The 72,089-nt window shown below is 37.1% G+C and overlaps 2 protein-coding genes, 1 long non-coding RNA gene and 2 pseudogenes across 4 annotated transcripts; 2 read left to right on the forward strand and 3 right to left on the reverse strand.

The window, feature by feature from the left end:
• The first annotated feature begins 3,237 nt into the window (after nucleotides 1-3,237).
• On the forward strand, nucleotides 3,238-4,657 carry LOC145099913 (UDP-glucosyltransferase 29 pseudogene; annotated as a pseudogene).
• Nucleotides 4,658-26,884: 22,227 nt separating this feature from the next.
• Nucleotides 26,885-27,799, reverse strand: LOC145097995 (uncharacterized). Its single transcript, XM_079035683.1, has one exon. It carries the CDS (start codon nucleotides 27,797-27,799, stop codon nucleotides 26,885-26,887), a length of 915 nt encoding a protein of 304 aa, XP_078891809.1.
• A 1,622-nt stretch (nucleotides 27,800-29,421) lies between these two features.
• LOC145097996 (UDP-glucosyltransferase 29 pseudogene) lies at nucleotides 29,422-30,849 on the forward strand (annotated as a pseudogene).
• Nucleotides 30,850-32,033: 1,184 nt separating this feature from the next.
• On the reverse strand, nucleotides 32,034-34,006 carry LOC145099916 (uncharacterized). Its single transcript, XR_013704690.1, has 4 exons — nucleotides 33,988-34,006; nucleotides 32,906-33,007; nucleotides 32,761-32,817; nucleotides 32,034-32,289 (listed from the first exon to the last, which is right to left on the reverse strand). It is a non-coding gene; the product is annotated as an uncharacterized LOC145099916 (long non-coding RNA).
• Nucleotides 34,007-46,899: 12,893 nt separating this feature from the next.
• On the reverse strand, nucleotides 46,900-52,442 carry EMB3011 (RNA helicase family protein). 2 transcript variants are annotated; one of them, XM_079038070.1, is made up of 13 exons: nucleotides 52,141-52,442; nucleotides 51,960-52,020; nucleotides 51,718-51,773; nucleotides 51,281-51,623; nucleotides 51,121-51,185; nucleotides 50,793-51,024; nucleotides 50,030-50,707; nucleotides 49,541-49,947; nucleotides 49,391-49,462; nucleotides 49,122-49,298; nucleotides 48,973-49,034; nucleotides 48,731-48,883; nucleotides 46,900-48,637 (listed from the first exon to the last, which is right to left on the reverse strand). In XM_079038070.1, the coding sequence occupies exons 3-13, from the start codon at nucleotides 51,721-51,723 to the stop codon at nucleotides 47,038-47,040; spliced, it is 3,795 nt and encodes a 1,264-aa protein (XP_078894196.1). In that variant the 5' UTR covers nucleotides 51,724-51,773; nucleotides 51,960-52,020; nucleotides 52,141-52,442; the 3' UTR covers nucleotides 46,900-47,037. The 2 variants fall into 2 exon arrangements, with proteins under 2 accessions (XP_078894196.1, XP_078894195.1); XM_079038069.1 differs by having other exon boundaries at nucleotides 51,960-52,066.
• Nucleotides 52,443-72,089: the final 19,647 nt, after the last annotated feature.

Below are 72,089 nucleotides of genomic sequence, written 5' to 3' on the forward strand. Positions count from 1 at the left end.
TGAAAAGGAAAAGGGATGCAGTGGAAAGAGAGTTTTGTGGCCCAGTTAGACATTCTGTGACAAAAAGAGGAATCCTGATAAGGTGTAGTATTTGCAAGGAACCAGGCCATAACAAGAAAAAGTGTCCATCTAAGCAGCAAACAAATACATAAGGTAAATTTTTTTCATCTCAACATAATACATCATTTTGATAAGTAATTGAGACTTTAATTTTTTTATAGCACCAAGTTCCTCCAGGGGTAGTGAAGCAGGACTAAGTCGAACAGCAGCAACCCAACCACCACCACCAGCAGCCCAACCACCTCCACCATAACCACCACCAGCAGCTGCAAGGTCTATCCCAAGAAGGCCCCCGATTGGTAGAAGTGGACGAATGCAATATTCTCAAAGGATTTTCAAAATGGCATTGAGGAGGAAGATACCTAGGGTTGGGAGTAGTGTAGAGAACCCTACAGTCCTTGATTAAGTTAGTGTGTAGGTAGTGGGTGGGCACATGTTTTGTTATCAAGTTGTGATGTAAAGACAAAGTACTATATTTCTTTATGCTTTTCTTTTGGGTGTGGGCACATGGTGGCCCTTCTTTTGTGGTCCCTAGCAGGAATCTTTTGTCCCATCTTTTGTGTATGCAGACAACTACTTGTCCTTTATTTAATTTCGAATATAAATGGAGTATTTCAATGAATCCAATTACAATATTCAATTACTTTCTTGTTATATGTATGCATTGTATTCATTCCATTCAATTACTTTCTTTTTATTTGTATGTATTTTTGTCTCAGTGATTCCATTCCACTCAAAATTACTTCTATGTATTCATTACAATTAAAGAATGAAATCATATATGTATTCATTGTTATATGTATGCTACTTTGTGATTCCATTCCAGTCAAAATTACTACATTGTGATTCCAGTCAAAATTAATTCTTTCTAATTCCAGTCAAAATTATGTATTCATTATTATATGTATGCTACTTTGTGATTCCATTCCAGTCAAAATTACTACATTGTGATTCCAGTCAAAATTACTTCTTTCTAATTCCAGTCAAAATTACTTCTTTTTGATTCCATTCCATTCAACATTACTTCTTTGTGATTCCATTCTAGTCAAAATTTCTTCATTCCATTCCAACAAGAAGTTAAGATAATGCCTTCATTCCATTCAAACAACATCTTTTAATACATCATTTCATCATATACACGATGATCAAAAAAAGAAATCCTATGATAAACTTATATATTTTTTCCTTCATTGCAATGGCATCAGAGTACTTTTCCTTCTTCATTTGTTCCATGTCTTCCTTCACCCTCTCTACTTCGGTCTTTAATGCTACTAATTCAGCTTTCATTCCCTCTACTACTTCCATTAGAGGAATTTGTACATGTTCTACTTCCAACCATTTCCAATATTTGCATTTACCCTTCAACACAAATAACTCATAAGGAGATTTCAAATCAGGAAAAATGAATCAGAAAAGGGGGAAGACTCAAGTGAAATAGCTTACCTCATTGCACACCATGAAATGCCTCCCTGGAGTCTTTGGTGTTGTTAACATTAGAATACGTGCAGGGAACCCACAATCACAAGTTTTTGGATCGTTCACTGTTGATTTCTTGCTTGATCGATTAAGGGAAGATGATAAGCTGTAGGAGGAAGCCATCGGGGTATTAGGGCACAATAAAGGAACCACATACGCCCCTCTTTTAATAACATTATCCCTACATGCCACGTAGGATCAAACTGACATGTAAGATCGATAAATCATTTGCAACCAACAAAAAGCAGTTGTAAGGGTAAATTTTACACGAATCAACACGTTAAATGACTATTAGAGCACGAAAAAAAATTTAGTGACCAAATGTGACCAAAAGCAATAGTATGTTACTCTTTCAAGCCATAAGATATAGAAATGACCAAAATACCATTTCTTCACCATATAAAAACACTTGCATATGGTTTGATTTCTACAGAAATTAAAAGTTGTCACCTTTCCAATCCTTTTTTCCCCTTATTCCCATTCTTTAATAAAAAGATGTAACAGTAATCAAAACTTCTAAAGCATTTACCTTTGTTACCAAAACAATCATTTCATATTTTATTAATTGAACTATTTTACCTTAGTTTCAATGTATAACTTTTTAAATTTTTTTCTTATTAACACATTGTAATTTGAAATTAGAATGCTATTATTAAATAGACTTTTAACGTATACATAGTTATAACATCATACTTTTAAAGCACAATGGTTTAATAAGAAAAAAATTTAACACTTCAAATAACATGCTAAAAAATCAATATGTTAAGGTAAAGAAGAAACAATTTCCCTGCAATTTCATGACCATTGTGCTATTTGGTGCTGATGGTACTGCAATATCCTTCACCATCATCTCATATGGTATCCTAGACCATAATATTTTTGATTTTTGAGCTTTAAGCAATTGTCTTTTTTATTAATCAAGAGTTTATAACCTATTTGGATGATGAACATATCAAATTATGGATTAAAATTAGTAACTATATAATTCGTTTTATTATATTTTTTTTAAAATACAATTGTCTATAATTTTTGTTTTATTATTTCTTTTAATACAATTGTCTATATTTTTTATAGTGACATCAAAAGAAAAAAATTTATCTAACGGCAAACAAACATTTAGAATTGTCCAAACAATTAAGCCTAATTTAATAAACCAAGTTCTTCTCAAACGTTAAATATTATATTAGCATGCATATGGCAATTTCGAAACCGTAGTAAAAAAAAAAAATTAAACTAAATACTATAGATTATCAAGTGAATCATGCACGTAAAAGGATTGCAAGCATTTTTTTTAAACCGATTTCCTGGTATATATTTTAAGCGTAATTATTTCAATATATAATATAGAAAAAAATTTATTTTTGGAACAGTTGATATCTTCCATAACTAACCAAACCGTTATTATCTTAGACCATAATTAAAAAGATATAGATTCTATTACCTATTTAAAAATAATCGATTTTACTAAAACAAACTAATAATCGATCTTAATAAAAAGATATAGATTCTATTACCTATTCAAATTCATCGCATTCTAATTTGTTTAAGATATACCGTTGTGTTTTAAAAAGATTACATAAATGCAAATCTGTAAGCAGATTTTCCCCATACGTATTTTTAAGGGGTTTCCATCGATCATAACTTTTTCTATATAATTAACGCACCGTCTTCTCCACAGACAATCTTTAACGATATCAGAAGCACTTTATCTCAATCACAGCAATGACGATGAATAGATTTGGACGAAAGCAAACCGTTTTGATGTTCCCATGGTTAGGCCATGGTCACATTTCTCCTTTCCTAGAACTAGCCAAAAAACTAAGCAACACCAACCTCTTTGACATCTACCTTTGTTCGACTCCTGCAAATCTCAAGTCTATCAAGACTTCACATGGAATTCAGTTCATAGAGCTTAACCTTCCGACGCTACCGGAGCTACCACCACACCTTCACACCACCAATGGCCTCCCATCTCATCTTATGCCTGTTCTCAAGAAAGCTTTTGACATGGCAACTGATGAGTTTTCAGATATCTTGAAAGCCCTAAAACCTGATTTGCTCATTTACGATATCATCCAACCATGGGCTCCGGTGGCGGCCTCCGCCCTTTCAATCCCTTCCGTGGTGTTCATCACCACAAGTGTTGCTGCCACCATGGTTCATTTTCACTTGAGCAACCGCCCTGGCATTGCGCTTCCCTTCTCGACGATCTACTATCGTAGCTATGAGTATGGAAAAGTTGTTAAAAGCTTAGAGGATATGCGTAAAGATGAAGACTTTGTAATGGAGTGTGTAAATCGATCTTCCGATTTGGTTCTTGTAAAATCTTTCAAGGAGATTGAAGGTAAGTACAGTGATTACCTTTCTGTTCTTACTGATAAAAGGATTGTGCCAGTAGGTCCACTTGTTGCAGAGCCATCTCCTGTAGAAGACGAGGAACAAAACAGTGTGATGCAGTGGCTTGAAACAAAGGCTGTTGGATCTACTGTTTTTGTTTCTTTCGGGAGCGAATATTTTCTTTCTGATCATGATTTGGAAGAAATCGCATACGGGTTAGAAATAAGCGATGTGAATTTCATCTGGGTTTTAAGGTTTCCAAAAGTTGAAAGAAAACTTGGCCTTTCAGAAGCTTTGCCATTAGGGTTTCTTGAAAGGGTGAAGGATAAAGGACTAGTGATTGAAGGGTGGGCGCCACAAGGAAAAATATTAGGCCACAAAAACATTGGTGGATTTGTGAGTCACTGTGGATGGAGTTCAGCTATAGAAGCCATGAAGTATGGTGTTCCAGTAATAGCCATGCCAATGCATCTTGATCAGCCGATCAACGCTCGTTTGGTGGAGGAGGTTGGGATTGGAATGGAGGTGGTGAGGGACGAAAATGGGCGGCTCAGTCGGGAGAAGATGGCAGCGGTTGTTCGGCACGTGGTCGTTAGTAAGTTAGGGGAGGTGGTCAGGGAAACAGCTAAGAAAATGAGTTCTGATTTGAGTATGAAAGGGGAGGAAGAGATCGAGGCGGCGGTGGTGGAGCTACTGCAGTTGTGCAGCCTTGGTGGTGGTGGTGGACGCAGTGAAGTTGGTGAAGTTTGAAATGACGAAAATCTCCTCTCTTCTTTTAGTTTTTAAAAGTTATTAGTTAGATATAAGTCATATAACTAGTGGGTTTTTTTTTTTTTTTTTTTTGTTATGTGTTTTGTGGATATTGTTAGTTTGATTTGTTACAAAATAATAAAACACATTATTTCCATTTATACTCACTGTTTGTCCAAGAATATTTGGGTTTGAAGAATTTCTGCATTTATTTTTGTCTATGTGTCACTGAAAAAGAACATGAACCTTCAAAAAACTAAGTTTTCAGCACAAAAATATAGTGGTTGATTATCAACGTACCAATGAAGTTAGTTGGTAGTTGGTAATAGAAAAAAATGAAATGGAATGGAATTTTTTTTTTGTTGGACATAGGAATGGAATGAGTGAATGTGATTCCTTATCAAGTGTGGTTACCTTGTATTGCTTAATCCATCGTTTTTGCAAATTAATTTGGGTACACATGCGAAGATACTCTATACTACATGGGAATCGCTCCATACTATTTTACATAAATTCAATCCATTTCCCTAATTCTCTCTAAACGCTAGATTAAAAAAGAAAGAGCTAACTTCACAAGTAACAAAAGGAATAAATATACACCTTTCCATGGTTAGTTTTATTTGCTTCCCATTCATTTGTAAACTGGAATCATCAATAACCTTGCTGCTTCCTTTAATTAGTCCTCCTTGAGCAGAATCATGCTTCAACATATAAGAAAGTTGTGTGTCCATAACCTTAACTTGACACATAATATGTTATGATGAAAATTGAGAACACATGGTTTGGGACAAAAGAAAATAAATTGTTACAAAAAACTGCCATGTGGCCGATGGTTTATTGACAAAGTGAATGAAGGGGTTTAGTTAGTTTTAAAAGATAAATGTTCATGGGTTGTAGGCGGTCATCAAGATGGACTTTTATTGTATGGAGATATATACGACAACACTTTAATGATGGTATTATTTACAGATGTAAGTAGAAAGAACGATTTAACTTGGCATATATATGCCTAATATTCAAAGAGTTATAAATGTTAAAGTTTCAATCATTTCTTTGATCTTTAAACTGAATAGCATGCTCACTTCTTTTTGCTATATCCCGCACAAGGAGAATCTCATGTTGTTCCCTATATATACAATTAATTAATTGTTGATCATCGAACCACTATTGGCACATATATAAGGCAGAAATCAAGCATCGGATATAATTTCCATTAATAGACCGTAGGCAAGTAAAACGAAATTCAAGATTCGAGAAAAGCTTCAACAATTACATAATGAATGACCAACACAATAACCGCATGCAATGATCACATCAGCTTTCTAAAAAAACATAACATCACATAAGACGGCCACAAATCAAGCATAGCTTCTTAATTTTATCATAAAAACCAAAAAATGTTCTCTCACAAGCTTAAACACAAACACCTCGCATGCCTTCATATTACCTAATACACCCTCTGATTCGTTTGTTCTTTATAATGAAATTATAAGATAAATTTGATATAAATGGAATCATGCTACTGATATGTAGAGAAATAAGAGCCCTAATAAATGTGATTACGATTAAAAACAAACAAGAATAGTTCACCAATTTAGAAGACAGTGTGGATTGTCGAAATTTGCGGGCAAGATCGCTGTGGAGTTACGAAATTGAATCATATTTCTTCAACATTGAGTGAGAGGCGATTGACCTCGAGTCGCAATTACCTGTGGTGCTCTCTGTTGGATTAATAGGGTTTGTTGTAATCCAAACGTGCAACAAAAGATTTGGTCTTTATCTTTGACCGGGTTTTATGGAAGATAAAAGTGACTGGTTACATTTTAGAATAATATCGTGGGCTAGATGGTAGCTATTATTCGACTATTTATTTAGTATAAATAGATGTACTTTGTTTTTGTTTAATATATAGGAAGATGTACACGTTTATAATCAGGTTCCATTTTGCAAATTTACTTTCACATACATATTTACCTGACTAGTGTATGTTGTATGCGTGTTTTGTGGAGCCTGAACCTACAATTGATATCAAAGCTAACCAAGTGGTTATTGGGAACTGTTGTAATATGAAACAGATGTTGGTTTCCAATGGGTTGGATGGTGTTCGGATTTGTAGAAGATGGTGCAGCAGGTGGCTGCAGTTTACTATGGTTCCCAGAGAAGATGATCGACGGGTGCTATGGTAGCGATGAAACAATGATGATAGCAGGTGGCTATCAGTATAACAAAGAGAAGTATGGTCCCGATGTAATAGATGGCTGATGTAGTTCAGTACGATGAGTCTAACCAGAAGCCGAGAAGACAAGCCAGACGAAATCAGAACAGGTAGTTCTTTGGTTTGGCTTGTTTGTAGGTAAAAGAAAACAGAAAAAGGAGAAGCTTGGTTTTCTTGACTGGTAGTGGTAGAAGAAGACTCTTGGAATAAGTAAAGGATTGGAGATATCAAATGGAGGTCTCGACAGTGACTGTAGCGGCAGTTAAAGGAGACCGTGACAGAGTTGGCTTTGGATGTGGCCGAGGAAGAGGTCAGGGGTCCGGGAAAGTCGAGAGAAGACTTTGGATGTGGCCGAGGTGGAGGTTAGGTGTCCGGGAAAGGTCGAGACTCGTGGTGGTGGTTGTCTTGGTAAAGCAGGTGGCTGGAAGATGGTACAACCATATGGTGTTGGTTAAAACAGTTGTTGTCGACGAGTTTTCATGTGAAGCAGTCAGCGGGTCGACTGTGAATAGAAGTTGTGAAGGTGTTGGTGGTCTTCGGTGGCTAATGGTGGAGAAACACCACTATTAAGGAGTGGTGTGAACAAACCGATTAAGGGAGTGATTGTTGGATTAATCAGGTTTGTTGTAATCCAAACGTGCAGCAAAAGATTTGGTCTTTATCTTTGACCGGGTTTTATGGAAGATAAAAGTGACTGGCTACATTTTAGCATAATATCGTGGGCTAGATGATAGCTATTATTCGCCTCTTTATTTAGCATAAATAGATGTACTTTGTTTTTGTTTAATATATAGGAAGATGTAGACGTTTAAAATCAGGTTCCATTTTGCAAATTTACTTTCACATACATATTTACTTGACTAGTGTATGTTGTGTGTGTGTTTTGTGGAGCCTAAACCTACACTCTCTAGGTGGTAGCTTCCGATGGTCAGAGCGACGAAGTTGTAGCTTTGGATGGTCAGAGCGAGACAACTGGACAAGATGGTAGATATGTGATAATGCCTAATTCAAGATAGCAAATCTCCCACAAAAAGTAAGTAGAGAAGAAGAGATAGTGGAGCAATTTTCTGGTTATATACAATGACAACAACTTAAATATGGAAGTGATCACTACTCTAGAAATTAGGAAAGTGTGCATATGCATGCATAAAGGGAAACATGCAGCTATCAGATGCAATTACTTCATGACTGAGAAGACCAATTCAACTAAGGACTCATCTCTGTTTATTATTTGCTTCCTTGGGCTTCGATTAATCCAACAACCTTGTAGGCTTGCGTTTCTCTCTCGTGGGCCTTTTTTTGGTGATGGTTGTTGGGTTTACAACGGTTGGACTTGTGTGGTCCATCTGTGGTATTGTATCAACTACCCCCTCCTTGAAAGAAGCTCGTCCTCGAGCTTGGTCACCGACGTGAGCACAAAAGCCTGGGAATCGTATCTGGAATTCGTCATAAGGTACCCAAGTAGCGTTGGTGAGGTCTTGATTCTCCCATTATACTAAAACTTGAAGTTTCCCGTTGATTAGCCTATGGTTCCAAATGTTAAGTGGTATGGCCATGGTGTTGCTATCTTCAAGAGTTGTTGGGAGAGGTATGACCGTTGGGTTGCCATATGCTTGATGTAATAGGGACACGTGAAAGACGGGGTGGATTCTCGGCTCTGGTGGTAGTTGAAGTTTATAAGCAACACTGCCGACTTTCTCGATGATGGAAAAGGGGCCATAGAACCTCTTGGTTAGCTTCTTAGTTATTCAGGAATGCATTGTTTGCTGCCTGTATTCTTAAAGGCGGAGGTAAACTTTATCCCCAACTTGAATTTTTTTTTATCTAGTCTATGATTTCTGGCGAGGTATTCATTATTGGGCACGTCACAAATTATCTTTGAGTAATGAACGGATACGATGGTGTTCCACTAATGTGGTGTCGATGAACGCATTACAGGAGTTGCCCGGTTAGTACTGGTTCATGTCCGACTGGTCGGCCATAAAATGCCGTGAATGGGGACATGTTAAGGGCACTACAGTGGGCAGTGTTGTACCAAAATTCTACGAAGTGTATAAACTTGCTCCATGATCTGGGTTCATCGCTGACAAAGGCCCGTAAGTAGTTTGAGAGACATCGGTTAAGGACCTCTGTCTGCTCATCCAACTATGGATGGTAAGCTGTTGAATACTTAAGGTGGGTGCCTAATTGCTTGAAGAGCTCCTTCCAAATACACTAAGGAAGATTGGTTCTGTGTCGGTGACAATGCTTTTCGGGATACCATGCAAGCGGTAAACATTTTGTAGGAATAAAGAGGCTAAATAAACTTCACCACAGTTGGGAGGTAATGGAATTAAATGAGAAAATTTCAAAAAACAATCAATGATTACCCAGATGGATGTCTTTACATGAGATGGTGGTAGTTATGAAGTCCATTGTGATGTCGTCGCACATGGTATTCGAAATCGGGAGTTGTTGAACCAATCCATATGGTTTATGGGTAGGATATTTGACATGTTGGCACACTTCACAGTGACAAATAAATCGTGTGACATCTTCTTTGAGTTTTGGCCAAGAGAAGGTTGTTGTGAGTCGGCGCATTGTCGGTAATATACCTAAGTGTCCCCTAATAGTGTTGAGTGGTATTCCTGCAACAACTTTTTGCAAATAGAGTTGTTTTCTAGAATGTATACGTGACTTTGATCAAACAATAAACCGTCTCTAATTTTCACTTTGGTGGTTTTGTGCATGATTGTGTCAATTAACTTTTTTCCTGTTAAATTAATTTAGAATTTTTACCAATATGCACGTTTATTTTTAGCGTTGAATATGTAACATACCAAAAACCATGAGGTAAAATTTCATTTTTAATTAGGCCAAAACACCAATTATCTTTTTTTAATCATACACTTAAAGTGTAACATAAATAAACAATCATCAGAGTTAAATCCCAAAATCATCATCTTGCGGAAACATGGATGGATGTGTTGCGATCAAGCCAGAGTCTTCCTTTTTGAACCAGAAGTACCTGATACATAAACTAAAAATCATAAGCATAAAGCTTAGTGAGTTCCCCAAAATACCACATACCATATATATATCGAACACATAATAGACCCCGCCCAATATACAGATCTGTCAGTCATCGGGCCCCGCCCGATATACCTATAAGCATATACACATAACCACATATACACATGCGATAATCTCAAAGAGAAATAGCATACATAATGGCTATCAGGCCCAGCCCGGCATCGGGCCTTGCCCGATAAACACATATAAGATGGTCATTGGGCCCTGCCCGGTATCAGGCCCCACCCAACAAACATGCAAACACATAACCAATGTAAGAGTCACGCAGACATCTAGCATCCTAAGTATAACAACCATGGGTCGGCATTGGTGCCTTCGACTTGCTAAACACAGTGAGGAAACTCACCTCAGTCCGTTGATAGCCAAATAACTGCTCGAGTCGCCGAACCATATACCCTCGCACCAACTAACAATAAATGCAACCTTTATTAGTAATTAACCCAATAACCCAAAATCCAAGGCCCATTCTATAATCCAATTTCCTATAAGGGTAAAAGGTCATTTTACCCTTTTTCTTACTTGATCCATAACCAAGGTCCAACCAAAATGCACAAATGCCCAAAATGGTAACCCAAAGCCCAATATGGCCCAACTTCCTAATTGGGCCCAAAAACTATCATGAGACCAATATCAAGAAAGCTCACAGTCTAACCATGGCCAAAGTCAGAAGTCTAGTGTCCCAACAAGGCCCAAATCCAAAAAGGCCCAACAAACCATCATGGGGAGTACGTCCTGCGTACTCGAGACGTACGCCCCGCATACTCAACCTTGAAGCACGATGTACAACCGGTTGATGCATAAATCCAACATTATGTTGAGCGCACCCCCACGTACGCACAACGTACTCGACAGAAGCCCAAAAAAAACATTAAGCTCTTAATGGGTTAAGTCAAGTTGTCCAAAACATAGATTTGATCCCTAGGCAAGGTCTTAACCAATAAAGTTGTCAACTTTACTCTCTTACATGCCTTATGTAACGTCCCAAAAATAAGACCTGGAAATTTCATTTTTAAATTAATAAAACCAGTATTTCCAAAACATCATCATAAAAATCCAAATAAAAAAATGTATTAATCATCATATCACATCAGAGTAAATCAAGAAAATGTGGAACGAGGTGGTGTGTGCTCTATAATCATCCTGAACACTTCCTTTTGAAAACAGAAGTACCTGAAACATAGACTGAAAATCGTAAGCACAAAGCTTAGTGAGTTCCCTAAAATACCACATACCATACATACACAAAGAAACACATAATGGGCCCCGCTCGACATCGAGCCCCACTCGATATACAGACCTGTCAGTCATCGGGGCCCGCCTAGTATACATATAAAACATATAAACATATAAACACATAACAAATTCAATAATCACAAAGATACATAGCATACATAATGGTTATCGGGACACGCTGGACAACGGGTCGTACCAGGTAATCATAAAAACATATACATATAACTAGCATATAATATACTTATTATGCCCCGCCTGGTGTCCGGCCTCGCCCGACATCGAGCCCCACTCGGTAACATAAAACACATAACGCATGAAAGAGTTACGCTGACAACAAGAATACTAAGCATAACAAACCATGGGTCGGCATTGGTGCCTTCGACCTGCTAAACATAGTGAGGAAACTCACCTCGCACTGCTGAATCTCATAGAAAGAATCTTTGGCTGCTGGCCCGCTAAAATCCCCGCACTAAAAATCAAAAAATAATCAATCAAAAATCGGATCCCGACCCACACTATCTGTCCAAACTAGGGTGAAAGACCTTTTTACCCTTTACCCAACTTAGCCCCAAGCCTAGGCCCAAACCAACAATCCAAAGGCCCAAATTCCAAAGAAACAGCCAAGGCCCAAATTTTCAAATTGGGCCCAAATCCTTCATGGGTCTTAATCTAAGGTCCAAAAATATTCTTTAGCCCAAAACACTTAAATTCTGATGGCCCAACAAGGCCCAAGACAACCAAAGTCTAACATAGCCTAATACCGAGAAGCCCACCACACCGAAGCCCAATTGCTAAGTACGTTGGGTGTACTCAGCTTGTACACTAAGCGTACTGCCTTTAGGGCTTGTATGTGGTACGTACGATCTTGTACGCCCAACATACACCCATGCTCATCCAACTTTTATTCTTCAGCTCTTAAACAATTAATTCCTTACTCCAACACTTAGATCTGACTTCCTTAAGGTGGTTGATCACGGAAAGTTACCAACTTTACGTGCATGCATGGCTTAATGAAGCTCTTAAAGCTCAGAAGGACTTAACAAATGACTTAATGCATGCATGAGACCACCAAAACCATAAAGTTTGCACCTTTAAGCTTAAGGAACTCTCCAAACATCCACATCTATAAGAATAGCTTCTAAAATAGCCTTAACCCATCAAGACCAACCAAAAAGGGACAAGAAGCGTATAAACATAACATGAAGAGATCTAAGCATACAAAGATCAAGGTTGAGACTTTATACCTCAAAAGTCACCAAGAGATGGTGTCAAATCTAGATCTCTGAGCTTCTTTCCAAAGAATGAGTTCACCAACTTCTTCTTCTTTCACTTCAAGAAGCATAAACCACCAAAATCAAGACCAAGGCTCAAGAACACTGAAAGAGGCAATTAGGGTTCGAGATTAGGGTTTTAGGACAATGGAGGATGATAAAAAGACTAGCCCTAGGAACTTAAAGAGATTATATAGGGTGCAACACCCAAAATTAAGGTTTTCTTATTCTCCTCGTACGCCCATCATACGAGGCCTCAGATTCTCGACCAATATCCACTAGTATGTTAAGTATACACATGTGGTACGCCCTGCGTACTAGCTTCACAACTAGCACGCTAAGCGTACCCTGTGGTACGCCCTGCGTACAAACTCCATGGACCAATAATGCAAAATTTAAATATGAATGACCTAAAAGAAGCACACGCAATCAAGCGTTACACCTTAATGGGACTCAACACTTAAGAAAATCTTAATAATTTAATGCTTTCATGGACGAAAAACTTCCATAAAGTTGACATTTTTATGAACATAGGGACTGAATGGAGCTAAGATCTAGCATCCATTAGTGTACGTTGATTTGTATCCCCTTATATTATGTGTTAAGTGAATAAAACACTTAGTAACATTTTACTCATTCCTCTTGTCAAGTGTGTGCTCTGTTTTGTGTGAAACCTGTATAAACTAGCTTGAAACCAACATTTGGTATTAGAGCAAACCTCGTGCATGCCCAAATACCAACCCCAAGTGATAGAGATGTCTGGAAGCAACGATGAGAAGGATGGGCAGCTCACACTTCACTATCCAATGTTCTCAAGAACCAATTATGTTGCATGGGTAATCAAGATGAGGGTATCCATGCAAGCCCAAGGTGTTTGGATGCTATTGAACCTAGAACAACAAACACGGTGGTGGAAGTAAAGAAGGATAAAATGAATTTGGCAGCCATCTAACATGGTATACCTGAAGATTTACTATTGTCATTGGCTAAAAAGAAAATAGCCAAAGAGGCATGGGACGCCATGAAGACAATGTTCATGGGGACAGACAGAGTGAAGACATCAAGAATTCAAACTCTAAAGTATGAGTTTGAATCGTTGAACATGAAGTGATCAGAGGGAGTAGATGAGTTTGTTGTGAAAGTGAGCAACATAGTTAGTACCATGCATACCTTGGGGGATACTGTAGATGAATCCTATGTGGTTGTAACGCTCGCAGATCCGGCCTAATCAATTTAGAGACAATAAGTGTTGAGAACGACTTTTTTATAGAATATTATTTAGAATATATAATCTTAACTAAGTTGTAGTATATGTCACAATGGTTTCGTATATATAAGGAACGCCAAAATCCGAGTTATAACGAAGAAGTTATGACTTGTCGAAGTTTTGCGACAAAACCGACACGACGTTATGTGACGTAAAAAGTGAGTTTAAGATAAAATACTTTTTAGCCTTATCGATCTAAATGAAAGTCGTAGTATTCGTTAAACCGAGAGCATACATAAAAAGAACGCCCAAATCTAACTTTGTATGAGAAAATTATGATTTTTCCAAGTTTCGGCATAACAGTATGCAGCCTGGAGTTCGAATATCAGATCGACTGATTTTTAGCTGACACAACCTAAACAAGAATTGAAGATCTCGTCAATAGGAGCTCAACGATAAAAAGACAGACGAAAACAGACGTCGGATGACAAAGTTATGAATTTTTAACAGACTTTTCATGTCCCACCCTGTTAAAAATATAACTTTAAAAATAAATTCTAAATTAGCCGACGGAGTCTAAATGAAAGTTGTAGAGTGTGTCTCTACCTACTCTTGGATATAAAGAACACTGAAAACGGAGCTCGTATGAAACGACCCAAAAATACTACCCAAAAATTTCGATTTTATTATAACAAACCATGAAACTGAGTATCACATAATAAAAACCATGTGCTACGTGATCAAAATCCATAATAAAATACTGTGAGAAAGATGTATCACAACTGTATCCAAACATATTAAAAAACTGAATCAACTCCCAGGACAAAACTAAAGCTGTGGTGTGTGCGATGCCATCATCCCAAGCTCTTCCCTTTGCTTGCGGAAGTACCTGAAACCAAAACTGAAACTGTAAGCACGAAGCTTAGTGAGCTCCCCCAAACTACCACATACCATACAAAACATATAAAGCACATACTGGGCCTTGCCCACTGCATCGGACCACAGTCCGGAACTAGCTGCATCGGACCGGAGTCCGGAACTGACTGCATCGGACCGAAGTCCGGAACTGACTAGGACCTTGTCCCCTGCATTGGACCAAAGTCCAGAACTGACTGATCATAGCATAGCATAACACATATCAACTAACATAGACACATATACTGCATCGGACTGAAGTCCGGAACATATATCACACAAACATGCTCGAATCACATAGACATCAAGCATACTGAACTACTGCTTCGGACTGAAGTCCGGAACTACTACTAACTAAACGGGCCGGCATTGTAGCCGTAGACCCGTTCCTACTGGAAGGAAACTCACCTCATGAACTGGCTGCTGTGTGTATGGCTCTGGAAGCTAACTGTTGCTGCTCCGGTATCTCCCCGGCTACAAATCCATAAACACACTCAATCAAAAGCTAATCACTGCACTGGGGTAAAATGACTCTTCTACCCTTGGTCAAAGTCAACTCTCTCGGTCAAAGTCAACCTACAGTTGACCTGACTCGCCGAGTTAGGCCGCCAACTCGCCGAGTCCCTAGTCTCACTTCTCAACTCTACTCGTGGCTACTCGTCGAGCATGGCATCGACTCGACGAGTACCCTCTTGATTCAAAAACTCAGATAATCTGCATCTGACTCGCCGAGTCATATGAACAACTCGTCGAGTTGTTCTTCGATCTAAGAAGATTGTCTTGGACTCGCCGAGTTGTATGAACAACTCGTCGAGTCCTACCATAACTGAGTCTACCCTTCGACTCACTGAGTCCATCCTACAGTTCACTGGCCTCCACTCGGAATCACTCAAAGGGTAAAGATCGGGGACTCGCGGCCGGACTCGCCGAGTCACATGCATGCAGATCCTAAAAACTCGATTCTGATCAAAACCACCGCATACACTTTATAGATCTGAGCTTCCTTAGTCCAATTAACACGTAAAGATTCTATCTTTACGTGTCCAAAAGCATCAATGAAGATTATAAGGCTCAAAAAGCATGATAAAGGCTAGATCTAGGGCTCTTATGCAAAGTAACTTCAAAAAGGCAATAGATTCGGGCTCTACAACTCATAAATGAACATATCTAGGGATATCTCGACCTATTAGGGCATTCATCCAACTATAAGGTTTGAAAATACATCAAACTAGCCCTAGAAATGATCTAATGGAGGTTTTAAGCATAAAACAGGAGGATTCCGAGAAATACCTCAATGAACTCTGGAATGGAAGCAAGACATTGGATCTTCTTCTTCTTCTTTGAACCTAGCCTCCTTCTTCTTTTCAAAACTTCAAGATTCACACAAGAAATGCACAAATAACCAAGGAAACGATTAGGGTTTGCTAAAAGATGCTCTGAGGGTGAAGGGGACGAGTTTGGGGGCTCATAAGGTTGTTTAAATAGGGTGCAAACCCGGGGATTTAGGGTTTCTACCTGGCAGGCAGACTCGCCGAGTCCCGAATATGGACTCGCTGAGTCGCCGACTAACACGTGCTCGAAATCCCGCCCCTACTCGACGAGTTGGGCCATAGACTCGTCGAGTCCCTCTTAAAAACCTCAAAATAAATGCCATAGAAGCAACGTACCAGGAATGGGGTGTTACATCGTATGCGAAAGTTATGAATTTTAGAAGTCAAGGGTGTAATTTGTGAAGCTGTCCGAGGAGGAAAGCTCCGCATAGAAGGAATGAACGCCCCACATTCGGATACTAAGTCCGGAGCTGGCCACGTCTCTCCATCTGATGAGTGACATGTACTGTACGAACCTCGGATACCGCCCCCGCTCCTACACGTTGTGTACGAGGGTAAGCCCTACGTATCGAGGAACGCGTTGCGCTCTTCTGCAGGAATGCCCTGCGTACCGAGGCTGCACCCTACAAAAGGAGGTGTGAGGTAGCACTTATTATTCACATCTTAACGCTTTTCTTTCTCTCTTTACTTTCTCTCTGAACCTCCCAAACACCCCCAAACCTAGGAAACCTCCCTAGCAATAGAAGAAAACCCCAGAGCGCCCGGAGGTTCCAAGAAAAAGAGTTTTCGGCTCGGAAATCTGCCCCCACAAAGCCCGGTTTTCAAGCAAACCTCCTGGTTTCGTCGAAGCAAAGCGTTGACCAAGTTGGAATCACCATTTTATCAAGTGAGTGCATAGTTACTTTTATCTTACACATAGATATGAAGTATTTTATATAAATTACGTGCTATGTGTGCATATTATTGTTTACCTAAGATCTTTGCTGGATGAAAGATCTAAAATCCTTTTTTTAGATCTAAGTTGTATAAGTATTTTATAGATCTATGTTGGATGAAAGATCTAAACTTCTTTTTTTCAGATCTAAACTGTATAAATATTTTATAGATCTATGTTGGATGAAAGATCTAAACTTTTTTTTTTCAAATCTAAACTGTATAAGTATTTTATAGATTTATGTTGGATGAAAGATCTAAACTTTTTATTTTAGATGTAAATTGTCTGTATTTTATATCTACAAATATGTTAGGTAAAACATGGGTAGACAAACGATGAGGTATGAAAGATGATATAGATGAATATTAGCAACTGCGCCAAGATATAAGAAGGTGAGAGATGAAAGATGATATAGACAATGAGAGGTGTAAGATAATGAGAAGCCTTGACCCAAACGATGGCCCAGTCATCTAGTAGAGTATAGATGACAACCACGGACTATTCTAGACAGTCTAGTGGAACACTAGCAGACTCTCAACTTTTAGGTGTTGTGAACAACGTGTTCACCAAATGTAATCTAAATATCTTGGCAGCTACATCTAATGGATAATATCGGCACCTGTGCCTAACTTTTGAACTACGTGTTCACCGAATGTATTCTACAAACCCTGGTAGCTATGGACTTAGTGCCTTATGAAGGAACATTGGAAAGTATGCCTAATATCGGTAGCTATGGACTTAGTACATGTTATAAAAACCCTGGTAGCGATGGATTTCGTGCCTATTCCTTAGGATAATCCTTCGTAATGAATGAATGAAAAATAGTTAAGTCTTAGGGTAGATCCACAAGAATAAAGAAGATAATGGGGGATGGTTAATGTGGTTGATTGATAATTAAACATAATAATTATATTATTGTGGGTTGAAACCCTATGTACTCACCAGGTTTCCCAACCTGACCCACTCAGTTTATTTGTATCACGGGTGTCGATACGAAGCTACATTACACTAAGAGATTAAAGGAGATGTAAATCACTAGTGTAAACGAATGTAATGTCTGTTTATGCTTATGTTTTTGTGACGATGACATCCCAAATTTTTAATATAAACTAAATACATTTCTTCGGAAATGCTTTGATAATATCTTTATCATGTTTTTCTGGGAACAAATTCCGCAACACTTTTCTTTAAAATGAGACTCTGATTTTCAAATAAGCATAAATAAAATTTTTTAAAATGACCATGAATTTGGAGATGTCACAGTGGTGAAGAAACTACTTAGGGATGGCTCTTTTGGTGGTCGAGGTGGTCGTGGTAGAAGTGGTTCTCACCATAAGAAAGGAAGGAAATTATGGTGGGAACAATAGTAAAGAAAAGGTGGGATTCAATGTTACAACTGTCAAGACTATGGTCATTATGCAGTCGAGTGCAAGAATCCAAGGAAGGAGAGAAATCAGGAAAACAACCTGATCCAAGAAAATATTGTTAGTGAACCAGCTCTATTGTTTTCGTCTTTTAATGAAGAAACTGGATAAGTGTTTTTTAATAAGGAAAAAGTAAACCCGAATAAAGCTAAAAAAATGGAGATAATGGGTGCGAATCAAGCATGTGGTATCTAGATATAGGGCCCATCAACCACATGACAGGAGAAAAGGGTAAATTTCAAGAATTAGACACTACAATCCAAGGCTCTGTAAAGTTTGGAAACAACTTGAAAGTTAGAATTGAAGGGAAAGGCATGATCATTTTCCAATGTAAAAATAGTGAACAAAGAAAGCTAAGAGAATTGTATTACATACCTGAGTTGTGCAACAACATCATAAGCCTTGGTCAATTGTCGGAAGGACGGATGGACTTATGGTATCGTATCAATATGGTAGTGCCGATTATAGCAAACATAAAATTGGAAGCTAATTTATCGTCATTATTCTCATGTGCATGTCTCATTGAACCAAAAAAGCAACATATATTCACTGCATCAGGCCGTTGATAGAAAAAAAAGATCGAAATTAATCAAACAAACTAAAATAGAACTGTTAATCAAGCATAAAGAGATATCAAACTATCAAAAGCATCGACTATATCGATTTTGGGGGTCAAGTTTGGAGAAGTCGAATTAGATCAGATTGAGTAAAACAGATGATTTTTTATTTTGGTTTCGGGGAAACAATGAATGAATTTCGAGCCGATTGCAGCTGATACGTAGTAAAGAAGATTGCAACTGATACGGAGTAAAGAATTTAGTTCTAAAGCGAACCTGATTTAGATTGAAGAAGAACAAAAGAAGGACGATGTTTAATGGGGGGTCGGTTCCTAACCTATACATGTAAAGACAACTGACTGGGAACTAGGACTGTTCCTAAACGGGATGTCCTTTAAATTTGTATATTAATACGGAAGCATGGTATAATGGTTAATAGAGTTTCTTAGAAACTCTTTGACTTGCCCCTTCAAATTGGTATAAACATAACTTTAGTTTAGGGGTTTATTATGAAAATATTTTTAACATTATTTTCATAAAAACACAACATATATTAGGGATGAGCGTGGGACGGAACCGGTACCGACCCGTACCATTCCCGATTTCCCGAAAACCAAATTTCGTCAAAATTCAATCCTGAGTACCGAACCGAATTAACATCACAGGTACCGGGAATGGTACCGATTTTCGGTACTAGTACCGGTACCAGCGGTATCGATTCCCGAATTTCATGTATTTTGAGTACCAAGTACCGTCCTATATTTTTAAATTCGGTACGGTTCGGTACCGGTTCAGGTACGGTACCGGTACGGGATCGGGATTTGGGACAAACTGCTCATCCCTAACATATATACTATGTATTAATTTCTTTTTCTTTTGGTTAGAGGTCGTGAGGGGAGATGTCCATAAGAGGAAAAGGCTACCCTCTTTTTGTGTTAGCCTAATAATCATATTTCAGTGATATTTATTATTTTAATTACTTTGGTTTAAATATAACTGTCTAATTCAATAGTGTGTTTCCCATGAGTCATTAAAAATAATCATTTGTGTAGTGAATTATGAACATTTGATTTGGCATGCGGAATTATAAGAACACAAAGAACATGGTGATTTGGATGCTAAAAGATGTATTCGATTATCATGAGGACTTTACAAAAAGGAACTAGATCTAGTCTACATAATTAATTCACTCAAAACTCTCTATGAACTACATCTCTCAAGCACACTCTACAACTGGTATGCAACCCACTATATATATATATATATATATATATATATATATATATATATATCATGTCACAAGGCATCAATCCTATATGCAAGTGGGTCTTCTTAAGCCAAGTCTTCACTAGTCATCTAATGGAGAACTTTGTACCCAACATTCCCCCCCCCCCCCCCTCTCAAAGTTAGGAATGGATGACTCGACTTCAATCTTCCAAAAATGAGCAACTTCACGAACTAAGCCTCAAGTGTGACAAATATAGAAATGAAATTCAAATCTTCAATTCTTCAATGACCTTCCAATCCGGGTTCTAGAGTGTGAGACCTTACAAATAGAGTATCAAAAGGTGATTAGGAGTATCCAAACCTCCAAAAGATTACCCAAATTTGAGCATAAAAGCACACCCTAAAAATCTTCATTAAGCCCAAACCCATCATGAACTGAGAAAACCCAAATCACTTCCGGATCTCAAATCGAAACACTTCATAGACTTCGATTTCTCAAGGTCACATCAGTTTTCAAGTCCGTGTAATATGAAAAATTCACAACTTTTGAATTCTCATATTTAATTCTCTCCCCCTTTTAGAATTGAAAATTGATTAAAAACCAAAAAGGTATGACAAAGTGCTCAATTAGGAATTTTCCATACAAAACTCCCCCTTAACACATAGCATAAACGTTTTGCATAAATCCGAAAATCCAAAAATATCATAATTTTCGAATTCAATACTTCTCGGACCGCCTTTGACTTAAATTTCAACAATCCGAGCACCTGTCAATTGTGAAATTATGTAGTGATCCGTTGCGCCAAAACAACCTCAAATGTGAAACTTTACCCAAAATGTGAAACTAGGCGTAAAGAGTCAATTTGCATAAATGCAAGGACCTGATTCAAAAAATTTCCCATTTCACAGAATTTTTAGCCCAATGCAAAAATGGGTAAATTCTGCCAAGTTGCAAAAGTTTAGGTATACGAAATGAAAATTCAGCATTTATCACATTTTATTACCCCCATTGCGAAAGTGGGTTAAAACCGTCACTTCTTTGAAAGTTTAGGGATGCGAAATGAAACAACCCTTTCTTCTTCACTTTGCATTCCAATTGCATATAAATACTTTTGCATACTGAACATACGATCCATGGATGTGAACAAACAATTTGACCTCATATGCGAAATTGATTTCGACCTCCAAACCCAGTCATTGATCTTAGAGTTATTCGCTTTACTACCTAACAGGTTATATAATCTCAGAGTAATTGATTTGACTCTGTTGTGCAACTCTCGTCCGAGTCTAAGTGTTGTTGGGATGAGTCTTTTACTTGAAGGATTATCTAAGCCTTTTATCAAGTGAAAGTTTTCGGCAGTAACGGAGGGTAAGTGATTCTGTTCCTAGTGGAAACAACAAGATAATCAAGGGTTGGATGGGTTATGATCAATTTGGAATACGAAATGAAGTTGAATTAGCAGTAATTCAGAATGGTCTGTCTGTCGGTGAGTCAGACAAGGTTTTAGGATTTCAGATTTCGGGCAGAGTAATAATGGTTATTCTTTAGTGGTTAATTTAAGTTGGGACCTAGGTACATCGGTCCTTTCAGGGTTTTGGCACGGGTGGGTCGGGTTGCTTATCGCTTGGATCCTCCGGCGGAGGTTAGTCAGATCCATAGCACGATTCACGTCTCTCAACTACGAATATGTTTAGTGGATGATTCCATGGTGATTCCATTTTAAGATATTCAGGTTGATGATCGCCTGAATTATATCAAGAGACAGGTGGCGATTATTGATCGGAAGACGAAAACCTTAAGGAAAAAGATAGTTGAGATGGTGAAAGTTTAGTGGCAGCATCGCAAGGGTTCAGAATGGATGTGGTAGTCGGAGAACGATATGAGGGAGCATTACCCAGAGGTATTTGGGGAACGGACTTCGAGGATGAAGTCTGATTCAAATGGGGGAGAATTGTAACATTCAAAATTTGGTATGTTTCCCTTTAGCCCCTTAATGCAAAATCCTTACATTTTGGTCCCTAGCTAGTATGCGGGGTGTACTCTATGAGTACGCTTAGCATACTAGCTCTCCGACTTATCGCGATTTCACCCACGTATGTTGGGCGTATGTAGGAGTACATTAGGCATACGTAATAATGGGGTAACCCCTAATTTTAGGGTTTTTGCCTTATTTAATAAACTTATATCACCTTTGGACATTCTATTGATCAGCCTCTATCACTCTATAGCTTGAAAACGAAACCCTAAGTGCTTTTGGTGAGTTTTGAGCTTGAAAGTGAGATTTGGTGGTGTTTTAGTGAAGGAAGAAGAAGAAGAACACTTGGAGGTTGCTTGGGAGTAGCTTGAGCTTGTAGATCCAAAGTTATCTTCACCTTAGCAAGCCTTTTGAGGTAAAAAGCTCCCATCTTGATGATTCTTTACGCCTGATCCAACTTAGGGTGTTATTTATTCATTTCTCGGTCTTTTGAGCTAAAGTGAGCTTTTGATCTACTCCAGAAGCCATGGATGTTAGATCTTAACTCCATTGAGGACCCTTGTTCATAAAAATGCAAACTTTATGTAAGATATTGGTCCGTGCAAGTTCTAAGATTCTTATCAAGCTTCTTTTTGAGTTTTGGGCCTTATCAAGTCATGCATGGGTGTAAACTTGCCAACTTTACGTATTAAGTTGCCCTTTAGAATCAGATCTGAGAGTTTAGCATGTTGGCTTAACCATTTAAGTGCTTAATGAGTTGGGTTGGTAATCTGGGTAGTACGCTGGCCGTACCCAGCTAGTACGCTACGCGTACTAGCCCCGGAAGGAGTAAGCTAAGCGTACGAGCAGAGTACTTCCCATATACTCAACAGATTGACCTTCAGTTTGACTTCATCGGCTTGGGCCATATTTTGGGCTTTTAGGATTTAGGCCTTGTTGGGCCATTTGACTTCTGAGTTTGGGCTATGGATAGACTATGGACTTTCTTGGGATTAGGTGCACGATGATTTTTGGGCCCAATTTTGAAGTTAGGCCTTATTGGGCCTTGGGATGCCATTTAGGAATTTGGGTCGGGTGAGCAAATGGGTTGGGCCGTGTTATGGGCCAAGTAAGAAAAAGGGTAAAATGGTCTTTTAGCCTGGATATTGGACAAGTAACTTAGATTATTGATGATGGGTTGAGATCCAATTATTAACTGGATATTTATTTGATGATGTTAGCATGGAGATTTTTCGGACCAGTAGACTGAGATTTTTATCTGAGAGATTATGCAGTTTGAGGTGAGTTTCCTCACTGTGTTTAGTGGGTCGAAGGCACTAATGTCGGCCCATGGTTTGTTATTTTAGGATGTTAGATGTCTGCGTAACTCTTTCATATGTTATGTGTTTATATGTTTACCGAGCGGGACCTGATGATTATATTGTTGTATACTATTTATCTTTGTGATTTTATGCATGTGTTTATATGTTGTATACTTGTATGTATATCGGGCGGAGCCTGATGCCAGGCGGGGCGTGATGACTGACATATTTGTTCCGAGTGGCGCTCGATACCAAGCGGGGCCCGATTCCAGGCGGGGCCCATTATATGTTTGATATGTATAATATGTAGTATTTTGGGGGACTCACTAAACTTTGTGGTTACGATTTTCATTTTATGTTTCAGATACCTCTGGTTCGAAGGGGGAGAATTCGGGATGATTGCAGCACACACCCCACATCGTTCCACATTTTGTATTACTCTGATGTACTTGTATGTCATTGATACACTTTGATTCACCATGGTTTTACGATGTTGTTTTGGATAATGGTTTTATTGATTTAAAAATCGAAAATTTTTAGTCTTAATTGTTGGGACGTTACACCACCCATTATATGTTCTTTTTCAGCTATAATTATTTGTTTTTGTGTACGCTTTTGCTAACCTTTTCAGGTATTTGTTGGATCAATTCATCATAAGAGTCGTTGAATAAAATATAATAAAAGGGTTGATTCATTTTTCTCATCATTTCCTCAAACACAAAGATCGACCAGGAACACCAACCCTCATTCGATTCTCTAAACTTTATGCAAGATTCCTATGACGTCTTTAAGCAACCCATTGTTGCTCAGGGAAATAGCTTTAGACTGCAATCATACCTTTTATGAAGTAATCATTGTGGAACTAATGGGATGAAAAATATCTATGATTTCATTAGTCACGATCTATATATACCCATCTCTCGTCATCCCTTTCTGCTTGGCTGTCTGAAAGAGATGAATCCCAAGTTCCATAAACATATGAATCAAAAAGAATTGGCGTTTTATTTTCTTGAGCACGTCAGGTTCTTCATCTAATAAAGATAAACCATGTGTGAGCGGTAAAATATGGGTTAGCTCAAAAGTTGTTTGATGAAATGCCTAAGAGAGATGAGAGACGATGAACAACCGAATCAAACTTCTTTAAAATATTTATTGCTAATATTTCAGAAAGAAAATGTGTAGTTTTTAAAAGAATATTTCAATTTCACATGCAATAGTTACTTGTCCAGGCTTGTTTCTTGAGTTTTGAAGATATAAACTCGAAGTCTTATTGGTTTTGATGTTGAAATTTTGAATCGCTGTCTCAATTGCCACTTTCGACTCTTTTCCAGGACTAGAGGCTTGGTCAAAAATGGTACCAATCGAGGTTCTATGAGCAACCTTAGCATGTAGAAGAAAAAATGAAGACAAGATCTTCCACCTCCATTAATTGTTTCCATACATGTTCCAGAATGTAATTATCACTCGAAGCATTTTCATAATCATTTGAATCAATTTTTGGTGGTTGTTTTGTTGAGAGCATGAAGCTCTAATGAGGGAAAGGAGACGGGAGGTTTCGGACAAGAAGAAGGGGTGGTTTTTATTTTTATTTTAAATAAAAAAAATCAAAATTTTATTTAAAAGGGTAAATAAGTCTTTTTAGATGGGTGAGGGACCAACTACAATAGAAATTGAAAACCACATGGACCTTTTATGAGGTTTTTTTAAAGTTAGAGATTATATCCCATATTTTGGAAACCAAATGAACCATTTTGATGTTTTGACTAAATGTAAATAGTAAATATGTAACATGCCATGTAAATATAGGGGATAAAAATGTAAAGTTATAAGGACCATTAATGTAACGTCAACCTAATCGGAAACGAGCCACGACCCCTTTTTGCAAACAAAGCCCAAACGTTTTTACAAACAAAACGGAAAAGAGCCTTATTTAATAATAATAATAATAATAATAATAATAATAATAATAATAATAATTAGAAAGGTTACCTCGCTATGCGGGAGTCAGAAGCTTTCAATGTTGTTTCTGAATCGATAAATATGACAGACGTAGAAAGTGCAAGGATGAAAAGCCCGGACTTTGCCACGGACCGTTTTTTTCATGTTTTTATGAAAAAATATAAAAGTTTTGACTGCAAGGACTAAAAGTGTCAAAATGGCTAAAGAATTAAAGGGGTAAGAATTAACAACTTTTTCGAAAAGGGATCAAAGTTGTTAAACCATTAAAGTTTTGTGACCAAACTTTAAATATTAAAAGGTTCCTAAAAAATGTAAAATTATTGATCGTAAGGACCAAAAATGTCAACATGACCAAAGAATGAAGAGCAAAGTTGCCAAAAAAAATGACAAGTTTACTATTCATAAAATTCATTTCTTTAATATATATATATATATATATATATATATATATATATATATATATATATATATATATATATATATATATATATATACTCGTTTATAACCCGTGGAAATCACGGTTACAAAATTGATTAAATATTCATAGTAAAAAATTCAAAATTATTAATCAATTATTTTATATAAAATTTTAAATACATTATTAATTAAAAGATTTTTTTATTAGTTATGTAAAATTATAATTATTGATTCAGATAAATATGTGTAATTAATTTATCATATATATTAGACTCTTTTTATTTGTAAACTAATGAAAACAATAATATAAAATTTAAAATTTAAAATAATTTAAAATAAAGAATAAATAGATTGACAAATAACATCACATTAATTAGGAGGTTTAATGAATTTAAAATGGAGAATTAATAGAATGACAAGTGACATCATATTAATTAGGAGTTCTAATATTATGACACTTGGCAAAAGTACTACTCTTTTATTAGTATAGAGATATATATAACAGTGGCTATATATGTAATTAGACCATCCGTTATACCCACCACATACCACATATGTGGTGGGTGCCACATCAGCACCACATTCCATTACCACTAACATGGGATACTTACCACTAACACACCACTCCACATCATTATTTTTATTTTTTTTAATTCAAAAATACAATAAAATAACTTTTTTTTTAATTCAAAAATACAATAACATTACTTTTTTTTAATCCAAAAATTAAAATAAAATTACAATTTTTAAAAGTAAAAAGCATTTATTTTTTTAAAACTATTTTTTCATTAATTATAAAAATAAAATAACAATTTTAAACTACATTACTTAGTTAATCTAGAAAACAAACATTACATTAATAAGAAAACGAACAAACATACATATAAAAATCCTAATCGTCGTTCATGCTATGTTGGTACAAATGTTCCGCGACATCTTCTCGAAGATTGAAACACGTTTCACTGTTATGGATTTCGACAACTCGCTCCAAAAAAGCATTCGTTCCGGGTACGAACTCCTCAATTGGAACGACAACGTCGTTCGGATCATACGTGCAAATCGCTCGACCTTCATTTTCAATAATCATATTATGCATTATAATACATGCTAGGACCATTCGCTTAATTCTTTCTTTATCCCAAAGTCGTGTAGCATATTTCACTACATGCCATGTTTGTTTAAGGACTCCAAATGCCCTCTCGATATCCTTTCTCGCTGATTCCTATTTTTTTGTAAACAATTTTGCTTTTTCACTTCGAGGAACTGAGTATGCCTTCATCAATGTAGAATAATCCGGGTATATCCCATCACCAAGGTAGTAACCATATTTGTACGCGTGCCCGTTTACCGTGAACGTCATATCAGATGCTTTGCCGGTCCAAATATCGTTGAAAAGTGGAGACTGACCAAGAACATTAAGGTCGTTGTTGGACCCCGCTACTCCAAAAAAGGCATGCCATATCCACAAATCTTGAGATGCAACAGCTTCTAGGATGATAGTTGGTTCACCTATATCTCCTCGAGTGAACTGACCACGCCATGCAGTTGGACATTTTCCCCAAGCCATATGCGTACAATCTAGACTGCCAAGCATACCGGGAAATCCATGCCTCTCTTCATGAGCCGAATATAATCTCTCAATATCACGTTGAGTAGGTTTACGCAAATATTCTTCGTGAAAAACCTCATAAACACATGCAGAAAACCAATCTACACATTCAACCGCGGTCCTCTCGGATATTTTCAAGTATTCGTCAGATGCATCAAATGCTATACCGTATCCCAAATACCTAAGAGCAGCCGCACATTTTTGTATACTACTAAAACCCATTCTTCCTCTAGCGTCGGGTTTTTGTTTGAAAAAATCATAACGAGATTCTAAAGCATTACTAATACGTAAAAATATAGCCTTATTCAGACGAAAACGACGTTCGAACGAGTCGTCATTATAAAGACAATTATCGGCAAAGTAATCACGTACCAATAAGTCGTGTGCGGCTTGGCGATCACGATTGACGACCGTCCTTGTACGCGCTGCATTCGAACTTTCTTCGGCGTGAACGTGTTGCACAACATTGAAGAATGTCTCGACGAATTCTACGTCGTCATCCGAGTCAAAACTTTTTAAAAATTCCATATTTATCGAGGGATCCATAGGTGTAATTGAGTGTAGAATGTATATGTATGTGTATGTGTTTTGGTATTGAGTTTTGTAATTGAGTTTGAAAAAAAAAAAAAAAAAAAAAAAAAGGAATGGCCACAAAATAGCCGTTCAACGGCTCAAAATATTCGACCAATAGCAATCCTCGTTTCATTTCGTTGTCCCGAGCACATTTTGCAACGACCACGGTCGACCACGAACCACCGGGACGGTGTGCACGTCCGTGGTTCGTGGCCAACTAGACCACGGACGTATTCGTTATACCCACACCGGTTGGCCTTATGTATCATTGTCAGGAATAAATTATTCATAAGAAAATATGTTAAGCGGTTTTCAAGGAAAATCAAAGACTAATTTATAGTGAATATATTTTCTAAAAATAAATACTTCATTAATAAGAATATATGGAGTTTTTGAAACAGATGCTATTTTCATAATATATAACCAAAGCTCTATAACCGTTCTTATCCTAGACCATAACATTTTTGATTTTTTAGCTTTAAGCAATTGCCTTTTTTATTAATCGAGATTTATAACCTATTTGGATGATAAACATATCAAATTATGGATTAAAACTAATAACTATACAATTCATTTTATTATATTTTTTTTTAAATACAATTGTCTATAATTTTTGTTTTATTTTATTTTTTTGAAATACAATTGTCTATATTTTTTGTAGTGACAATTTTTGTTTTATTTTATTTTTTTGAAATACAATTGTCTATATTTTTTGTAGTGACATCAAAAGAAAAAATATATATATACATATCTAACGCCAAACAAACATTTAGAATTGCCCAAACAATTAAGCCTAATTTAATAAACCAAGTTCTTCTGAAACGTTAAATATTAAATTAGCATGCATATGGCAATTTCGAAACCAAAGTAAAAAAAAAAAAATAAACTAAATACTACATATTATCAAGTGAATCATGCACGTAAATAAGGTTTGCATGCATTTTTAAACCGATTTCCTGGTATGTATTTTAAGCGTTATTATGTCAATATATAATATAATATAGAAAACTTTTATTTTTGGAACAGTTGATATCTTCCATAACTAATCAAACCGTTATTATCTTAGACCATAATAAGAATAGATTTTAGATTTCGCGAGTCTTTTTTTTTTTTTTTTTTATAAATCAAGATTTATTACCTTTTTGGGTGATAAACATCAAATTATGGACTTAATTAAAAATATATAGATTCTATTACCTATTTAAAAATAATCGATTTTAGTAAAACAAAAAAAGAATCGATTTTCATAAAAAGATATATATATTCTATTACCTATTCAAATTCATCGCATTTTAATTTGTTTAAGATACCGTTGTGTAATTTAATTATAAAATAAAACGCCGATCAATATGTATATCTTTTATGTTTTAAAAAGATACGCCAAAGCTGAATCATGCACGTAAAATAGAAAGATTACATGCAAATCTGTAAGCAGATTCCCCCCTACGTATTTTAAGCAGTTTCCATCATAACTTTGTCTATATAATTAACGCATCGTCTTCTCCACAGACAATCTCTAAAACAAATTCCACCTTCGATATCAGAAGGATTTCATCTCAATTACAATTACAATGACGATGAACAGATATGGACGAAAGCAAACCGTTTTGATGTTCCCATGGTTAGGCCATGGTCACATTTCTCCTTTCCTAGAACTAGCCAAAAAACTAAGCAACACCAACCTCTTTGACATCTACCTTTGTTCGACTCCTGCAAATCTCAAGTCTATCAAGAAATCACCTGTAATTCATCAAATAAAGCTTCACCTTCCGGAGCTACCCGAGCTTCCATCAGATCTTCACACCACCAATGGCCTCCCACCGCATCTTATGCCTGTTCTCAAGAAAGCTTTCGACATGGCAAGTGATGAGTTTTCATACATCTTGGAAACCCTAAAACCCGATTTGCTCATTTACGATCTTATTCAACATTGGGCTCCGGTGGCGGCTTCCGCCCTTTCAATCCCGTCTGTGGTGTTCATCACCACAAGTGTCACCATGGCTTCTACCATGTTTCATCTTTACTTGAAGAGCTCCAGTGGTATTCCATTTCCGTTCTCGGAAATCTATTTTCGAAAAAATGAGTATTCTCACGTGTCGGAGATTCTTGAAAGCTCAGCAAATAATCGTAAAGACAAAGATCGTGTTATGGAGTGTGTCGGTCTATCTTCAAGTATCGTGCTTGTTAAATCTTTCAAAGAGATTGAAGGTAAATACAGTGACTATCTCTCTCTTCTTACTGATAAAAAGATTGTCCCAGTAGGTCCACTTGTGGTTGAGCCACCTCCTTCTGTGAACGTGAAGGAAAACAGTGTGATGCAGTGGCTTGACACAAAAGCCATTGGGTCTACTGTTTTTGTTTCTTTTGGAAGTGAATATTTTCTTTCTGAAGATGAATTGAAAGAAATTGCATACGGGTTAGAAATGAGCAATGTGAATTTCATTTGGGTTTTAAGGTTCCCGAAAGTGGAAAAAAAGCTTAGCCTTTCAGAAGCTTTGCCATTAGGTTTTCTTCGAAGGGTGAAGGATAGGGGTTTAGTGATCGAAGGGTGGGCACCACAAGCCAAAATATTATGCCACAAAAATATTGGTGGATTTGTGAGTCATTGTGGATGGAGTTCGACAATGGAAGCTATGAAATTTGGTGTTCCAATAATAGCCATGCCAATGCACCTTGACCAGCCGGTCAACGCTCGGTTGGTGGCGGAGGTTGGGGTTGGAGTTGAAGTGGTGAGGGACGGAAACGGGCGGCTCGAGCGGGAGAAGATGGCGGGGGTTGTGCGGCATGTGGTGGTGAGTAAGTTAGGGAAGGTGGTGAGAGAAAAAGCCAAAAAGATTAGTGTTGATTTGAGGCTTAAAGGGGAGGAGGAGATCGATGCTGCGGTGGTGGAGCTGTTGCAATTATGCCGTCTCGGCCGTCGTCTTCGTGGTGTTGGGAAAATTGAAAAGACTAAAAGTGAATCGTTTGCAATTGGTTCGTATTGTGTGGTGAAAGGTGAAGTTTGATCATAACAGAGATCTTCCCTCTCTTTTGATTTTTTAAAGTCAATTAGATTTTCCCTGAAAGTGGCATATAAAGGTCAATGGAGTTTAATAGAACTTTTTTTTGCCTGTCCTTTCTTAGGATGAATATTAGTTCAGTTTCAGTAAGTATAGGGTGGTGTATTCTGAAAATACTTTTAACACGATTTTCAGAACATTCAGCTTCTAGTTTTTATTTTCTCTTTTGGTTAAAGGTGTCGAGGGAAGATGTCGAGGAAAGGCTACCCTCTTTGTGTTAGCCACATTAATACGTTTAATCTATTATTATTGTTCTAAAGCTGTTTGTTAATGTTTGAGTCAAAATAAATATGTTAAATTTTTTTAAATTCAAAAGCAAAAGAGCAAACTTTTCAAGGATTTCATTGTTAAAGTTTAAAACTAAAAAGTAAAAAACTTGAATCAAAGACCAAACTAGGAATCCGACTTAAGCCCATATATAAAGTTCATGTCCCTTCTGCTGACCACAACGCACAGAAACTTTATAACACTTTTCTCGAATGTACAACTAAAGCGATTTAATTTCAAATTGTCTAAACCCAATTTGATTCAGTGTCTTTTTTTAACTGCAACATTTTAAATAAAACACAACTACTCTAGCAAGAAGCTGGAGTAGACAGGATCTTGAAGGATAAAAAAAAAATCTCCTCCTGTTCTGGCTTCGAGGCTTCAAAAATAGTTCGATTTCTGAAGAGCCAAACTACCCCCAAAACAGGTTCCAATAAGAACCATGAAGCATGTTTTGGAGGCAACATCATTTTAGAACTATTAGGGATCATTTTAGAATTTAATAAAAAGTAGAAGGGTCAATATGTAAATATATGTCTAGGTGGTTAGTTAGACGCTCCTTACATTTTCTTCTTTGTATAAATGAAGATCATTTCAATTTAGATGTTCATTTCTTAATTTCAATCTGTAATGCAGTGAGCTTGTTGTCGCTTCGATTTCATTATATCTAATTAGAGTGGTCGCCGATTTACCCAATAGTGACCATAAAAAAATCATCACTATTTTATCCAATTTATGACCATAAAAATTCGTCACTGATTTTGATTGTTATTTAACTCATTTTAAGTAATTAGCATACAACTTAAGTCAATGGTAAGATATACTATAATTCATTTATCAAAATATATATTGTCAAATGATAAACATAAATTGTTCAAAATTTTAAACGAACTCACAAGATATATATACAGTTTATTTTGATTGCAAAAACACATCATTTAAATCAGATTATCTATTCAAGATTTATAAATATTTTTGCGACTGTCTCCTCCTTAGCATCTTCAGTAAAACAACAGTTAAATCTTCCAGCAACTTGAGTATCAGGGGTAGATTAGTAAATTGAACAGTTGATCTTACCTCGAGATATATTCTTGCCATTCCGGCCTTACAGTGGACAACCTGCAAAGAGTTTAAAGGTGTATGAGATGGCAATTGTTGAGAAAATGATGGAATGGAATGAGTGATTACTTTCAATTATCATGTTTGGCATGGTTACAGGAATGAAATCATTCCAACATGTTTGTTATGTATAATTGGAAACCAAAAGTGATTTAAGTTGATAAATAAAGAAAGAAATGTTAGTTTGTTAAAATAAAAGTTTAATCAGATTAAGATATAACACTAAACATATAATTATATAAACAAATCTTTTGCAATGTTCTTTTTCATTCCAACTTAGATTCTACAGAAAGAATATCATGATTTTCTTTAAAAAAAAGTAGGGGATAATGCATCATATAGCATTATAGCCCCTTGAAGCAAAGATTACACCTTGTACTTATCTTCACATCAACAAATTATAAAAAATTAAGCTAATGTACCTAATATGAAACATAAAATTGGAATATTAATATAAAAAACCGTTCTTACCTTGTGATATGTTTTTAAAAACCTAGTTACTTCCTCCATGTGGTTATGATAAAATCCCTACACCAAATTTCAAACATTATCAACAAAACTATTTCATTATTTATGCTAATGCCATTTAACTTGATAATAACAAAAAGCCCATTACCTCAAAATATCTAAAGTATCCAAAGCTCGTAACACCAACAGGAAATCTCATAGGAATTATATTCTCAGTAATATATGTCATATATAAATCAAATCTCCCTTCCTGTAACCAAATTAAAGTAACAATATTATAAAACCTAACAATATGAATATCATACAACTTATAAAAACAAAAGAAAATTAACTGATATCTTCTTTTGTGGGACTCTCTCAAAATGGTTAACTTAATCAATATCTCATTTAGCACTTTTCTTGGACTCTTTTACCCTTGTACACTATCGAAAAGTCACAGTGAAGAATAGTAGAATACCACATGACAACTCTAGCTCTTGAATGGACCAAGTATTTACGACTATAACAAATGATGATCACAAAACGACAATTGTTGCCTATACATAAATTTGATGTGAAAATATCATGTCAACAAATGGTCTAATCTCCTCACAGCCAGTTAAGATAATATTATTAACCTATTCATTGATATCTATTTGTGAAAGATTATGAGAAATTGTTCTTTCCTTCTTAATATTATATGTAAGTAGCATACTGGCGAAACTTATTTCTATATGTTTTATGTGCTTTACGAATAACCAAAATGAGTCATACAATTATAGCCTAAGAAAAAGAGCATGCTACACTAATAGATAGGCTGGATTTTGACTTTTTATGTTAAACCTAACACTTACCAAAAACAGAGTTAAGAACATCTTTCCCAAAATTAACACCAACACGTTTGCTTTAATTTAAATTGTGATCAAGAGAAAACATTTTTTACAGATGTCAACTACACTCTAGAACACAGACTATAATTTTCGACTTGCTACAAAAATAGAGCTTCATCACTTGCATTGATGACTGAAGACCTTGGTAAGCCGGATCTAGCATGTTTGCTATTGCATAAGTAGCTAAAAGCCCTAGTTTCATAAATGGAGCTAGATTTATGAACCTCAGGTTATCGGGTGAATTATTACTAACGACACGAAACACATTTGATTTTGCATGTCAATCAAGCAGGCAATTCACTAAGACAAAATTGAAATTTGATTTAAACAAATTAAGACAAGATGTTCATACTGTGCAGACCTGAAGAAAGAAAGTGATTAACGAGAGACGAACGGAGATACTAGATAGGCTTAATTCCACAGTTAGTAACAGATGGAGCGTTGATATCGCAAGCAGCGGGCAAAGCTAGGGCTTTAGTGGCATTCAGCGACATGCCCAATTGCGCACTGTTTTTGAACGCTTCACACAAATAATGTGCGTCTATTCTCAACACCGATTTAATCCCCAAGCAACATGTTCCTTCGACTTCTTCACCGTGCTTCCGATCGTCACGTACGATAGGCAATCTGCCATGTTCAGTATCACTGACTCGACGAATCGTGGGTACATCGCTTCCGCAAAGATGCATAGAATCAGAACGGCGATTGTTGTTGGCATTTTTGCTGGAAAACTGTGCTTGTCTGCGTTCATATGTGTATGAGCGAGAGAGGGGGAAAAGAGAGAGTTTAAAAACGAGCGGTTTTGATGATAACAGTGAGACGTTTAAAAGGAGGATATTATTTTTTTATGGGTCTTTATCAAATGGCACAATTGGCCCATTCACTATTATAATTTATACTTTTAGTTCTTCGTTCACATAAGGCGATCAAGTGACCATTTTTTTTGATTTTAAGACTAAGAGGAGTAGTAACATTCTTAACACATTGTCATGTCAGAATTTGAAGTGCCACCTTATTTTTGATCATTTAGCATTTAATCTTAGCATTTGGTAGGGAGTGGTAACACTCCTAACATTCTAATTTTTTTGATTTTCTTTTTCTAATTTAATTAAATTACATTATTTTAATTAAATTGCTTCATCACACATTTGGTATACCTATAACATTTCCCATTACACCTGGAAAATAATAGCCAACAAACAGTGAGTTCAATCCCCACATTTTTAAGCTCAATAAACAGAGCATAAGAAACGAAGAAATTAATGTACCTAAAACTTCAAAATCTCCACTAATTGATCCCAAATACTCTCATTCATCGCCAAATCCCTCTCTGTCACCGACATCTTACTCGCAATTTCTTCTTCGTCCTATGCTCTAGCTCATCTCCTTCATCTGAAACTTGTCGATGACGATCTAAGACCCAACTGAATGCGCGAATTAGGGTTTATTGGTATTGTTTTGAGGTATTCTTTGTGGTGAATTAGGGTTTTAGAATCCATGAATCGGGTATTGATCTGGTTTGCTGTGGACGGAATGAAGAACTGAGAAGAAGATGAATTGCTGGAGAAGGAGTTGTACCGACCAATCACATTCGTTTCTCACCTTCTCTCTCTTCTCGCTAACATAGTGACGAGTCTCCGGTGGCGAGGCCCCTAGCGAGCGCTAAGGGGCGGTGTTCCAAGTTGTTTAGCGTGTTTCGCGAAGGTATTTGGCGAGTCCACTCCGCTTAACCTAAGCCTTTTAACAGCAGCTTATTTTATGTCATTAGGTTAGTGGCTATTATTTTTAGTCATTAATATTTGTTGTGATATTAAGAGAATTTTTTTTTTTTATAATTTAGTGACCGATGAGTGATAACTATCATCGAATTGATCACTAAATCTATAATATTACCAAATTTCAGTGATGACTTATTATATGGTGGCTAAAATATTAGATCATAACTAAAAAAATAATCATTCCTAAAGACTTTTCTTGTAGTGATTGTTTATGATAAGAGAAAATATATTTGGATTTATTTGTTAAAACACAAGTCTAAAATATAGGGTATTATACCAAAATTTCGTACTTATGTTCAAAATCAATTCAACATAATGTCAAAGAGTTGGATTTCAAGTAATTTTTTATAGAGAGATTATTCATTAGAAGTCAAATGTTGGTAAACCACAACAAAATTCAATGGTTGAAAGCAGTGTTGTAAAATTCGCCAAGTTGTCCGATTACTCCTTCGAGTACTCGCTACTCGGCCCCTTACCGAGGCGAGTTGCAAAATCTCAAGTACTCCCCGATCGGCCCCTTACTGATCTGAACAGTATTGTAAAACCTGGTCAAATCAGTGATTAATATGTTTAATATACTTAATGATTTATTATTTAACACACGCACATGTGATTATTACTATATATATCTTAAATTTTAGCAATTATTCACGAAGTGAGACCATTATACGTTTTTCTGTTTTTGTGTATTCACATGTATCTAATTTTGTTATATATTTCAATTTGGGCCATTCCAACATAAAATTCATATATAAATCCTGGATTAAATATGACTAAAACCTCAATCTAAGCTTTTAGAATTGAAATGAAGTATAATTTTCTCTCCCTTAATTATAGCAAAACAACTTTTCCCAATTGAAACTTTTGTTTTCTATAATTAATATTGCTAACTTGCAACACTTATCATAATTATCATGCTCCCACTAACATGATGATTATTAGCATAACACTTATGCTCCCACTAGCTTTGACATGTACTCAAAAATCAGCTGGACTTCTAGAAATCAATACTTTATTGACTTTCTTACCAAAGTTCAGACTTCTGATACAAGATGCTTTGATAAAACTTTATCAAAATCATACACCTTTCCTTAGTTAGCACACATGTGTGTCTAAACAATTTCAGAACTATGAAAATGGATGTCGTAATCATAGTCTCAATTGTTTAGACCTTTGCCATTCCTCACAAGTCTATGTTAGTGTGTCGGTTAACCACACATGCTCCACTAACGACTTTGAGAATGCAAATATCACACTTGCTATCTACCTAAAATCTACTTAGTGAAAGCGTTTCCTCACCATCGTTTTCATGAATCGGAGGGAAATCTTATGACACTTAGATTTTATGGTGTGTGTGTTCCTATCCATGTGAATTTGTCAAAACCATAATCACAAGACACGGTTAATGACAAATCCAAACTCATATGGATTGAACTTGTGCAGTCTTAACTTCTTGCCACCTAGCAACACAAGGGTCTGTCATTGCTTCCAAGTTGTTATGCAACCAATTGAGAACTCTCATAACTCATATGCAAATCCAACTTTCACTAGAATGGGCAAATAAATAGGAATATGTCAACACGATAGCTTATAAACCTCACGTCGTGTGCTAGTGATAAACTACAGGTTTTTACTCTTGATTAGATTTTGAAGCTTTTTCAAGATCTTTAAGACTCCCACTGTCCTCTTGACATATAAGACTCTCTTGCCAAATATTCAAGAGATAATGCGGATTCTTTATCGAGACAAACACTTCACACAATTGGCCTTAGTTGGTCTTTGTTTTATCCAAAACATCACAACATACCAATTTCAAATGTATAAGAGTAGGACACTTTTACTCTTACATTTGACAAGTGTTATAAACCTTTCTTTAAGATATGTCACTCAAGTTACAATCTTGGAGTATGACTCCAAGAATTGTTTTGGAACGAAGTATGACTCATCTTCTTGATTTAACCATTTCAGCAATTCTTGATTCCTCTTCTTAGCCATAGGAATGCACTAAGATGTCCTTAGAGGACCAATTGTGATATGGTTTCTTAATCATTGAGATGATCACAAAACATGATACTAAAGTACTCTCCCATCTTTTTAGATTTTAGAAACTTTTATCTTTCTGCCTAATTTGATTCTTCTCATTCGTTCTGCCATACATCGAAACTTTTTCCAATGTTTCGGAATTATACTTAACCTTGTAAGTATAACCATATTTACTAAACTTTAGTAAATCATGACAAATAGTCTTATCAATCTTTTGTGGTGGACTTGACCAGTGCACAAGAATGTGTACTCGATCCCTTAGTCCTTCACTTGACTCATATATACATGTGAACAAGGAATTAGTCTTAATTTTCCAAAGATGAAGATTTTCATTCATCATACTATACAACTTGCATAATTCCAAGTTTCGGTCTAATTGAAACTTGGGTGATGAGAATCTTTTCTTATTTGGTAAATTTAGACATTACCACAAATGAAAGATTCAAATTCATATTTCCATTATTGCTAGAAATATACAAACATCAATTTTCCATAAGTGCCATTTCAAGGACATAAAAAATAAAACAAAATTTTATTTATTTATCAAATGCGGAAAAACTTTCCTTACAATGCAACTTTAAATGGAAACTATGTTATTACATATTTCATAGCAATCTATCATTACTCTCTAAGTAGTAGCTCAAGAATCTGATCATCGAACCATGCGATTGAAATCCATCTTCGCGATCAGATTCAGCATACTCTTTCTTTAAGTTCCATTCCCTTTGCTCGATCCTGCCATACATTAAAAATGTATTAAGAATCTCCAAATAGGAACTTAAGAGAGTTAGATAGTGGACTTACCTGAAGCAGAGTCAAGCATTTTGACTAGATCTTTCTTAGATCTTTCAGGTAGTTATGGCAGCTTCGCAACCAATGTCCCTTCCTTTGGCAATAGAACCATATGGACCCTTTGGGAATGGTACACTAGACTATCTCAGACTTGCCTTTCTCTTTACCATTTGGTCAACCGAGTTGACTATGGCCGATCCCTTTCCATTGGGAAGAGAAATCTTTTCTGGATATCCAATATTACCAATTGTCAATGTCCATTGTAGTTTGCGAAGTTGATCTACATAATCAAGTTTGCTCTACTAGTGCTCTAAATCATTGTTGATTCAACAGCACCAAGCAAATAGATAAGATCATTAAGGGTCATGTCATAGTCTTTTACATAGTAGTCCTTAAAGAACTCACTATGGGACTTAGGAAGTGATTGAAGAACTTAGTAGTCCTTATTAAGGCTAGGACCCAAAACAATATTGTATAAATTGGAAGAGGGATGTCGTAATCCAAGCTATAGAATATTTGAAGGTAGGCGAATGACGATTCACCAATTTCCACCATGAAAAACGAACTAACTTATTAGGTTTTAATCGGATTTGAAACTCCTAGATCTTTTGAGATTCATCGAACTTTTCAATGGCATGTTTCAATCTCAATTGTGCCCTCTCAATCGATGTGTTGTTTAATCACACGCGCTCCATCGATACTATGATAAACATTCAGTTATCCTTTGCCTACCTTGTTAAGTCAAGCTACTGTGTCGGTTAACCACACGCGCTCCACTAACCGACTTAAGCAAAGTGCAAAGTGTAATTTCATGGGTTAGTACCAAATTCACATTTTCCTAAAGTAACTAAGATTGGAAATTTATAAAAGGTTTAGTTACTTTATATTTATCATTAATACTTTTAATGAAGGGAGAACTCTAGTCCTTGTCCCACCCGTTCGGCTAACGACCATCCACCAGTCAAGGAAGTGGTGGGTGAGAGTGGACACCCATTAAACTGTCATTTTATAGGCAATAACCTTATACCCCCCTTATAGACTGGCTTTGTGAATGAGGCCTACTAACGGTAAGACGGACTTGCTCTTATATATATATATATATATATATATATATATATATATATATATATATATATATATATAGGGTTAGGTTATATTGTTTCTAGTAACTATTGTGTGCCAGAATGCACAAATCTGGACCACCGGATGAATAGAATCAACAATCATGATCTGAGGGTCTATGATATTACAATAGGATATCATGTATCCTATAATCACACAAATTTCAGCAAAAGGGTATTTTGGTCAATTAACCTATTTTAAAAAACGAAATTTTCGGATTTTAAGGGATCATTAATTCCCTTATTTTTAAAAAATCTGAATTTTTTAAATTAATTCTAATTCAAATTTTAATATTACTTTTAATAACAACCGATTTTATTCTGTCAGAATGACAAAAAAGTCAAGAATAAACTAATAAACATATTGCGGTTTTATTCTTGCAGAATATTGTTTCATTTAATATATTTTTTATATTAAACATGCTTAAAGAATTATACAACATATTATCAAGAATAACATTTTCTAAAGAATACGAATTTTATTATTTAAGAATCACTATTTACATTCATCGGTAAAGAAAAATACTATAAACAATTATTACAATCATTCTAAAAAAATTATGACTAATAATGGTTTAATGATTACATTTATTCTTAAAGATTAAAACTAAAAATGGTTAGAAAAGAAAAAAAACCATCAAAATCTAACAAAAACACTACTCTATTCCGAAAGAATATATTATTGCTAAGAAACAATTTATAAATTCTGACAGAATACATTCTGTTAGAATACAAATATTGTTTTCCATGTTTTCTTCATTTTCCACATTAATGGCAACATCTTCAAAACCTAAATTCACAAGGAAAACATAATCAATTTTCAAAATAATAAAATTTTAGTGCATTAAATAGAATAAAACAATTAATCCATATTTCATTCCAACAGAACTGGAATTCACTTCAAAATCAAAATCAAAAAGAAATTGGATGAAAAGGTCATAGATGATGGTTCATTTTAATTAATAAAGTTTGCAAAGTAAATGAGTTACACAGGAGGTTATACCTCCTGTGTTCGGTTTCTAAGAGAATAAAAACTATAAAAAAATATCCATATTCCATTCCAACAGAATTGGAATTCTTGATTCCATTCCGATAGAATTTGAATTCAAGATTCAGTTACCGTATGCATTCTATTGGAAAAATATCAAAGTGGAAAATGCATAAATCAGTAGAACAATGGAGATGATATGCAGAATCGATAAAAATTCAATCACTAACCATGAATACAATTTGAAGCCATGACATGTTGAGCGATCAATACGGTAATATTTCTCTTTGACATTTCATCAAACACTTTTAGGGCAACTGTTAATTTGGTCCTAACAAAACCATCCAATTGCAGTAAAATCGAAGCACACTGATCAAATCTCAGATAATAGAATATTGTAATCAATAAAGAAAATAAGACACCTGATTGAGTTTTAAATTAACTTTTATTCTGTTTCAACATGTGTTTCCTTTTGATTGACAGTCAATGAATCACCAAAGAAGCAACATCCAGTTACCTTATTTCTTCTTCTGAGTATCACGTTCCAGTCAAGAACACGGTGTTGTTCTTGACAAATCAATCAAGAAAATGGGACATCACACCTTCATTGCTTCTCCTCCATTTTCCCTGTCAAAACACCAAAGCTCAAACACCCAATCAAAACACCCATGGATTTCCTTCAAAACTCAAACCCATATCCCCTTCATTATATCAATTTTCCAGGAAAACCCAAACACCCCAATGATTTCTATTAAACATCAAATAACAAAAAAGAATTTTTTTTTTACCTGATTGATGATCGACGACCGGTAAACCAGCCAAACACCCCTTGATCGACGAATGATAACACCTCCTGCGGCCAGTCAAAGACCGGAGACCCTTTCCCTTACTTCCCGTCGATCCTCACTGCCAAACCACCCTCATCAGAGATGCTGTTTGTCACCACCCACATTATTGGCTGCAAATCCTTCCTCCCTCGTTCTTTCTGTAAATCAACAACAACCAAACACCCATAGAATCATCGACCACCACCAAGTTCTCTCATCCCCCACTCGTTTTCCTATCGGGTTTAAGGCTTCAAGGGTGGCTCCCTTCCATACACCACTGTCTTTTCCATCGTAAATCTTCGATTAAAACTTCCATTCTCCTACAAGAAGTTCTCGAGAAATTATTTTGAGACGAGATGATTTTGTGATCGGCGGCCGACTGATAAAGGGATGTTAGTTTGGTAGGGTTTAACTAATTAAGGAGAGATTAATTGAAATATTTTTTCACCATAATTAGATAAACCAAGTTTACCATTATACCCTTTTTAATTTATTTAATGATTTATTAATTCCTGAATTCTCATTGGTGCATTTAGGCACACAATACTTACTAAAAACATTTGAATCTAACTCTCTCTCTCTCTCTCTCTATATATATATATATATATATATATATATATATATATATATATATATATATATATATATATTGTATAAGGGTTGAATTTTAACTTTTAAAATTCTAAAGGCTTAACTTGGAATTAAAGTATACATGAGGGGAAACTTTACAAATTCCAAAACTTGAGGGCAAGTTTTGAACTATTCAAAAACTTTTCAATTCCATAACTTATGTGTTTAAAGTAGCTTTAATGAAAAAACTCTTCAAGTTCCATAACTTGAGGACAAGTTATGGAAGACTTTAAAACATTTAAAAATGAGACTCTCCGTTTTTCATAACTTATGGAAATCTTATGAGTTTTAATAATCATAAATGTGACCATTTATATAACTTGAGGATAAGTTACAAAAACACATATTATGAACAACTTTTAGATTAATTTGGATTGAAAACATATTATCACATAACTTTTCTATTAATCTAAATCAACTCATAAGAACAAGATAATTCAAATCAAACACTTTTTCATGTAATTAGCCTAACCAGTAAACTAATACAAAACATGAATCTATTGACAATTATCTATAAAATTGGATTAGCATGAACATTACCACATTAAAAACAGGTTTACAAGTTCAAAAACAGCTTAGGGTAGTGTTCCTAGTCCAATTCCAGCTAAAAAACTCGAAAATATGCTGTCTGGGGCTCCTACTCGTCGAGTGTATGAACCTACTCGACGAGTATAATTGAAAACAAGCCTAGGATCTGATACCACTAAAGGGTTTTGAGCATTCTAACACTCCTAAGGTGTACATGCAACCCTAAATACCTTGGATCTATGTTTTCTCTATTATACATGCAAATATCAATTTTTCCAAGGTATTATTCTAACTAGCATAATATAAAGAACATATAATATAAATTCTAGTAGAATTACATACATCTTTGTTGTTGCTTGATTCCGTGGAGCTTAAGAGCCTAGTACCTTAAGTGTGACACCTCAAATGGTTCACACAACATCACCAACATCTTGGAATAACTTGAGAGAAAAGGTTCCTATGCTCAAATCGGCTAGCCCTCATGTGTACACACACTAGTGCCAATTTCTTGAGCCATGGGGTCCTTATATATGGTGGCTATTAGGGTTACACCATGTAACTCATGTCTTTCCATATTCTTCATGCTCCATGGGTTAAAACGTCCATGGAGTATCCATGGGTTACTCTGTGGGTTTAGCCCAATATGAAGAACTATGGATCATAAGCCCACATATATAAGAATGAATGATTTACACAATTAATCCCCATATATTTAATTAGTCTCCTTTTGATCACAGAAATAATTCCAAATTAATTTTTGATCAATACTAATTAAATAATATGATTTCATATTAATATATTAGAACTTATAATTTATTAACAGATCATAATTATCCTTTTTCTCACAAAATTCTATCCAAATTGTTCGACGCCATGCAACCCAAATGGACCATGCCAATCGGGTCAAGTACATACCAATTATAGTTGTGGACTTAGACTCTAATCCAACACTAAATGCTTCCAATGGCTCAAAAGGACAACTCTTATGGGTTGGAACTACCATAACACAAGAAGTCTCATCTATGGGGCCAAAATGCCACAAATAACACCCCAAAACTACAACTAAGCATGCAATGGTCAAGTTTGAAGCTTGATACTTCAAATGAGTGAGAAAAGATGTCAAACTTCTGGATCTACAAGCTCTTTTCACGTTCTTACTCCTTCTTCTAACTCCTTCTAAACTATCAAGACCACCCAAAATGTGCACCAAAATTGCTCACAAGGCATACAAGAGGCTTAGGGTTCGATTTCTACTCTTTAGGGACAGTGGAGGCTGAAAGGATAAATGTTGGGGCGGACATAAGGCCTTTATATATGGTGCAACCCTAACAATTAATGTTTGGGGATCTTGAGCATATGTGGTGCGTACTTCTCCGCGTCCACTTTTCCCAACTTCTATGTTGGGCGTACCCAGCTAAACATGTGCATGCATCCTTGCATGCGTGGGACTGATTTGCAAGATTTTCCATCCAAGGACCAATTCTGTCAATAACTTTGAAATGCCATAACTCACTCGTCCTAGGTCCGTTTCCAACGAACCTTTTGTCCACGAAAAGGTGGCGAGAAGCCCTACGCTCCTAACAACACCACCAAGCCTTAAAACCTTCCGAATAAAACCCAAAACCCATAAAAGACCGAGATATCAATTTACATTCATACCATTGGCTTCCAAAGACACAATCGAATTCATGAATCACTTGGCAACTAGATCCACATGGGCTTAAATCCTTCCTTTCCCGAAGTCCTAAACTCCATGACAACTGATGATTGGGTTGCAGCCCCAAGCAATAAGGCAAATCTAAAACCGAGTTTTACATACATTTTCCATAAAATGAAGACATTTCCATAAATACCTCTGCTTCATTTTTGTCCGTAAATGCTTCTGTTCCTCACCATGATAATCATGTTCCACTGCCTCCTATTGGCAGGCCTGTTAGATCTTATCATCATCCTTCGTATTTGAGAGATTATCATTGCAATGTTGTTCATAATTCTTCTTCTAAAACCCCATATTACTTAGATAAATTCCTATCTTATGACAATATTTCCAAAAAAACACCGACTCTTTGCAATGAATGTTTCTTCTCATTTTGAAACCCAAACACTACAAAGAATAATCAAAACATTAAGAATGATGTCATGTCATGAAATATGAAGTTGGATGCTATGAAACACAATAATACTTATACCATTGTACCCCTGCCTCCACACAAGAATACAATGGGTTATAGAAGGGTATATAAGATAGAATATGATAGTTTATGACCCAAATAGAATTAGGAAATTGACATAAATAAGTTGTTAATTTATGATGGAATTAATAAATTAATTATAAATTATTATGATAATTAATTAAAAGGTTTTAATTAGTTAAAGAGCTTGAAAATTAATTAATCCAAGAGATTAATTGGAATATTCTAGAAGCTCGTTGAGACCTAGGAGTGGACAGTTTTGAAAGATTCCTCGATAAGGATATGACATGTTTGAATTACATAAGGATTAACCCTAAAGTTTGAATCCTTTTAGGTTTCTATCTACATCATATAAATAGACTGCTAGGGATAAACCCTAGAGCTGCTGATTCCTCACTAAAAATCATGTAAAATCTCTCCCTATTTCTTAGTGGACAAATTCTTAACCTGTGTTCTAGGGTTAGAGAATTTCAACTAAACCCTAAAAATAGGGTTTCTTCCTTATGCTTTTGGTGTTATGGGTATAACTTCATTAGAGCGGTTCTACTTTGAATCCTTCATCCATTACATCAATCTGGAACATACGAGATCACAGTTAAACAATCCAGAGGTTAGTAGTTTCTTTCTTGTTGTTTTTAAAGTTTGTTTCTATAACTAGTAAAACCTAGATCTTGGGTGCATGTACATATAGGTAAATATTTTGATTGTTTTTGCTACCTTTAGATAGAGTATTAATGCTACTAAAACCCAACAAGCCTAATAAGTTTTAGTTGTATTGCACAAACTTTGTTAAAAAAATCGAACAATAAAAAGAAACAGTGATATTAGAGCAACCAATTTAGTACGTAGGCGTACCATGCGTACACTGGGCATACAGCCATTGAAACCAAACCATAATTTTTAGGGTTAAGACTAGGGGTGAACAAAAGCGGGTACCCGGCCAAATTGCTTGGAACCGGAACCGGAACCAGAACCGCCGGTTCCTAAAATATTAGAACTGGAACCAGAACCGCCTACATCGGTTCTTTAGACTTTGGAACCTGGAACCGATAGAAACCGGTTCCAATACCGGGTATCCGGTTTCAAAAAACTTTTAAAATATTCTCAATAAAAAGTAATGTTGTCTTACTTAGAAATGGTTGAACTCAAGCTTTTTAAGTCGTATAATGACCATCGGCAACTCACAAGGAAGGCTTTCATTGCCTCTCCTCTTGAACTCATTACTGACATGTGCCCTCGTGACTCACTTCATCTCCACGCCGCATAACCAGATCTATGCGTCGTGTAGCACCGAAATTTAACTGTTTAACTTTGACTTTCATTGACTTTCTCAGAATAGCTAAGTACGTTTATCTCTACTTCGAACGGCGATAACTTTCTCATACGAACTCCATTTTTTTAAGATCTTTATATCAACATAATTGTGTCAAAGTAAACTATTACTTTCTTTCATAATCTCGTAGCTAAACGTTACTCATTTTCTGATATAATGCAACAAGTATAACGACATACGTATTGCATCATCGAAACATCACCATTTATATTAGTTTATTCTCTATAGCAATGTATCTAACAACATTTCACGTAATAATACATGTCATGAAAACAAATGTTACAAAATTACTACTAATTGCAACTTTTCAATCAATATGCAAAAAAAAAATTGAATTAGATCGAAATACATATTGTTTATTTTAAATGCAAATTCATCTAATGTCTTGAGATAATGTCACAATTAATAAGAGATTGCTAAGAATAAGATAAATGTTTGTATGAATTCAGCAATAAAACGTAACACGGACCCTAACTTCACACTTAGGCACATAATTAGTGGCACAATCAAGTGATAGGAAGTATAATTTGTACCAACAAATCGATCACTCAAAGACTTTAAGAATAACATGAACAATGACAAGGATACCTGTGACGGTGACGATGGCTAATCAGAGGTACAAAGGTGCCTACCAAACACTCTTAATGTTGAATCATTAAGAGTCGGCCTCTTAATGGTTACATTAAGAGACCTACCAAAAAGCCACTAATATAATTGTCATGCTTAATATGTTTGTTTATTTTCTACAACAGTCGTTTTTTAAGATGGAGTACATATTTTAGTTTACTCTTATTTTCCTTCTCGTAAATTGGCATATTAAAGATATGATAGATTACTCAAATAAAAGGTAAAATTGTAAAACTGAACATTTTATTTTTAGCAATGACAATAATTTTGGGACAACTAGAAATAGGAAGGTAGACGATAAAAATGAGACGGAGGGAGTAGTAGTTCATAAGAGTTAAAAGGATTAAAAAAGAAATACACGTTTGAATGTGTTCACATTTGAAGAATAAAAATCTTTTTAAAAGATTTCAAGCATTTCATCAAACTCTAAAAAAGTATTTACTCATATGACAAATTTCTTAAGCTTCCATCCCAATTTGTATTGTACAACCGTAATGCACAAACGATAACAACAAGTTCAAGTGTAAAAAAAACTAGGGCATTTCCGGAATTTCACAAACCCAATCTTTTAGGTCTCAAATAAGTAGAACTCCCTTGCTTCAATCCAGGCATGGAGATTGCCTGTTGCTGTTTCATCCTCTTGGCTCTCTCCTTGGCCTTATTCCTAATCTCATCTTCCGCTTGCCTTTTCCTCAAAGTCTCCATCTCTTCTTCCATAGCCGATTTCTCCTCTTTCTGCTTCTTTTTATGCTCCAACATGGACGTATCCGAATCCTTAACCGAGAAGAACATGGGCCCCATTTCCGCCAGCCACTGGGGCTCAACTGACGTGGCACACTGCATGTACTCTTTTGAAGTCAAAATCAGCTCATGATACACCACATAATCCGGCGTATACCCCAAACCATACAAAGCACTACTCGGATGCAAATGACATGGCATCCCGTTTCTACAGTTTACATATTCTCCAACTCCTTTCAACCTGGCAGCATTATGAAAGTAAGCCGAACATATCGCTTTTCGTACAATATCCCAATCCGGATCGCATGATGTGAGCGGGATTTTGAGTGTTTTTAGAATGTCTAGCAGTTGAGATCTGACCTCTCGAGCCTTTCGCAGACCTTTCACTTGGAGGAAATGATCGTTGCACCAGTCTCCACGATAATCCTTGGCTTTCCATTGTTTGTAGACGTTGAGTAACGTTAAGTGGTCGGATTCGGGCACAAAGAATTTTTCTCGGGCAGCATCGCTTTCTTCTGCCCGGTCTTTCGGTCGGAAAAATACAGACGGGACCGAGAGCATGGATACGATTGTCAACACTTCGTCTAAACATTTCAGTTGTTCACCGACTAAAAGCATCTTGGCTAACGGTGGATCAAGCGGGAATTCAACCATTTTCCACCCGAGATCCGTTAGACCCCCGACATTGTTTAACGCCCCCAAAACCCACAGCTGATACATCGAGTTCAAGATATTATCTTGTGGCGGCGGATCCATGAAGTCAAAATCCAATAAGTTTTCGATTTTAAGAGATTTCAGAAGCAAAACGACGTTTCCGAGATTAGTCCTCTGAATTTCTGGAACGGGCTGTGGGAGCATTTCGTTTTGGTACGCGGTCTCGGTATAAAGACGATAGCAAGTGCCTGGCCCGGTCCTACCTGCCCGACCTGCCCGCTGGTCAGCGGCTGCCCGGCTGACCGGGAACACCTGTAGAGCATCCATACCCATACGCGGATTATACACCTTCATTTTCCCATACCCGGTGTCGATAACGTAAAAGATTCCGTCTACAGTCAACGAGGTTTCCGCAATGTTTGTAGCCACGATGCATTTGCGGGCCCCCTCTTCGGCTTTCTGGAAGATTTTTGCTTGTAGGTCAGCGGGGAGTTGGGAGTAGATAGGGAGGATTAATAAGCTGGAGACTGTTTGCCTTGTGGTGGATGCAAGCTGTTCCATACGTTCTGATAAGGCGTAACATGTTGCCTCGATCTCGTCTTGACCTGTCATGAAGATGAGTATGTCACCGGGAGCACTCGTGATGTGGATCGTCATTGCTTGTTTTACAGCAGCTTCCACGTAATCTTCACATGGCGTTTTACTGTACAATGTCTGCACCGGAAATGTTCTCCCGGGAATGTGGAAGATCGGGACACTGCAAAATGAAACATAATTATAAAGTTAATACTAGGGTCATTATGGTCATTTCACTTGACTTCACAGGATCAAACATTTTGTTGCTATTTACCTGCCAAAAAAGTTGGAAAACTTCTGTGCGTTGAGGGTAGCAGAGGTGACTATGAGCTTGAAATCTCGACGCCTGGCAACAACTTTCTTGAGGATCCCGAAGAGTACATCCGTGTTTAATGATCTTTCATGGGCTTCATCCATGACAATGACACTGCAATATTGTATACAGAAAATTAGATGTTTCTATCATCATATAAAACACAATAAGATTAGATATATTATTGTAAAGGGTATGCTTACCGATATTTATCAAGATCTGCATCTTTCAATGTTTCACGAAGCAGAACACCATCAGTCATGTACTGCAAACAGATGAACATAAATATCTTTATTTAAAAAATTAAAAGATGATTTAGTAAACGGATTACTCATGAGTCTGTCTGACTTACCTTTATAACAGTTTTGGGTCCGGTCACGTCCTCAAAACGGATGGCGTATCCAACCAAATCTCCGAGCTCTGTTTCCATCTCCTCACCAACTCTCTTGGCGACACTCATTGCTGCCACACGTCTTGGTTGGGTGCAACCAACTATGCCATTTGTGGTATACCCATCTTCATGTAAATACTGTATATGCATATATAATAATTTCAAAATAAGATGTATGTAACATAATGAGTATTATAAAACTTGTGATTGGAAAGTAAGTAGTCAAGTACCTGAGTCAACTGTGTTGTCTTTCCAGAACCAGTTTCACCTACAACCACCACCACTTGATTCTCCCGTATCACCTAAAACAAGGGTCACAACAATGTCAACAGATTGTTTTTTTTTTGGCTATAAGTTTTGAAGAAAAAAGAAAAACATACCTGTAATAACTCATCTCGAACAGAAAATATGGGGAGATACTGACGTTGTTGTGAAAGTGATTTTGACTTTGCAAAATCACTTACTGCTTCACCCTTTTTCATGTGTTTGCCAAACTTTGCTTCTTCCTTGAAATCAACTTCACCATCTTCACCAACAACTGCTGTATCAGCATCAATCTGTTCTGCTGTCTTCTCAACCCCAAGAATATCACCAAGCTTTGAGCCAGCAAGTTCCCAAAACCGCTGACGTGACTTATTCATACTTTGTTTTTCATGAACTTCTCTAACAAGGTTTGAACCTTTTCTTGAAATAATAGCCATATCAGAAGTCGGATCCTTTAGTGGCATTATCGGTTCCGCTTGCTTAGTAAACACAATTCTCCCATCCAAAAATGGAGGCTTTGTATCTGAAACAAATACATCATAAATCTGTCAGAAACATGAAACACAAATCCTTAAATGAATAACAAAAAATTTTGTAATTCATACCATGAACAAGAAGAATAACTTTGCGTTCATCTTCATCATCAAACTCTGTTTGCACCTCTGTACCTCTAACAGCTCCAGATCTCATGAGCTGGCGATCCTCCCATTGAGCATTATCTGCAGTGAGCTGCGATAGCTTTTTGCTCTGAGCAAGTGTCATTGGGGTTCCATCTTTACGAACCAGTCTTTTTGTCACTTCTGCTTCTTTCTTCTGAACAGAAGCTTCATCACCAAGATAAAACGATGAGCTGTCAGCATCAAACATAGTGTTCCCTTCTTCTCTGTCATACCATGCACGATCAGAGTTGTACTCCATCTCTAACATCATACTCTCAGTTATCTCTGCATTATGAAAAACTTCCTTTCCATCTTCTCCATCATCCTCTAAGGGTAGTGAACTTTCTGCACCAAGTGGTCGCTGAGATCTTCCACCAGATCTTGAAGTTGAAGATCTGACTGATCCAGATGCCCTAATTGGAACAGGAGAAGGGGCAAAATTGTCCCATGGAGAATCAGAGCGACCCATAGGAGTATTGCCACCATACCAAGGAGAAGGTAATCGTGCATCAGGTGAAGCACCAAGTAACATTGGTGAAGGTGAAGGTTTATGATGTCTACTCCCACTCGAATGCCGAGGTGAATCTTCCCATTCCCATCTTCCATCATCCCAATCAGATCTACCTACAATACACACACACACATGATTCATTGTTAATAATGAGAAAATTGAACTGATAAAATAGTCATTACAAAAGTTAGTGCATACCAGGTGTCCTCCTTGAACTTTCATATCTGCTTCTTTTATTCCCATAATCTCTGTAGTCTTTTCCATAACGAGGTGATTGTTCCACATGGTTTCTCTCATCTCTATCACTACTGTAATGTCTCCTTCTTGAATCATCTCTGCTATCATACCTACGCCTATCATATTCTGTTGGATCATATCTATCACTCCGGTGTTGACTACTTCGGGAACTTCTAGATGAAGGAGTAACATCCTAAAATATCCAAATATGAAGTTAAGATAAATGTATGAACATTGAACAATCTAATATATAATATCCAAAGAAGAAGGTAGCATCCTCTAAACTTACCTCAGAGTGTGAACCATGCCTAGCAGATCTGCCACCAGCTCGTTCTTCTTCAGTGATTTGACTTTCTGCAACATTCATAACAGTTAGATAGATCATAGAAGTTGATGTGTTTGTAAAGAGTTCATTAGAACAAGTTAAAAAGGTATCACAGGAATAATACCTGAACCAGATGTTTTGCTCCCAGTGGAATCACGATATTGTCTGCTTGTATAATTGCGACCACTGCTGGATACACCACTACCAACTTCATCAAGACCTGTAAGTGAGGATGTGGTTTTTTCCACATCTTCATCAAGAGATGTCATCATAGAAGAAATTTTTTCTTTAGGAACTTTAAATGATCCTTCAGCTCGTTTTGCACTTGCAAGAGCATCCAATCCTAGTAATGATTTCCTCTCAGGCGCTCTGAAGACAACCCTATCTTTCCCAGGCAATTGTAATCCACCGCCACCGCTGTTATCAGGTTCCAATGTCTCCTTTATCTTGTCAATGTCAATTGGATTCTATTTGTCACAGTTTGAAAATCAAATAAGTTAATAACTGAGAAGAAGTATTTATGCTTTGTTAAAGAATAAACAGTTCATATTCTAAACTAACCTCCATGATCTGTGTTGACGAAGCTAAAACACAGCACCAATCAATAGAAAGAAAATCTGTTTATAATCAATTTAAATGAATAGAGATTAGTAAAAAAAATATTAAAATCGCTGCATAAAAACTATAGTTCTAATGATCATGCCCTGATCCAATGCGGCAGAGGTAGGGTTTCAGAATTGTACTTAGAAATCAATAATAAGAAGAAATTGAGAAGGCAAATGGTAGATGGTAGATGGATGTACCAGGAACACCGTTGACGTTCGTAAGCGGAGAGGCGCTGGATGTGCCGAGTCAGGAACAGAACTTCGATCAAGAAGAGATTTTGGTTTTTAGGGTTTATAATTGGATTCTAGATAAGAATACAGCTGATTTAAACACGAATCGACAATACAAATATTAAGAATATGAAAAAATATTTCATACCTTTAATGGTAAGATTCTAAGTGAATAAAGAAACCTTGAAGCAGAACTATTGAGAGGGGTGAACTGTGAAAATATGTTCTAAGAATATTGTGTGAAACAGAAAGATGAAGGTGAGGGTGGATTTGTGGCGATGTCGGTGAAGAATTAAGAGTAATTGAAAAAACTTGTGGTCGTTTGAAGGAAAAACCCTAAGGAGGGTAGGGGCGGAATCGTCAGGAATGATGGTCGATACCAATAACATCGACTAGCGATAGCCAAAGACTGGCGAGACAGGGAGAGACGAGAGCCGTATTGGTCAATTGCTTGGGCGAAGGATTTCAAAAATTTTGTTTTTGACTTAACGGCCAAGCATTGAGTTTTTTTTTTTTTTTTTCAGAAATTATAAATTTAGGGGCGTTTGATTTAAACAAGTGTTGACTCTTGACTCTGTTAGCAGCCTAGTTGTTTGATAGATGCAATATGTAGCTGACTCAGTGAGCATTGTTGACCCGAATGGCTTACTCGGTAAGCCTAAAAATCTTTGTTGGCGGGAAAAGAAAAAACTCAAATGACTTATTCAATAAGCCTAAAAATCTTGACTGACTGGAAAAAAAAAAAAACCAACAACCCTTAATTTCCTTTATTTTCCATCGTCTTCCATTCGAGACCTAAAAACAAACATGCTGAAAAAAATAGTTCCATTTGATTAGTCAGCTCATCCTCAACATCTCACATCGGCGACTTCCCTTGAACAGCATCTCCGACCGGCGACGACATTCACAGCATCAGCAACGACGTCTACAACAGGTAATGTGTTCTGCCTTTTTTTTTGTTTTTTTTTTTTTCTGAAATCACAAAAATGTTAATGTCTAGTGAAATTATTGATTTCATTCTTCTTGGATTGAAATGCTTTAAAGGGTGTGCATAAAATCAGTTGATAATGTATATTTATGTATGAAATCTGATTTTCTCTATATGAACTAGTGTGTGCTTTTAATATGAACTAATGTGTGAATAAAATCAGATTTTAGGTATGTGAAATCAGAAAATGTTGTACATGTTGGTCTAAAATCAGATAATGTTGAATATGTTGTATATGTTTGTATGAAATCAAAACTCAGAAAATGTTATATGCTTATGAAATCAGAATTTATTTGTATGAAATCAAAATTGATGTTGTATATGTTGTTAAAAATGTGATGAAAACAAATGTTGTGACGTCGTTCCGTTGGCAAGACACCGGTTGGCCAATTTAATCTCCGGTCAGAACATGTAGTCACAATCAAACACTACGTCAGACGCTCTCCGAGAGGGGATCCAGGGAGGACGTTCTGACGATCTATTCAGCAATATGGGGAGAGACTTAACGAGATATGAGAGAGGGAGAGAGAGAGAGAGAGAGAGAGAGAGAGAGAGGAGTAAAATAAATTGTACCTTTTAGGGGCTTCCTAAGTCCCTTGTATAGTTAGGGTTTCAGGTAGAGGGGACCAGAATAACGACATTTGATATATCGGGTTGTTACTATCTAATCTTTCATATGTCCTGATTGGGGTAGAGGGAATAAATGGTAGTGGCCCGTGCACAACTGTATTGACGTCTTCCTTTGTATGACAACGTATAGCCTTGCTTAGGGAGAAAGAGACTTTCCCCTAGATGACGTTGTCTAGTTTTGCCCTGAAAGGGGTAAAATAATGAGAATGTAACCCAAACTACATCGATTATAGTTTAGAATACATGTTTCATTTGAACAGATAATTGTTGTGTCATAAGATGTTTTGTATGCACATGTTTTCATGTAATAGTTATATAAACTGTAAGAAAACGTAAACAATGGTTTGAAATTTTACATTAAGTTTCCTTGTGTTTTACTTGTATCCCCCCCCTTTTAAAACATGGAAAAAAATTATAAAAAGTGTAGGGGTATGAACTCACTTGATAAATGGTGATTTGGGCAGCGCTTCGTTTCTAGAAATGATTTTACTTGACGAAACCACTAGTTTCTGATGAACACTGGGCTTTACGCGGGCAAAGTTTCGACTGAAAAAAGATTATTTTCTCGAGGACTTCGATGGCTTCGGGATTTCTTCGGGTGTTAGGGGGTTTCCTTAGGCGTCGGGGGGTTTAGCGTGGCTTAAAAGGGTGTTTAAAGGTAAAGATGGAGTGAAATTTGTAAACTAAAGCCGGAAGCCTCGCATCCTATTTATAGGAGGCTTCTGACCTCGGTATGCGGGGCGTTGCTGCGAGGGACGCTGCGCATTCCAGAGCGCAATGTGTTCCTTCGTACGCAGCGCGTTCGGTGAGACGTGGTTGCGGATTGTTTTTCGGGTTTCGGACGTGTCAACGGTGCGAGATACGTGTCCACCTGCATGCGAACACGGTGCGTTCCCTCGAACGCATGGCGTTCCCCTTCGGATAAGCCTCGAAGTGTGTGTCCAAAACTTCAAAAATTCATAATTTTTGCATACGAACTCCGTTTTCGACGTTCTTTATATCCACACGTAGGTGAGACCGTACTATACAACTTCCATTTAGACTTCGTCGACTGATTTTGAGTTTATTTGTAATATTATATTTTTAACAGGCCGGGACATAAAAAATCCGTTAAAAATTCATAACTTCTTCGCTCGACATCCGTTTTCGTCTATCTTTTTATCGTTGAACTACTATTGACGAGATCTTCGATTCTCATTTAGGTCGTGTCGGCTAGAAATCGATCGATCTAGAATTCGAATTTCGGGCTGTATCTTGCTATGTTGAATCTTAGAAATTTCATAACTTCCTTATATGAAGTCAGATTTGGACGTTCTTTTTATGCATGTTCTCGATTTAACGTATGCTACAACTTTTTTTTAGGTTGTTAAGGCTAAAAAGTATTTTATCGTGAATTCACTTTTTACATCACACAGCGTTGTGCCAGTTCTGTCGCGAAACTTCGATAGGTAATAACTTCTTTGTTATAACTCGGTTTTCAGTGTTCTTTATATCTCCAGAATCCTTGTCACGACCACTACAAGTTTCTTCTTGGATATTGAGTTTATCTAACATTTTAATTTTGACGATCATTATTATCTTAATTTATACATCTTTATTACTGTAAAACTAGTTACAATAGTTGACCTAGACTATTACATTAACTTGAAATATCGGGTTGTTACAATATTCTATGATAGGGTGAACCTCACGACAAGGCAACTACTTGATGCACAAGGACCTTTAACTAAGAAGAATCTCGCTGAAAATAAAGAATTAATCCAAGAGTTTTCAAAGCTTTCACGAGAATATCACAACCCACGTAACGATAGAACTAGGGGGACCAGGAAGGGTGCTTCAGAAGATATGACGGAGGTAATGGCAATGTTAAGTAGCATGGATAGAAGAATGACCAAGATGGACCAATCATTTCATGTGATTCGTGTGGGTTGTGAAAATTGCAATGGTTCACATTTGACAAAAGATTGTTATTTGGATGAGAACGAGAATAGAAAGGCTCGACTCTACTACTCAAGTGGAGACCGCTACGATGAAGATTACGGGAAGCTGAATAAGGAATGGTTGCTTTACGATGACTAAAAAAAACAAAATCCAAAGAGGTCGAGGCTTTTACCAAAAAGAACAACCACAACCTGAAAAGAAAGTTGATTTGGATTCTATACTTACTTGGTTCGTGGAGGCTTTAGAAAAATGTCACGATACAGCTGATGCTACTATGAGAAATCACCAAGCTTCCATTAAAGACATTCAGACTCAACTTGGTCAGTTAACTACATTGGTTAACGAACGGTTACCTCCACCAATTAACATAAGAAACCACCACCACATATCATGGCCATCGATACTGAAGAAAACACTATTTCTGATTTTATAGAAGCTTTGGAAGAAGAGACAAAGCAGCCCGAATCACAACCAAATCAGATAAAAATAGAAGACAATAATGTTGCTAAATTACCATCCTCAAAATGTAAGGCTTCAATCCTCACGACGTGGGCCCGGTCTAGGCAGGAAAATTTTGTTGATGTTCAAGCTTATCAACCTTCTTTACCATTTCCTTCTCGAGCCAAAGTTCATTCGCTGGAGAAAGATCATATTAAATTTATGATGCAATTAAAGAGTACTCCGATTAATACTCCTTTATTTAATCCTTGGCACAAGTACCCGAATTTGCCAAATTTCTTCAACATTTACTCGATACTTGCCAACAACTAGAAAATACCTCCAAGGTAGTCCTTAGTGAGAAGAGTTCTAAGGTTATTATGGAAGGGATACCAAGGAATATGGGAGATCCTGAACGCCTTACACTCCCATGTGAAGACATATGCTTTAGCCGATTCTGGAGCGAGTATAAATTTGATGCCCTATTCATTTTATCAGAAGCTCAACCTTCCAGAATTGAAGGCAACTAGAATGACGATTCATCTGGCCAACCATTCAGTGACTCGTCCTCACAGCATAGTTGAGGACATTTTAGTGAAAATTGGAAAATTTATTTATCCAATTGATATTGTAGTTTTTTTTAACGACAATGCAAACAATATTGTAGTGTTATACATGAAGGACGATAAAAATTTCCCAATTATCTTGTAACACCTATTCCAGCTATCATTTAATTTATTTAATTTTAGGGTTTTGTGCTTGGACTCGGCGAGTTGGGGAGTTCCAACTCGTCGAGTAGAGATCATTTATGAGTGATGAGATTAAAACGTTTAGATCGATAAGATTCTTAAACAAATAAATCAAGAACACAATGTAAATAAGAACACCAGATGAATCAATGCTTATGTCGAATGATTAATAAGTCACGACCTCAGAAGAACTCTATCAATAATTGTTAATGTAGAGGTGTGCTAGGGTTACAATACGATCAAAGAGAAAACTACAAAAAGCGTACATACTAAGGTGCATGCATGCACTATATAAAGTAAACCCCAATAGATTTCGACAAAAGGCCAAATGAAGCAACACCTCATAACTCAACAATCTCCCCCTTTACGTCAATTGAGGCGAGATATTACTGTTGCAGAACCTGAGTAGTCTTCTTTACTGTTTTGAACAGCTTCGGTATAATAGCTAGAATAGTGCGACGAAAGTTAATATACCACAGAATCATGTCATTGAAGATCTTCTTTGCAGCATCGTCATTGGATTTACATCTGTTGACTATATCCAAAATATGTTCAAGAGCATCAGTGGAGAACAGATGCTTGTCAGACAAAGCGAACAAGCACTTTAATGGAGGAGTCGAACCTCCAACATCTTTAGTAAACATCACCGTTAAATGTTCGGTGTCAATATTACCCATACTCATCTTGTTCACATCGCTATCCTTTCCAATGGGTTTGACAGTAGTCTTCTTCCTCAGAGTCGAAGCAATCGCCTGATCAAGCTTTGCTACTTCATGTATATACGAAACCAACATTCTCTTTATGTGATCAAGAATGGGTTTGTACTTCTGCTCATTTGACAACAAAATGTTAGTCAACAAAATCCAGTCATGAGGGTTGAGATTCGGCAAGTCAGCAAGAGAAAATTCATGAACTGAATCATCTGAACCACGAGTAACACGGAACTTCACATTGATAAATTTCCCCGCAGCAACTGGCTTCAAAACCTTGACCGTGGTAATCTTCTTTGCACTCCAGGTCAAATACTGAGGTTGTGAGAAAGCAAGGTAGTAATCAATTAGTTCTCTATCAACCTTTGGGTCAGGTGAGGGAACAGAAGCAATTGGCTCAAAACAATGAAAAAATAATGCCCTTCGGGTGATCGGCATGTCGAATTGCAGGTCTTTAGAATTAACCAAGTCAAAGGAAATGACTGGCTCAAGCCAATGAGTACTTGGGGATTCAATCGCTTCCTTCAGCAGGTTTTCCAATGTCCATAATGGAAAAATAGATTTACTTCATTCCAAAATGTCATGAGCATCTTTAGCTTTTCTTTCCCTCTCTTCGGTTTCACGGGTTTACTTTAACGACCCTTCTTGATTCACATCTTCTTCTTCTCCACTTTCACCAACAGTTTTCTTTCCTTTATCTTGACCAGTTGAACCCGAAGCTTCATTATCCATCGGTTTTGTAGTGACACTTGGTTTAACAATAGGAGGTGGAGGATTTTCTGTTGTTGGAGTTTGGCTTTTGGGTTTTTGCTTTGGTGGAGCTTGACTTGCTTTTCCCCCTTGTTTTGGAGGGGCGCCCGCCTCCGAAACACTCTCGATTATGCTCAAAAGTGCAAGAGTTGGACACAGTTTTTCAGCCAAACGCCTCCTGATGGTGATTGTGAGAACTATATCATGGGCATCCAGGAGATCAACCAAAAGAGCATGAACATCGGCAACACAAGATTTAACAACTACTCGTTTGTTCTTGAGATCATCAATCTCCTTCTGGGCTTGGGTAAGCTTTATAGACTTAGTTTTGAGCAAAGTGGCTTGTCGAGCGAGCTCATCCATCACTTTATTTTCCATAGCTAGATCAGCCTGGAGTTAGTCTAGATGATAGTTGATAGACTTATTGAGCATCGAGTGATCAGATTGGATGTCAGAGTGAACAATTTCAAACTTTACTAGTTCGACTTGGAGAGAAGAAACAAGCTTCTCGACAGAAGAATTCACTGTGTTTACATGTTGATGCGACTCAGCTTGTAGAGACTGCAAAAAGGCTTTAGCATCGACCATTAGTTTTTCGAATTTTTCGGTCGCTGTCTTAGTGGATTCATCGACGACTTTGGTTGCTTTCTCGATTGAAATTTCATTCTGCTGAACCAAAGTGGCTACTAAAGCTTTAATAGCGGCATCAGAATATGCCGAAGTGGAGGATTGAGATGAAGAGGCGAGCAAAGTATCAAGCTTCTCATTTAACTCCTTGAGATGCCTCTTGGTGACAGGGGCATCATCATCGTCATCACTTTGAACAGTGTAGGGACTACAGTGAAAAGTATCAAAATCCATATCAGCGCCACCGAGAACAGTATCTGATTCTTCTGAGTTGATTGGTGACAAAGGTTTTGAGGTAATGGGGGTTTCAACACCTGAAGTTTGTGCCCCCGCATCAAATGTGTTGACTGGAGGTGTAGGTACAGTAGAAATTGAGTTGGGGTTCACGAATGAGTCGTCAGAAGGTAGCCTTAAAAGAGAACAAAATCTAGCCTTCGAGAATGAAGTCTTCTTATCAAAGATTTCAAATAAAATTCTTTCATCGGCCTTGACATATTTTGCAGAAGAATAAACCTAAGAAAGGAGAGACATTGGAACGTCGACTTTGGTAAGGGCATTCACCAATGGTGAGTGTTTCAGACATTCGACAATCTGCAGCATGTAGGGATCATAGGAGTAAGGCACCAAGTTGATAATCAGATTTTGGTTGGGCTTTATGGTAAGGAGAGAGGATTGAGCGGTGTTTTCTTGAATGGAAGAAGAGTTTGCCATTGTTGAAGCTTGGTGGGGAAGATGAACAGTAGAAGAGAAGAAATCGCCTTGAAAAGGTTGTAAAAATGAGAACAGAATGAAGGAAAATCCTTTATTTGATTTCTAGGAGAGAGAAAGTTCTCTTAATAATGATAGCATGCCATTCTGAAATGACGCCTAAAAAGTAGAGATTTGACAACTGTCGTTCCCCAAAAAGCGTGTCAGGCGGCATGATGATAGGGTTAATGTTTCAAATTCCCGCACCCTTTTCAAAATCTTATCCATTCATCTTCTCTGCAGAGTAACCAATCGTTTCAAATTCCTTTTCGAAACCAATTCTCCCATTTCGCCTTATATGCCAAAAAGATTGATTGAGCACCTATTACTTCTTTAATAATAAGACCACTGTTGTGTTGTAGGAGCATAGCAACAAGTTAAAAAATTTCCATTGAAACAATGAACCAGACTTTGGAAGATCATAAAGAACTTCGTGCAAGAGTGTGCCAAAGAAAAAGAAATAAATCAAGTTTTTTATGTGAGATAGTAGTGATGTCTTTAAAGACACGAAAATGTGGATCCCGGACACGAATCGCTTCATTCAAAGTCAAGAGAGACTGAGAAGTGTCTGTGTGGTTACCTGTTGAAGTACGATCAAATGCTTCTTGAGAAGCAATGAAAGGCATCTTTTTAATATTCGGTTATGAGGGTGGCTATCGCTTCAACTGAACTACGAACCTTGATATAAGACCGAAAGTTGAGTGAAGTACTTGTGTGGCAAGTGTAGCCAAAACATCAAGTAGGTTGGTTCAATTTCAGTGACTTGGTGATAATATAGAAATCTCAAAACAAAATTAAAACGGGATCTTTTGGGTAGAAATGTCCTTGTGTTGGAGCATTTCATAAAGATCTCATAAAGTGAAATGAAAGAGATTTCATGGTACCGACCACAAATGTGGTTTCGTTAATATATGGGTGAAAAACAAGAACATTTGATTGTTCATCGTCAATTCAGTTAAGGCATTGGATTGTGGGTTTCACTTAGTACGTGGCGAAACGAAACTAATATCATTAACACAGATTTTGTGTGACCATAAACCTGAGTGGTAAATTCAGAGAGTCTCAAGGGTTACGATTATGAAGCGTAATGAGATGGAGAAAAGTATAAGGTGGTTAAGGAACCGAAAGTACATCTGCTATACAATAAGGAACGAGCAGATAACTCTTAACTCGGTGTGAGAAGAGTAAGGTAGCTCATTACTTAAGCGATTTTTGCAACCTTATTAGGAAGAAACGATTTGTATATATCGAATCAGTAAGGGTTCACTTAGAGTTGGTGAGGCTTTGGACAACATGCAACATCATACTTCTAGGGACACTTAGCTAGTATATAGAGTAAGAATATATACCTTCCCCATAATTCATGGTTGAGACAAGCAGCAAGATTGATAGAATCCAAAGGAAATACAAGAAATTTTTTTTGTGTTTTGATAGATCTGAAAAATAAATAAAATAAAGAAACAGAAAGGAAAATATTTTTGTATTTTTGATGTTTCTTAAAAAGACAAAAAAAAATTGTATTTTAGATATTTCTGAAAAAAGACAAAAAAATAAATGTACAAAAAAGATATATACCGAGCATTCGCCTTTCTATAGATGAGGCGAAATATACCAAGCATTCAGTACAATTCGGTTACCGAAAAATCCGAAACCGAAATAGACCGAGCGTTCGCTCTATTTCACTTGTTAAATTTTAAAGAGGCGAAAGCGAAAGTGAAGCTTAATGAAGTGAAGATGGGTTCTGTACTGGTTCAGCTTCCATCATTACTAAGCCTTGGAGTATTCTATTGAAGGTTGCTTCAGGCAAAGCTTTCGTGAAAATGTCAGCCAATTGATCAGCAGATCGAACGAAGTGAACTTCAACATTACCGTCTTCTATGTGATCATTGATGAAATGATATCGCAGTGTAATGTGTTTCATCTTGGAATGATGCACTGGGTTGTGACAAATATGGATTGCACTTTCTAAGTCACAATATAGGGTAATTTTCTTCATGTTCAGGCGATAATCTCTTAGTTGGCTTTGGATCCAGACGACTTGTGAGGTACAAGATGCTGCGACAATATATTCAACTTCGGCAGTGGATAGAGATACACAAGTTTGTTTCTTAGACTGCCAGCTGGCGAGTTTACCATCAAGAAATTGATAACCTCCAGTTGTGCTCTTTCGGTCTAGACCACATCCTCTAAGATCGGCATCAGATAATGCTTGAACAAAGAAGCCTGATTTGGTTGGATACCATATTCCGAGAGACGAGGTTCGCTTCAAATATTTGAGGATGTTCTTATCAACCACCATGTGAGGTTCGCGTGGATTGGCTTGGAACCTGGCACAATTAAAAACAGAAAACATGATATTCGGTCTACTAGCTGTAAGATACATTAGTGATCTTATTATCTGACAATAGAGGGTCATGTCAGCGACTGGTTTATCCAGGATGGTGTCAGCTTCGTCCCGAAGGCCATTAGAACCTTTACTCTTGAGTCTCCCATCATGACAAATTTTGCTAGAACTGTCTTTGTGTAAGCCTCCCGATTGATAAAAATGCCTTCTGGTCCCTGTCTTATGTTCAGGCCAAGGAAAAAGTTAATTGGACTCATTGAGCTCATCTCAAATTTAGTCTCCATCAATTTTCGGAATGCAGCAGTTAAGCTGGGATTCGTGGAACCGAAGATGATGTCATCGACACAAATTTGGACTTTCATTAAGTGGTCACCCTCTTTCTTGCGAAAGAAGGTTGGGTCAACCGAAACTTGTTTGAATTTAGACATTTTCTGAAACGAGTTAAAGTTTCATACCAGGCTCTAGGGGCTTGCTTTAGACCGTAAACCGCTTTGTCGAGAATGTAGCAATGATTAGGATATTTCTCATTCACGAAACCTGGTGGTTGTTCAACGTATACAGTTTCTTCCAATTCCCCATTCAGGAAAGCACACTTAACGTCCATTTGAAAAACTTCAAAATTCTTATGTGTTGCATATGCCAGAAAGATATGTACGAATTCTAACCTTGCAACTGGAGCGAAGGCTTCTTCATAATCGATCCCTTCTTCCTGACAATATCCTTTCACTACAACTCTTGCTTTGTTCCGTATCACATTCCCTTCTTTATCCATCTTGTTACGGAATACCCATTTTAAACCAACTACGGATGCATCCTTTGGAGTAGGAATCAGTCTCCAGACTCGGATTCTCTCAAATTCGTTGAGTTCATCTTGCATAGCCTATACCCAATCAGAATGATCGAGTGCAATGTAGATGATTTTTGGTTCTATCTTGGAGACAAACAAATTAAACATGCAATATTCCACTTGTGAGAATAAAGCAATTGCTTCGCTTTAACTTGAGAGCGTGTAAGGACTCCCTCAGATGATTCACTAATCACTTGTGTTTTCAGATGATCTCTTGTCCATTTAGTTAGTGGAGGGTAATCTGGATCATAGGCAGGATCTAGTTCAACAGTTACTTCCTCTTTGAATTCTGACTGATCATCCAAATTATCATTTGTATTCTGATTCTCCCCCTCGAATGATGAGACGGTTTCAACATCAGGTTCAAAATTCTTCCCCTCGATTGGACTTTCATGGGTCTTGGTTGGAGATGATTTCTCCCACTGGAGAGGCGAAGCTTCTTTACTTGATGAAGGTAAATCTTCATCTTGCAGTGGCGTGCTGTCTTTTGGAGTGCTAACTTTTGGCGTGCTTGAAGCATGAGGTTCGCTTGGACTATGGGGTTCATTTTCCATGTCTTTTGTAGCGGCAGTGATTATCTTCTTTAGGTTATCGATTTTGTTATCGGCTGCATTTTCTTTAGAGTGGATGGCCTTTTCTAGTTCATCAAAAAGCAACATGTACTCTTCGAACAGGTTGGATATCGGAGCAATGACTTTACCAGTAATAGGAAAGATTTCCTCCGTTGAACCTTCGCTTGATTGAAATTTCTTCATGTAATAGTCATCAAACGTGACATAATAGGTTTTTCTAACTTCTTTGATCTTTTATTGAGAACCCTATATGCCTTGGAGGTTAGAGAGTATCCCAAGAAAATCCCTTCATCAGCTTTTACATCAAATTTGTTTCGGTTCTCTTGGAGTTGAAGGTGAAACACCTGGAACCGAACACATGAAAAAAATTTACGTTAGGTTTGAGATTATTGAGAAATTAATATGAAGTGATAGAAAATCGCTTATTGAGAAAGGATCGATTCTGGGTATAGCAAGCAGCAGTAATAGCATCGGCCCAGAAATAAAGATGAAGAGAAGCGAGGCTAAGCATGGTTCGGGCTGTTTCACACAAAGATCGGTTGCGTCTTTCAACTACTCCATTCTACTATGGAGTGTAAGGAGCAGAGAAGTTGTGTGTAACTCCCTTTTCGGCTAGAAATTCTTTAAAAACTTTGTTCTTGAATTCCAATCCGTTGTCGCTTCTGATGTTACGAACCAACTTTCACAACTGAACTTCCACTTGCTTTATGAAGTTCTTCAGCTTTGGAGTAGCCTCTGATTTCTGTTTAAGAAAATATACCTAAGTGAAACGAGAAAAATCATCAACAATAAAGTATAAACTTACTACCTCCGATACTCTCAATTGCAAATGGTCAACATAGATCAATATGAAAAAGCTCAAGAGACTCGATGATCTTTGTATTTACAAGAGTTGGATGACTCTTTCTGCTTTTCTTTCCCATTTTGCATGCAGCACATAGATGCTCCTTATCAAACTTCAAGAGGGGAAGAACTCTCACATGATCACCAAGAATGAGCTTGTTGATATCTTTAAAGTTAAGGTGTGAGAGTCTTCGGTGCCATAACCAGCTTTCATTATAGTGAGCCTTAGTTAGTAGACATACAACAGGCTTCCCTCGTATCAGATTTAGATTAAGTGGATACATCTCGCCTTTTCGCTGCAACTTCAAAAGAACTGTTTTCGTTTTCTTCTCTATGATCTCTGATCCTTCATCATCGAACGAAACCTTTAGACCAATTCCTACAACCAATTGTGAAACACTGATTAGTTTATGTTGCAATCCTTCCACATAGGCAACTTTACGGATTGAGAAATCTCCATTTGTAATCATCATGTATCCCTTTATCGTGCCATAAGAGTTGTTTCCGTACTTGACACGCCCCCATATTTGAGAGCACGAAACTCCCTAAGCTCTTCCTTCCTTCCTTCCTTCCTGTCATGGGACGTGAGCAGCCACTATCAATATACCATTCGTCTTCGAACTGCTCGTCACGTATAACCTGCAAAAATTAAGCAGATTTAGGAACCCAAAGATGTTTGGGTCCTAATGAGCCTTTTATAGGACAAGGAAAAGCAATAGAAAGATCAACCATATACATTCGTTTTATTAAATTGGTTTCGTCTTTTCTTTTAACGGTGAAAACTTTGATTTTGTTATTTGCTTTGTTTGAATCAATTTGTTTTTCTTTATTTTGATTCTTAACAGCTCCTTTCATATCCTTCCTAGGGTTGGTAGTCGTCTTCTTTATTTGTTCTTCTAAATCGAAGACGAGCTTTCCCTTTCCTTTAACAGCCTTGAGAGGAGTTTGATTCGGTTGAGAGTGAGGATGGTTGTTTTTCACAGTGAACTTTCTTGGTGATGATGACCTGTGAGCGAGATGTCCCTTTTGTTTCTGTGAAGCACAAGAATGACAGTGAGAACACTGCTTGGGTTTTGCCTGCAAATTTGCTTTCGCTCTTTGAGTGGAAGACTTTTCTTTATTCACATAGTTAGAGTTCTAGGATTGCCATAATTGCTTCCTTTCGTTGAGATTCTTCTAATATCTCCTGTTTCGTTGACGCTTTTGCTTTGCAAGTTGCTTGGAAGATTTGTGAATATTCACATTCGGTATCGGTTTCCTTGCATGAGTTTCGCTCCTTACTGACTGAGATTCGCTTGTCCTTTTGCTCTCACTTTGAGCTTCTTTTGTACCACTTGTACTTGATTTAGCGAAGTTAGATGGCTTATTGATTACTTCAGCCATGTATCTGTTGGAATAGTGTCTAAGGCTGCAACTATATTAGGCAAGTATTTGACCCGGTTGTGCATGGTCCTTTTGGGTTGCCTTCACCATAGCAACTTGATAGGATGATTTATTAAGAGAGAGTAAATATTATTAATATATTATGAGAATAATATAATGAATAATATATTTGTTATTTGATTAATATAAGTCATAGAATTAATTAGAATTAATTTGGTGACTTAAAGAGATTAATTAAATAAAGGGGTATAAACTGTCAATTGTTTGATAGTTAAGCTTTAGACTGTAAATCCATTGGGATATGCTTTGGACGAATTCTAAGAGTGTTAGGATAGCCAAAATCGTCCAAAGGCTTATCTATGGAATGGATTTGGATAGCCTTAAGAGAAGATTATCCAATTAGGGTTTAGGTTGTAACCCTTAAGGAGTCTACAAGTATAAATAGACCCCATGGCATAGGGAATTCGATACATCTCATAAAGTAAGAGAACCCTGGCCGAATTCCTCCCCTCTCCTCTCTCCTAAATCATTCTTCTTGCTATTGGTGTTTGTAAGCCATTAGAGGAGTGACATTTGTGACTCTAGAAGCTCCAAGACCTCAAGATCAACAAGGAACTCAAAGGTATGATTCTAGATCTGTTTCAATGTTGTTATTTAACCTAATTAGTCATTAGAAGACTTGGATTCAAAGCATGTTTATTAGAAAGCCTAGATCCAAGCATTAGGGTTTTGCATGCGCACATAGGAAAGTTCTTATGGCTAAAACCCATCAGTGGTATCAGAGCCTAGCTTTGTTTTCTTTAAATTGTTGCTTGATTAACTGAAACAAACCTGCAAAATTCGTTTTTTAGGTTTCTGAGTCACTGACTTGGCGAGTTCCAAGGTGGACTCGACGAGTAGGCCTGACTCGGCGAGTCCCTTTGTGCACTCGGCGAGTCCAGGCGTCAGGAATGGCCAGATTTGGGATTTTTTCATAATTATCTTATGGAAACTTACCTTAATCATAATAGATCAATCTAAATCCGATTTTTTGATATATATGACTATTATCTTGATCTAGTTAAAGGTATTTATCAACTAATAAAATATTTAATTTCCTTATATGATAATTAATTAATTATTTTAATTATTTTGGTAATTATCTTTCAAAGAAATCTTGAATAAATCAAATATAGATAATTAGGATATTAATTGTTAATTGGAATTATTTGTTATTTGATCCTCCATGTTTTTAAATGTTTAAAACTTACCCTCAAGTTTTGAAATTTATATTTGTGATTAAAAGTTTTAATTTAGACAACTTAAATTTCAAACCCTAGATTTTAAAAGTTTTAAAATACAACCCTATACTAATATGATATTACTAGAATAATATATATATATATGTATAACTAAATGCTAGTCTTACCGTTAGTAGGCCTCATTCACGAAGCCGATCTATAAGGTGGGTATAAGGTTGCGGCCTATAAAATGGCACTTAATGGGTGTACACTCACACCCACCGCTTGCTTGATTGGTGGAGGGTCGTTAGCCGAACGGGTAGGATAAGGCAACCTCATCCTCTCATTAAAAGTATAATAAGAAATATAAAGTAACTACACATATTTTTAAAATTTCCCAATCCTAGTTACTTTAGGAAAAGTGAATTGATGCAATCCCATGAAATTACACTTTGCACCTTGCTAAGATGTTAGTGGAGCGTGTGTGGTTTACCGGCACACTAATTGGTTCTAAGCGAAGGTGGCAAAGGGTGATTCATTGTTTATCATAGTTCGATGGAGCGTGTGTGGTTTACCGGCACATCGAATAGGTGATCGTTACAATGAAGGCACCATGTGAATTTGCATGGTAATTCACACCCGCTTTGTGATCCTCGGCATCCCAGTCACAAACAAGAGGGGCATATCGAGATTTAAACATGCCATTGAATAGTTTCAATGAATCTCATCCGAACCTAGGAATTCTCAAAAACACTTAGGACTAATAGTTTAAGTTTTGTGATGGAGAATTAGTGAATCGTCATTCACTTACCTTCAATTTATTTGCATGTTAGATTACGGCATCCCTTTTCTAGTATGTAAATGTTATTGTTGGATCCTAGCCCTAATTTTTCTTATTGGGTGATAATTAGGGATTCTTATTCTAATCTATCTTTGTCCTTTTTCTAATTGTAGATGTCGAACGCAAACAACGTTGTTGCTAGTTCTTTCACGTTGATGAGCCTTTGCCAAAAGGTCACCTTCGATGGAACGAACTTTAGCGAATGGATAAGATACATTCGCACCATTGCTCGCTATGAGGATAAGGAGTATGTCCTCGATGAGAAGCTCGAGAAAATCAACCCCGAAGTTGCTACTCCCGCCGAAATCACTGCTTTTGAAACTCATGAGCGAGATGCAACGAAGGTACATTGCATCATGATCGCTACTATGAACTCTGACTTCCAAAAGTCCTACGAGGACATGTACCCGTACGAGATGCACCAAGACTTATTGGAGAGATATCACCAAAACGCGAGACAAGAGGTTATGAGATTTTCACCAACATGATTTCCGCTAAGATGGGTCATGGAGAATCTCTTACCGTGCACCTGCAAAAGATGCAAAGGTATGTCGACCGCCTTCGCAAGTTAAATGTTGACTTCGGTGAAGACTTGGCGATCGACATGGTGCTTCACTCTTTGCCTCCGATGTACAACCAATTTAGGATGACCTACCACATGAACAAAGAAGAGGTCACCCTAAGCAAGCTCCAAGGTCTCTTGAGGGTTGCTGAGAGCAACTTCAAGGACAAGTCTGTTGCACCTACTCCCAATCCGTCCGCTGCTCCTATCTTGGCTATTGGTCAAGGGAAGGGAAAGAAGAGGAAAGCTTCGTCGAAGAACTATCGCAAGGCGAAAGCCCGAGATGGTGCCTCTTCTAGTGGGACCAAAGTTGATCCCGCTAAGCCCTGCTCTAACCCGAAGGAGGCAGAGTGTCACCACTGCCATAAGATAGGACATTGGAAGAGAAGCTGCCCAGATTACCTGCAAGCGATCAAAGAGGGAAAGATCAAGCCATCTTTCGCAGGTATATACACAATCAAATCTAACGATTCTAATCATGCTATTTCTTGGGTTCTTGATACCGGTTGTGGTTATCACATTTGTTCTAATGTGCAGGGACTAAGAAGAAGTAGGGATGTGGAGCAAGGAAGGATCAATCTAATCATATGGAACAGAAGATCGTCGCCTGTGACCAAGATTGGAGTGTATTCTTTAGTGCTTAGGAATAGTTTGGTTTTAGATTTGAACAATTGTTGCTATTCGCCAGAAATGGCTAGAAACATCATTTCATTTCATGGTTTATATAGACAAGGATTTAGATTTTCTTTTAATAAATGGTTCTATTTTGGCTTATCTAAATGGTGTCTTTTACTTTGAAGCTATACCATGTAATGGAATATATGAAACCGTTATGATTGTTGATAACTTAGGAAATGATGTTTTGAATATTGATTCTTCCACTAGTATGGATAAAGCATCCTTGTGGCATTGTCAACTTGGACATGTCAACAAGAAACGCATAGCCCAACTCCAAAAGGATGGAGTGTTGGAGTCATTCGACCTTAGGGAAGATGACACATGCGAGTCTTGTTTGCTTGGAAAGATGACTAAGTCACCCTTCACGAGTACATGTGAAAGGGGCGAGGGTCTATTGGACCTAATACATACCGATGTATGTGGACCATTTAGATCAACCACGAAGGATGGGAACCGCTTCTATGTGACTTTTACCGATGACTATAGTAGATATGGGTATATCTACTTAATCAAGCAAAAGTCAGACACCTTTGACAAGTTCAAAGAGTTCAAGAATGAAGTGGAGAATCAATTGGGCAGGAAAATCAAGATGCTTCGATCCGATCGAGGAGGAGAGTACCTAAGTCTTGAATTCCACGATTATCTCAAGGAGTGTGGAATAGTTTCACAATTGACGCCTCCTAGGACACCGCAGTTAAATGGTGTGGCAGAAAGGCGTAATCGAAACTTATTGGATATGGTTCGCTCTATGATGAGTCGTGCTTCATTACCAATCTCTTTTTGGGGGTATGCCTTAGAGACTGCCGCCCATATCCTTAACCGAGTCCCTACTAAGAAGGTTGCCAAAACACCTCACGAGATGTGGACAGGGAAAGCTCCCTCGTTGGCACATATCAAGGTTTGGGGTTGCGAGGTTTTCGTAAGACGAGATACTCACGACAAGCTTGAACCTCGAAATGAGCGATGTATTTTCATCGGCTACCCGCAGACATCCTTTGGATATCTCCTCTATAGACCGAAGGACAATGTTGTCTTCGTTGCGAGGAGAGGAGTTTTCCGAGAGCGAGAACTCATAAGCCAAAGAGACAGTGGGAGGCAGATCGAACTTGAAGAGATTCAAGAGTCGATAGATGAAGGAACCTCTACCACTGGCATTCAACCCGAGGAGGAAACTCCGGTTGAACCGATTGACGAATCCTTACCTCTTAGACGTTCCGATAGAGTTAGAGTTCATCCCCAGTTTTATGGCTTTCATATTACTACCGAAGGGGACACGTATATTAGTGATGGTACACTAGTAAATCTTGATGAACCTAATAGCTATAAGGAAGCCATGGCAGACCCGGAGTCTACAAAATGGAAAGAGGCAATGGATAGCGAGATCCAATCCATGTATGATAACCAAGTTTGGAATTTGGTTGATTACGTGCCCGGACGTAAGACCGTTGGGTGCAAATGGATCTTCAAGAAGAAGACCGACGTGGATGGGAACGTACACACATATAAAGCACGATTGGTCCCGAAGGGCTTTACTCAAACTCCCAGAATTGACTATGATGAGACCTTCTCACCAGTTGCGAAAATTAAATCTATTAGAGTGATGCTAGCAATTGCCGCATTTCATGATGATGAGATTTGGCAAATGGATGTCAAGACTGTTTTCCTTAACGGAAAGTTGGCTGAGGATGTTTACATGGCTCAGCCAGAGGGGTTTGTGGATCCGAAGCATCCGAATAGAGTGTGTAAGCTTGAGAAGTCCATTTATGGACTTAAGCAAGCGTCTCGCAGATGGAATTTTTGTTTCGATGAGAAAGTCAAAGAGTTTGGATTTGTACGAAGCGAAGACGAATCTTGTGTATATGTCAAAGCCAGTGGGAGTATAGTAAGCTTCCTCGTTCTATATGTCGATGACATATTACTCATAGGAAACGACATCCCGACTCTACAGGAGGTTAAGTCTTGGCTCGGGAAGTGCTTCGCTATGAAGGACCTCGGAGAGGCTTCTTACATTTTGGGAATAAGGATAGTAAGAGAAAGAAGTAAGAGACTAATTGGACTTAGTCAGAATACTTACTTAGAGAAGGTACTAAAACGTTTTAGTATGGAAAACTCAAAGAAGGGAGAACTACCGATACAAAGTAATGCCAAATTGAGTAAGACTCAAAGTCCGAATACTGAAGCTGAGATAGCAGAAATGAGCCGAGTACCATACGCTTCCGTAGTTGGCTCAATCATGTATGCTATGACTTGTACTCGCCCTGATGTAGCCTTCGCTTTGAGCATGGTTAGCAGATATCAAGGGAATCCTGGCAAAGCACATTGGATTGCGGTGAAAAACATCCTTAAGTACCTTCGGAGGACGAAGGAATGGTTCTTAGTCCTCGGAGGGAGTGATGACTTGAAGGTGCGAGGGTATAGTGACGCCAGCTTTCAGACCGACAGGGACAACTATCGTTCGCAGTCGGGCTGGGTCTTTACCCTAAATGGAGGAACAGTGACATGGAAGAGTTCCAAGCAGGAAACCGTAGCTGATTCAACGTGCGAATCAGAGTACATTGCAGCGAGCGAAGCGTCGAAGGAGGCAATATGGCTAAAGAACTTCATCGGTGATCTTGGAGTTGTACCTGCCATAAAGGAGCCAATGGAGATTTTTTGTGATAACGAAGGCGCGTTTGCCTTGACCAAGGAACCGAGAGATCATGGTAGATCAAGACATATTGACAGAAAGTATTACTTCATTAGACATCGTGTAGAAGAAGGACAACTCGTAGTGAAGAGGATATCATCAGAAGATAACCCAGCAGATCCGCTTACGAAGGGACTGAGTAGGGTTAAGCACTTGCAGCATGCTAGGAGGATTGGGCTGAAGGATGATATTAGCATAGATTAGATAGTATTAGAAACGTGTAATAGATAAATGTAATTGACATTTGATGATTAAATAAAGGAGTTTTATTTATGAGTAATGTTACTATCTTATGTTAATTGTTTATCTATTGTTTCACTTTGCATGTTTTGACTTCCAGAATAATTGAGTTTATTAGGAATAATCGAATTGTTCAAATGGTCCACAATCGTTCATATGTTGGGAGTAGATATGAATGAAGATTGTCATGAATTGGTGTGTAGAATGTCTAAATGGTGTTAGACATAACAAAGGATTGCTGCAACGTTCATGAGTGCTTATGAACTAGTTTTGAGCATTGGAATAAACCCGCGTTTGCTGG

This window comes from Lactuca serriola, chromosome 4 (assembly GCF_051521515.1).
Source record: "Lactuca serriola cultivar US96UC23 chromosome 4, Lser_US96UC23_V15, whole genome shotgun sequence".
In the NCBI taxonomy this organism is placed as follows: Eukaryota; Viridiplantae; Streptophyta; class Magnoliopsida; order Asterales; family Asteraceae; genus Lactuca; species Lactuca serriola.

Coding starts and splice junctions, on each gene's coding strand:
- LOC145097995 (XM_079035683.1), bottom strand. CDS start 27,799: ATGGAATTTTTAAAAAGTTTTGACTCGGATGACGACGTAGAATTCGTC.
- EMB3011 (XM_079038070.1), bottom strand. Junction 51,186..51,280: donor GAGCAAAACATCTGGTTCAG/GTATTATTCCTG, acceptor TGAATGTTGCAG/AAAGTCAAATCACTGAAGAA. Junction 49,299..49,390: donor AGACAACACAGTTGACTCAG/GTACTTGACTAC, acceptor ATGCATATACAG/TATTTACATGAAGATGGGTA.